The following is a 72,089-nucleotide window of genomic DNA, read 5'->3' as shown; positions in this document are numbered from 1 at the left end:
GGAATCAATGACAAAACACTGAGATAAAGCCTCCAAAATCGCATCTCACGGCCGGGAGGGGGGCCCGGAGGAGCCGACCCCAGGACGGTGAAGGGTGTTTTCTCTGTCACACGCCTTAATTGGTTTATGTGTGATTTACCGCAGTGGATATTTATTGTGTTCCCAGCCGCAATATAATTCTCTACATAAGCAAAAGGAAAGTGTGTTATGGCACATGAAACTGCTCTGCTGTACAGGAGTGATGTAGCAGGATGTAATAAAACCAGGGAGTACAAGTCAGAGTTCACGCAGGATATGCACTGCCAGGCCGGCTACTGTTGTGACAGTGTGCTTGAGGATGGTTGGCTGTGTGAGTGGGGAGGATGGACCAGCATGCAGACGACGTGGTTTTACAGAATAAAGAAAGTGGAGACAGGGGAAACAAAAGCTATTTCTTTAGGTTTATCACTTAAGGTCCTCTGCAGATAATTAGTGGGGAAAAAAACCTTCACAGTACACAAAACACTGGCCCTCCTCCATCTTCCTTAAGAGGGAAAAACAAACCAGTTTGCTGTCATCCAAAACCTTTTATACCCAATCACCTGCTATCTGTGGCCAATCAGGGAGGGTCTCTGAATTAGTGCTGCTGTGACCCAGGTGCCTTCAATCGTCCCTCATTTGGGGCTAAATGGCTGTGCTTTGAGAAAAACATTAATAAAATTAACCCTGTCAAGAGGCACGATCAAAACATACATATTGTCGTGAGGTTGATGAACAAGCAAACATTCCCTTCTTTGGAAGTGACGAACACGACAGCAAGAAAAAAACACACACAAAGGCATTTTAAAGGGGAAGTGAACTGCTTTACTCTGAAAGGGTCGGAGCAAAAAGTCACAAACACAAGCTCATGTGGATCACAGCTCATGCTGATCAGATGAGCGCCTTCCTCTAATCATACATAGCAACACTGACTCAAGGAAATTACACACTGTGAGTGGACAACGTAGGCTCATGACACAGTGCGAAGCGTTCATCATCCACCACACAAAGACTTGTTCTGCTTTTGTTCCCAGTGAGGAGAGTCAACATGAAACTGAAGGAGTAGAGAAAAAACATTCCCATGCTGAATTGTACATAAAGGTCAGAAGATGTTGTTTGGCACATGCAGGAGAACCTTTAAAGGGCTCATGAGCAACGCAACAACTGCAGGCAGGGGTCCCAAAGACGGGAGTTTCGCTAACTAAAATGTTAATGAAACTGAGGGAAAAAAAACTAATCCTGAGAAGGTGAATAAAAACTTGAAGCTGCAAAATCAACAAATAAAAAGTCTCTCACTCAGCTGCCACAGGTCGTCCAATCAGAGACCAGTGGCTGCCATTTTAACCTTTTTCAGCTGCAAGTCATCTGAACCTACCATCTGCTCAGGTGAGCACAGGGGGAGCTAAAAGTATGTATAATTCGTATTATTATTGATTCATTTTAGCTAAGAGTACACACAAGGGTTTTAAAATAATCCATACACGTGTGGTCAAGACCTCAATGATACACAACTGAATGAGCAGATCACCTGCATGTTCCACAAAAATGGATGCAAGTGTGACTTTTTTAAAAGGATATAAGCCTGTCATTGTAGGATATTTAAGCGCTGACACATCCGTGGTCTTTCGACAGATACCGCCCCTCCCCATTCATTCATAATGTATTTCCAACTTTTCTCAGTCCAGCTTCGAACCTGAGCGGTCTCATTAAACAGAGTAAATGGCAGCATGTCTGTGGACACGTTTGGCCTTTAAGTCCTGATTGAACAAACAATGCAGGCAGCAGGATGGAAGCCTTGACTTGACTGCTGCTGTGCTAATGCATGTTCACCTGTTTCAAGGTGCAGGTTTTATCATCTGTTTAAGTGAAGTATCTCACGTAACACAACCGACCTCCAGTGTCACTCCTGTTTCATCTGAACTCCTGTGTTTGTTTGAAACTGAAACAAAGGTATCCTCTAATTACGTGCGCCAATAATAATACAGGCTTCCCACGACAAACAGTTTGAGTTGTACAATCTGGCACAACATGCATTACAGAGCTATCCTGCACTGTTTGAGTTATTCATGGTGACCTTTGAAAAGAGCACGCCGCCTCAACAAAATACTCATGGAAAACATTTGGGGAAAGAACAAGAAACCTTCCATAATGGCCGGTTGTGACATGAGGTGACATTAATTTTGTCCTTTAAATGGGTCAAAAACCAACTTTAGGTCTTAGATCAACAAACTATGCAGATAAAATACCTGTGAAGCATCCAGGTGTATAATTTCATCTGTCCTTGTTCTGTCAGTGGTCCCAGCTGAGGGTGCCACTGGTCAGCTTGTCCTGTCCTAATTACTCTGCTAGCAGGGAGGAGCACAGGTCCAGATGCACTGGGACTCTCCAAGTGCTGCAGAAAAGGTCCCAGGCCGCAAACCACACACAAACACCAACAAAAACGCACTATACACACACACACAAACACCCAACAAAGACGCACTATACACACACACAGACACACACACACAAACACCCAGCAACCTGCGCAGAGGTGTGGACTCATCCAAGTACACATAAACAGACAAGTGAATTTGTATGTGCACAAATATGTATCTGCCCATGCACACACACACACACACACACACACACACACACACACAGGTTCACATAGGCAGCACGGCCCATATGTAGTGGGACTGTGTATCCTTCCAGGTCATTAGCCCCTGACTGTCAGGGCGAGCTGAGGAGGCGGAGGTGACATGTCGTCTCCAGCTCTGCCAGATGTGCTGCTGACAAAGCAGACAGACAGAAACACTTTCCGAACCCAAAGTTTGTGCTGAGGGCATGTCAGGCGCTGTAGGAATTCATCTCTTTCTTTGAGGTGTATTTAGACAAAGAGGCTCTGAGGGGGTTAACGCTTCATGAAAGGCTGTCAGGAAAAGTATTTCTGGCAAATATGAAGATGAGAGCTGAGTTAATGGGTACAAAAAACATTCTTTTCACTCTTTCTGTCTGCAGAAAAGCATTTGTCACGTTAACATTAAATGTATTGCAGCTCATTGATGCACTAAACTGATTCATCGAGTTTAGCTCATTTAGATCTGTGCCAGTGTAGTTCCTGCCTGTCTCCATTTCTCTCTCGGTGTTAATTTCGCTCTGAAAGCACAGAAGTCAACACTGTCTCAGTGTTTATGTACGTTTACACCCTTCCAAGCTTTTGATAGTTTTCAACAGCTGAACCTCAGAGCCATTTCAGTTCCACAAGAGGACAAACAACACTCCAATTCACACTTGTCATCTCCAAACAATTGCTACTGAAAAACACTGTGAAGGAAAATCAACACCTACAATTTAACACTGGATAATTTGTGGTGCTGTGTGGATGTGGCCACATATTGAAAATCAGTCATGATGCTAAATTGTGACTGCAAGGAATCTAGTAAGTCATTTACACACTTTCCAGTGTTTATTTCCTCCATACATAAACAAATGTGCTGCTACTGGCTAAGTCTCTTTGGCCAAGTTAAGGCAGAATGAAACAAAATTAAGTATTTCAAAGCAACATAATGCAGAAAATTGTATTTTTTGCAATTTGGCACTCCTGCAGTTTCTTATATGGACAGCTGTGCACACGCATTTGTTATGATAACAAATTTATGAAAAACTACTGAGTTGAAAATGAGCTAACGCAGCCAAGTGCAACAACACATAGCAAACCAGCTAATGTTACTTACTGGTTCAACACCAAGAAGGTCAGCTCAGCAGCAGCAGTTAGCAGGTACCTTAGCAGCAAGTAAAGCTATCAGTCCATCAGGAAGCTCCATGAACACCATAAAGCACTGCACACTTCTTGCAGGAAATTGTACCCACTCACCCAAGTTACATAGTGCAAGAACAAGTGTTCAAGGTGCAAAGTGGGAATGAAAGAGGCACCATTCTCTAGAGTAAAACTGTTAGGATCTGCTAACCTGTCTGCTCCTGCTGTCCTCTGTTTCCCTTTTCCCCTAGTGTTTTGTGTCTGTCTGTCTGTTCCCCTGTCTGTCTCAGCTGGGTGTTTCCCCACACCCAGCTGGCTCCACCTCTCCAGCAGTGCACCATGTCCAGCCTTTGCTCAGCCTCAGCCTTCCACTTCTTATGAGTGCGCTTTTTGTTGTTTTCTTTATTAATAAACTTGTTTCCTTTTTTACTCTTGTCTCTGGTCTGTACATTGAGTCCAACTACTCCCAATTTAAGGCCCAGCCTAACAAAAATAGTTACACAATGTTGCTTTAACATCAGGTCTTACTTTAAACAAACAGTAGCAGTTTGGGTGCTTTGAGATGATTTGGTTTGCCATGTGCATGCAGCACGCTTACTGCAGGTTTACACACCACTGTGTAAAATTTCCAAGTCAGAGCCGAATGCTTTCCACTGAGGTAACATTACCGGACTGATTAAGTGACGTGTGTAACAGGAAACAAAAGGTGCAACACTCTCAAAGCCAAAAATCAAAATGTGGTGTTTCAGGTTTTGATCTTATTCATATTTTCATGACAGTGTATGAAAACACTCACTCCATCGATCAATTATATTTGGATCCAAAGATTTTGAAAGCCTGCCCACTTGATTATTATTTAACACATTTGAAATGAGACAACAAGTCCAAATGTGAGATGTGAGACACCTGTTACAGTATGAATTCTTAGATGTCTTTATTTTTAACATTATCTATTCAGAAAGTTCAGCCTTCGGTACATTCCACCATGTGTATTGATTACATCCGTCTCTAATGTCCTGTGACAAGTATCTGGGTAGTTTCTGCTCTCACAGCTGAAAGACGAGGACTTCTTTCTCAAGTACTGAGCAGAACTGGAAATCCTCTGCTTTCTGGCACCAGGCCTGGTGGATGAGTCTCAACAGCTCGAGCTTTTTCTTCGCGTTTGCAGTAGGTGACAGACACATTTTGTTATTAACAAATTTACAGTAAAGTTACTCAAACCTGCAACATTTTGGATGCCAAATCAATGCTGCAGCACATTCAGAGCGAGACAGAAGTATGTGCCCGAAAAGTTGGCATGCTCCTGGTGCAGGACAGTGGAGGAAATGAGAGGAGGCTGCACTGGGAAAACAGAGCTACTGGTGGAGGAAATTTGGCAAAGTTGCACTCTGGGCTTCATGCTGCTGCCTCTGCTCTGGAGTTAAAGTTGGCTGGTGTGAGAGGAAGGACAGCCAAATCCCCTAACCCAGAACAAATATGTCCAGCTAACTGCGCTACACTGCAAAAAGTGTCAATGTCAAGCTCTAATTTTAACTTGAATTCTGGCTGATAGCTGAAGGAGATGCTAAGATTTGACTTTATGAATGGAAAACTTTAAGAAGTGCCTCACAGCACTGAAGTGGGTGCAGTGCAGACATTTTAAAACATTAGAAATTATTTGTTTATTATTAAAAGTATCCAAAAATATTTCTCAACTGATGACGTTATAAAGATTAGATGTGTGTTTTAAGATGAAGGTCAAACTAAACAGATGGAACCACTGACTTAAGAGAAGAAGCTGCTTTCAAGTCATCTGATCATCTCCAACCTTTGCAGCGTGTTTAGTTCTGCTGTTATTTAAGGACAATGTGATTTCACCTCTTCGGGGGAGTTTCAAATCACTCCTGTGTGTCATGCATTTTTATATATATTCCCTGTTTGAAGTGAACAGATGGGACAAATGATTGGCAGAGAAGATTTATGGATTGCCTCTAACTTTTGTGACACCTTTAGTTTGACACCATTTGAGCTTCGTCAGTACCTGTTGAGGGGAGGCAACACATTTACCATTTCCTATGTGATAAATGTATTTAAGCTGAACACACGTGGTTACTTGACTCGTTCTATCCCTAATCGCACTTCTCTTTAGCAAAGTTGTACTCATGATTTCACCACACTTCTTGGAGAAAATCAACAGGTTTGCAATTAGCTACAGTTGACAAAGATCAGAAGAAATACACTTTGTAATTTTAGATCAGTTTTCACAGTCATTGTCAAGTTTTCTTCTTGGCTGTGAACTGTGCCAACTGTGAAACATAATCATAGGCGTGCTGATGTTTCCTCAATCTCGAGGCCACAATTAGACAATTCCTGAAAAAGACATAATGACAGAAGCATGAGATCGAGAGTGTCAGGGAGCAACACCTTCGAAATTTGGGGTGTGACACGCCCTGCAGGCGAAAACTGAAACCACACACAAACACACGAGACATAAAGACAACAGGCTGTTTTCACAGCAGTCACAGACGCACAAAAACTCTCTGCAGAGACCCGCCGAAGAAGCCGAGCGGCAGACATGCACGTGCACACACAGACGCACAGAGAAACACAGAGAGACGCTGGCTTTATCCCCAACTACGCCTCCCCAGCCTCACACACACCTGTGCAGTTGTACACAAACCAGTGAGGTGTGCGTCTTTCTCCCTGGTGTTCGTCAGGTCTAATTAAAGAGCGAGCAGCTCACCAGAGGGGTTGACGGCACAAAAGGGTGTTTAATTAATATTCCAAAGAAGCTACACGCCGTGGCAGTGTTATGGGACGGACAGGTGGCTGGAGAACCAGGAGAGGGGAGGAGATTGGTTGCTCTGAGGACATTTACCAAACGGAGGGAAGACGGGACTATTTGTGCTGCATTTCATGCAAAGGACAGAAGTTACAAAAGCATCATGTTTACCTCCAAACTTCATGCATTCTAGAAACAAGGCAGCCATGCTAACGGCTCTGTATGTAGTCATTGGATTCATTGTTAATACAGAAATATCGATTAGCTGAGCTTTATGATGTAATAATGAGCAGTATTGTGCTAACACTTGGCATCAGATACAACTCAAGAGACCTCAAGAAGCCTTATTGATGGTGGTCATTTCAAGCTTCGCTGAACGCAGTAGAAGCAGTAAAACTACAAGAGAGGAAAGTGGAGAATGGGATGCAAGGAGAGACCAAAGGGAGCGACGAAGGGAAAGGAAAAAGGACGCAGAGAGAAATGAAATGAGAAACAAGGAGGGAAAAAGAGAAGGGATGAAGCAAAAAGGAAAAGGAGAAAAAGCGTGTAAAATCACTCATGACCAGCAGTGCAGCAGAGGAAACTGTGTGCTGTGGCAAATGAATTGTTCTGCAGGAAGCATTTTCATCTGTGTGCACACACAGCACAAAGCTACTGGAGGGGAGCTGGAGCCGCTCGGTGTGTTTCTGTGTGTGTGTGTGTGTGTGTGTGTGTGCTGTGGTTGCATATAGCTTGGGATGACCTAACATTTTACAGCCACCAACCCTCCTAATGACCAACTACAACACAATAGTCATTTATGCATTGTCTCCAAAGCAGCAGCATGAGCAGAAGTTATCCTCCCTGAATGCTTACTTTGTGATTTCAACACAAAAATGCCAACAAGAATCTCACATCTCAAGATTTTATGTAGTGCATTATACAGTGTCTGCCATATACACTGCCAGCGCACATTATGGAAGGCAGCAATTACGTTTCCCTCTAAACATAATTGGCATAACAAATTAGTCGCGTCTAACCCCCATTTCTATGAGACAGCGTTGGTTATTTTCTATATAAACTCCCCCACCATTAGCGCCGAGGTCGGAGGATCCACCACCGCCGAGCACAACTGTTGTCTTTGCAGCACTGAGGGCAATTAATGCTCTGGAAAAGCTGCATTTTTGGCCTTGCTAGCAGCATGGCTCCAGGGATGGAAATATCAGTCAGTTAGTTGGTCCACCACTTTGGTCCAGACTGACATATCTCATATATATCTCATATGGATTGCCATGAAAATTTCGACAGACATTCATCTCCCCCAGAGGATAAACCCTGCTGACTTTAATGACCCCCTGACTTCTCCTCTACTGCCATCATGAGGTTGATCCTTGTGGCTTAACGTGAAAATTTCTATAGTTTAATGACATTCCCATAAGCCCCAGCTGTACATTTTTTTGTAGTGCAATTAGCAGTTGGCACCAGCATGTCAGCACCACCTTTGTGAGCATGTTAGCATTTAGCTCAGAGCCACTGTGCGGCCTCAGAGAGCCGCTAACGTGGCTGCAGACTCATACCCTTGTTTTCACACTCTGTCCTCTACTTCGCTCATCCTGGCAGCTTCAGCTCGACTTCCTCTCTTGTCAGGTGATCGCATGTTTTCTCTTGTGGTCTTGTAGTTGTTGCAGCTGATGAAGCGAGACTCGCAGCTGAGATAAAAGGCCTCCACAAGCCACATTCTTGGCTTCGTGCTGGTGAGACTAACTTCCTCTAGTGAAAAATAAAGTCATGTAAAGAATCAGAGTCAGCTTTATTGGCCAAGCATGTGTACACATATGAGGAGTCTGACTTTCTTTTTCACTGCTCACGATGTATTTAGACAAGCATTACAGCTAAGAACAATGACAACAAAGCTGAACACATAAAAAATAAAGGACAGGACTAGGATTTAAATTAAAAAGTTATATAGATACTGTGTGTATATACAAGTCAAGTGTTCTGTATGTTATAAACAAAGCAACTAGTGCAAAGAAATAAATGTGGATTGGAGGATTATGTACAGTGCATATACACATGTTTATATACAGTATATACAGCGAGCAGGGTTGATGTCGTCAGATGATGATATGTGAATGTTAAAAACGGTTTACTTTAAACTGTAAAAACAGAGTCTGTAGTGGAAGTAAGTGAATGTTTTGCTCCTACTGACAGTACGAGTGATTTAACTGTTCATCAGAGCGATGGCCTGCGGGAAGAAGCGGTTCTTGCGCAGGGCAGTTAACTGACTTTTTCAGAAATAATCTTAGATTACCATAGTTAGGCCTGATGGGAACGTACAAACAGAGGCAGACACAAAAGTGTTTCACGCTGCAGTCTGTTCTTCCTGCTTAGCCTTGTCTCCGCCCGCCCTCAGGCCTCTGACTCTGATCACTCCTGAATGCAGCGCTGATGATTACATGCTCGATCCATTTCGATTTTCTGAGTTTGTGCCTTTTCTCTCTGTCTCGCCAGATAAAATGTAAATGGGTGCAGATACAGTTGTGTATAGCTCAAAAAATGTGGTTTTAAGCTTTCCCCCTGCAGTTATAGAGGAAAAAAATAACGCTGTACTCTCTTCCAGGCCGACGCTGTATTCGGTGAACATTTGTTGTTTTTCCGGAGGGAGAGCTTTTACAAAAGAATTTTATTCTTGGTAAGTGGTGCAAATAAATGCTCATAATGCCTATATTCTACATACAATACTGATGCTACACACACTGCACACACTCACATGGACTGTGCGCTACACATACACACAAATGCTTCAAAGTTTCTCTTGCAACTATCTTGCACACGCACGCACACACACACACACACACACACACACACACACACACACGCACACACACACACACACACACACACACACACACACACACACACACACACACACACTTTGCAGTTCTGCCAGGAGGCTTCGAGTCGCTCCATCCTCCTGTATAGCTTTATTTGTTTTGTCATGAAAGCAAATTTTTGAAAACTGACACTTGCCGTAACGAGCATCTGTTTTCGCCATCTGTGGGCTATGCAAATTACGCCAATGAATATTCAGACAGGACTCATTTTTAGAGGCACAAGTCCTCAGGCTTGCTTACAGTTGGTGGAGAGAATCATGTGGACCAGCGAGACGGGGAAAAAAAAGGAAGTAAATCTTGGTACCCCTGCACCCCACCTCCCCTTCCTTTCTCTTTCGGTTTAAACGGGCATATGTTAAATGAAAGCTCTGCTAATTTGGAACAATTTATGAGTTAACAGACGTGTGGGCTTTATTCTTCCACTCTTGGGGACATCTGATATACCTGTCCTGTGTTCAGATGACTGTTTTCCCGTTTCCTCCCGGCGTGGTCTGCCGCTCCTCTTCTTCTCCCCATCATTTCCCGTCTATCTCTTCACTCTCTGACTGTCTGCCATTTGTCTTGTCTTTTCCTCCTTCCTTAACTCTCCACCTTCGTTTTACCTCCTGTCTGTGTTTTCTCTTTTCCCTCTGCTCTCTTTTTGTTAATCAATGCTTTGTTCCTGCTGTTTTTATCACCTCTCATTCCTTCTCTCCCTTTCTCTTCCTCTCACCCTCCCACTTCATTTCCATTTTTCCACCTCTCCTCCTCTCTTCACTTTCTCCCTACAGTGAGGGCATTCAATGAATAATTCAGAAGCGTTGCAGGATGATAATGGGAAATTAGAGGTGAGACTGTTCGTCGCTTGTGTGTGTGTGTGTGTGTGTGTGTGTGTGTGTGTGTGTAAGATTAGTTGATTCATTCCAGCCAGGAGGCGACTGTAAGCGGCTCTTTATCCATATAAATTATGTCAATAAAGTGACACTTCTGTTTAAAGTTGCAAAGTGAGGACGGGTGACAGGCGATTTAGTCATCTCAGGAAGATGGAGTAATGATTACCGCTCGGTTGTTATGTCAACATTTTCGCCGGCTGCCATTAGGGCCATCAGTCAAAGCTGGTTTCTGGGAAGTTCAGCTAAAAAAAAAAAAAAAAAAAAGAGAGAAAAAGGCTTTGCTGTCCTCTGGTGTCAGTGGAGAGGCCACCCTGAAGGGAAACTTCAGCTCGCTTCGTGCTTTGGAGTTCGGACATTTTACTCAGTGTGTATATCATAATGTTCATAACGTCACACTGTTCTTCCATAATAAAGTCGCCATTTTTCCAAAAAGATGCTTAAATGATCAGAATATTTGTTGATTGGTCAAACTTTTCATAAGTGCACTTATTACTATTGAAAGTATTTGTGATTTAATGTGTGTAAAAGTTCACTGACGTACAGTTTATAATACACTTACAATAAAATACACTTTTTATAAGTACTTTGAAATACCAACAGAATCAAAAGGAGAAAGAATCAACAATAGAAGGCTGTGTACATTATATACAGTGAGTATGACAAATAAACATTGTCACATATACAGTGTCCTTGGGTTATTGCACTGTAAGAAATATATATAAAAGCACAAAAAAATAAGAGTACTTGCAATGACTGCTCTATAATTGAATTATAGTACTAAAGTACTTCACTGAGAATCAGAAACTGAAAGTTAAGAAAGCGGGAGTTTCCATTTTGATCTCGCTTCAATCTCTCGCTTCAACTTAGAAATTCTTAAAATGTAAATTTTCCCTCCGTGTCAATAAAACCACTTTTGCAGATAAGAAGTGTTTTTCAGCGGTTACAGCACCCTTGCCAGTGTGGCAAATTCAGAGGCTTCTTCTCTTGTTTACCCTGCAGAATTTCATCTTTTAGAAAAATCGATAGCGCTGAGGATTCACGGTGAAACTCGACATCTTCTAAGTCTCTGCAGCTTTACAAACATGTGAGTTCAGCACCCAGAGGTACCCCCAGCTCGACGAAACAGCTGCTGGTCAGGAAGCTAAATCCAGCCAGCACTTTCTGGTGGTCCAGTACATCCTCGCTCTGAAAGTTTTCTGCTGCAGGAGGACAGGCAGCAACACAAAACGCAATTCATGTAACTGAAAACATGAAGACAAAGATGAGGAGAAAGCGTGGATAAGCTGCCGATCACGTGCCTCAAAGGTATCAAACCTCTCTAAAGTTTCCAATTTACAATCTGATTTTTAAAGTGATATTAGTATTATTGATTTTTTTAAATCAAATTTCACACCCTTATTTTAAATATGGGCCTCAGTTTATCGGACTTACTGTATGTACATCTTCCCGTCTCTGTGCTTGTCTCTCAGCACCTGAATCTGAGTGGTGCAGTGAATTCAAGCAGTGAGTGTGCGACATTTTAATTGCACAAGTCCAATCACCCTGTCCCAAACCTGACGAGAGTAATCTATTTCTGTTGGATTCTCAATTGAAGATAAGTCTCTTTTTAATGGCTGCTCTGAGGTGCCGTTGAAATGTTTTGTTTGATTGTGCACACAGGTCCCGTCCCTGCACCAGTATCACCCCAGTTCCCAGAGGTGACAGCAGAAAGTATCTCTATCTGTTTTAACTCTCTGAATGGGAGATAAGTTTCCTCTGTTGGCTGTCTTTGAGTGCTGCTGCTGCTGCTGCTGCTGCCGGCGAGCTCATTCACGCTCCTTCAGGGCTTCATTTAACTAACTAACAGTCTAAGCCGTGCAAATCCATCCAGCTGGAGGTGAACGGCAGAGAAAGCAGCTGTCAGCTGAGAACTGGCCTCCATCCTGCTGAATCTCTGGGCGGCAGCAGCAGCAGCGCTGACAGTGAGGGACTGTCACAGAGAGACTGACCAGGGGGGCACTGTGACACTGAGGAGAGGAAGGGGTGAAAAGTGAGGAGAGGAAGAGGAGATTAGTATTCTTGCGCGAAGGAAATGAGAAATGTTCTCAATCAAAATACCCAAAGCCTGCCATCTGTTTGATTTTTTAATCTATTTTCTTGATTCTCACATGACTGACATTAACATCTAATGATTTCATGGCTGCAAAAACCATCAGTGATCGTAATCTTTGGAATTAAATTCTCACCAGAAATGTAAAATCCCACATTGCTGTATCAGAAAGCAGTTACGCTGCAGAACAGCTTCAGATCCACATCACGGATCTGTGATGTCCTTGGCCTTGGACACTTGTTGCTCTCTCACACATTCGACAGCAGGAATTAAACAGGTTACAAACACAGACACAGACACAGGCACAGCATCAACTGAGCGTATCCTAGCCTTCCTATCAGCATCATGTCGAGGTTGGTAGAATGCAACAGGAGCAGAGCTACAAGAAATCCTCTGCAGCGCACTCATCAGTATACACTGCCATGTATATGTGTTTTCCACTGTATGCTCAAATATAAAGAAACCTGAATTGAGGCAAACAACAACAGCACAGCTCCAACAACAGACTGGCATTTCCTTTTGTCCTTGGAGAACACCCGGCAGTATGTAGATTTCTCTAAGTCAATACACCAGACGCGTTACCAGAGGTTCCACTGATATTACTGCAGGCAAGTCATTGACATTTAGACCCTGGTAACTTTACATGTTTGGATGCTTTAATCAGATGCAACAAGCCGACAGTGAAGAAGCAGTTTGTGATTTACAATAGCTGTGAATTCAGAGGTGTTATATACTCCTCAGCCGAAATATCTCCGCTCCGCAGTGCAAAGTGAGCCTTCTCTGGAAATGGACCTCTTCTGCATACTCGACATCGCGCCAGCAAATGGACGTCTGCACCTGCACATGAAAGATGCACGCACGCTGTCATCACATGAGACGATGATTTCTGACAAGCTGCTCACATCTATCATGTATCGCTTCCCCGTTCGGCTTCTTAATACACTTTCGGTTTGCTTCCATGCTGATGCCTCTGCTAAGCCCAGAGAGGTCCGACAAAGAGTTTCCAGCTGTCTCAGGATGACGACATCAGACTGAAGCAGGAGAGACAGAGACATCTGTCAGGATGCGAGGCTTTGGCTTCGGGGTTGGAACACTCACACACACACACACACACACACACACACACACACACCTGTCTTCAGAGGTTCAGCCCTCAGGTGATGGAAAGAGAGCATTACTTCCTACTCCACCGTCTCCGAGCTGGAGCCTCATCCATTGTAGCATAAAGACATGTACATGCATGCATTTTCTCCCTTTCGGTTTCACCTTCTCTCACTTTGTGTCCTCAGGGGGACGGAGTTCCCATACGCGACCTACAGCAACCCCTGGATGAGCCTCACAGGCCTCCATATCTGCTCTGTCCCATAAAGCTGTGGACAGCACTGACAGGCTGGGAGTCACCGCAGGCCTGCTGGCTGCGCTCGTAAAGAAACCTGCCGGCGCCGCCTCATCGCCACCAGAGTCGGAGCTGCAGGTGCAGCCATCGTTTGAAGTCGCTCCTTTTATAACTGCAGTGCTGCAGCACAGTTGCCTGCACTGCTGTCAGAAACTCATTTATCATGAGAGGAGATGCCAAGATGAACGTCAGAAGAAGAGAAGAAGAGGTAAGAAACCAAATGTAAGATTATGGATTTAACTGTATGGAGAAAACCAATATAACAATATAGGCAATCACTTCATATTTGTTGAATTATAGTTTTTCAAATATGTTTAATGCTTTTTAAATATTCCTCGCTTTTTTTGCCATAGTGACCCAGTTTATCCACAAGAATCAGAAAAACTTAATCTTATTTTATCAATTATCAATGAAAAAGATGACGAGAAGGCTCCCACGATGTGGCCGTTTTTCATGCTTTTAGTCAGCTGGGAAAGACAGCTGGCTGCGTGGGTCCCATCCCTTATTAAATATCCTACTGAACTACACGGGAAGACAAACGATATGAAACGATGAGCTCTCGTAGTGTCACTCAGGCTGGCTGCATACATTAAAACCTGACTTCTGTGAGAGAGGAGAACAGAGCTGAGGGGGGAAAAATGAACACACGCCAAGATAACATTCATTCTCTGGTACTACCATCATTACAATTCAGATTTACAGCGATCCTCCTCTGTGCCGACCACCCTTCAGCGTTCATCCACCGCTGCTCTCAAAGTGCATCAACGCTGACCTCTGAACTCACCACGGGGATGGGCGACAGAGACCACCGGAAAGCACAACCACACGTGTTACCCTCTCTTTCACAGTCATGATTTAAACATAAAACCACCACAAGAGGATATTTCTGCACCAGCAAAGAGATGAATATTCATGCATCCTTGATCTCTCTGTCAGAACAGAGCTCATCAGAATGTGTCAGTAATTAATCCAATAAGCTAAAACATGATTTTACCGGACAGTACATTAAGTCTTTCCTTGTCTTTTTTTTTTTTTTAATACTGAATGAAGCAGCGGCAAGGGACCTAGTTATTATTATTCAGAGGGATATTATTCATCATTTTAAATCTTTAAAGCTTTTAGATGAATATAGATGAGGAGACCCCTGTGAAAATGCAGTCAAATGCTGCCAGTCCAAAAAATAAATAAATAAAAAATCTCCATCTTGACAACTAATTTACTGCTGCTTACTGCACTTTAAAGCAATTTAAAACTCACTGACCTGTTCTGTTCCCAAAGAAACCTGACTTTGCAAAGTTAAAAGTCCACTTGGTCAATAATTTTTGACTTATTTTAAGATTTTTTTTTTGAAAACTTTAACACTGTTTTCTTCGATACTGTATTGCGTATTAAAAGGGGCATTTTTGCAGTGCAGTGTTCATCTCCCTGGTAGCTGGAACAGGGGTAGGCTGCCGGTGTCATAGGTCCCTCTTCATATTCTTCATGATGCAAACATCATTAGCACTTAGAGGTGTTTAAATAAAACGCTTTGCCCCGAGCGTCCAATGAAATTAGACAAATATCCGCAGTCAGCACCTGAAGGCATTCCTTCTCTTGCACTTTATTAATTCTGTTTTTTCCCTTTTTTTTCCTCCTTTTACCTTCTGCTTCCCTCCCACAGTTTCACTGTAAAAGATTAGAAATCAAACACAAAAGAAAAAACAACTCAAAGGACAAGGTTGGTAATATTTGACATTTAGTAACTGTCCCTTGAAAAGCCCGAAATTAGCAATGAATTGATCCTCGTTGTCTTACTACAGCAGGTGGCAGGTTGCTTCATCATGATGATCTGAGTCACTCTCATGTACACTTCCTCTGCTGAATATAGTCCCCAACAAATACACTGTTCGCTCCTCTCTGCATGATACTTGCAAAACACTACTTTAGTCATTTTAAAGCAATTTCCTAAAACAACGCTAAATATCTGTGAACCGTTTTTAAAGTTTTATGTCTTTATTAGAAACCAATGTTCAAAACAGAGCTGGATGGTAGCAAAGTGCTGAGAGATGGATGATTGATGGTTTAGTTCTTTTTTGGCTGATGAACAAAAACCCTGGCATTTTAGGATTTCCAAACATCATATTCTGTTTCATTTCAGGACAAAGAAATTCAAAAATAGAAAGTTATTCTGACTTGATGTCTGAGTGTTCATAAAAGACCCACCAGGGCAGCGCTGTGTTAGCATCAGACTCCTCAGAAATCCTGTTTTCTTCTCATTTGAAGGGTTAAGGGGGGCGTCATTCCTTTCATTCAATCCTAAGCTGTCACTGTCAGTCACTGTTATTTTCTCAGATAATGAGGAAAACAATCTAAAGCACGATGAAGGTTAATATCCACTTCACCTCCTACCTGCATACGTTGAATTCAACTGGGAGCAGCCTGGAGTGTATCGGCCTTGTCTGTGTATTTGCTCTGAAATGAAAGTGGCTTCTAAACTTTGCAGTAAAAGCTGTGAAGACTACGTGGCGAATGAAGAACTGACCCTGAAACTCCTTTCAAGCTGAGATAACGTGGCTGGACAGCAAATCTGACAATAACACCTGTCAATGTCACTAAATGATCGCTGGAAAAGCAGCTAAAGAGCAACTTTTGATCAGATTATTCTGTGCAGCTTCCATTAATTCACAGCTTATAATGTTTTACAGTGTTGTGTTTCTCCCGTCTCCCGCTCTCACCCTCCGCTCTGCTCCCCCCACCCTAATATTTCCATTTACCGTGGGACTCCCGCAGCTCCATTACGACAGGTCAAGGCACTGTGCAGGGAAAGAGAGATTAACTCTCTGCAATTAGAGAAGTGAAATTCCCCGGCAATGTTTATTATCCTGCCGTCAGTCTTGTTCTGGGGCCCAGCTAGTGAAATATGGATGCACATTTAATATTTAACATGGGGACATCAAAGTGGGCCATAGCCTTAGAGCCAGGAAAAAGGAAGAAAATGAGGCAACTTTATACAGTAGTATGAGTAGGAATTACTCATGGGTGTGCCAGACATCTGCAATTTCCTCAACGTTTGCTGTCAGTGTCTCAGTTTTTCTCAGGGCGTCAGTGCAAAAACTCAAAATCTGGGATTCACAAATTTTTCCATGGACATTTTTCCTGAAGGGACATCTTGAAGCAGCAGCTGAGTGTGAGCCTCCGCAACCCAGTTTCACATCAAAATGTACGATAGCTACGCCGGTCCACAGCGCAGGGTGTGTTAATTTCACAATAATGGCTCTGAAATTGTGAGATACATTTTCTTCCAGCTGCATCCACATTATGTGACTTTATGTCGTTTACGTTTCTTTATGTATTGTATAATGTATATACTGTAGATAGCATATGGCAAGAGTGGATTTTGTGGGAAAAATTTTGTGACTTGGAGATATGGTTGAACTGGTAAAGCAGCATAAAGCAGAACAACTGTCTAACAGCTTGATAAAGTTTGTGCAGTGATCTGTAAGAGCTGAAAACTTAACTACAAGCCCTAAACTGCACCTCTCATTCAGACACCACTGTTATGATGCATCGTAGGATTATTTCAGTTCCCCATATACAGTATAATAATTTGGACAGCTCCACAAAATTAGTTGGTTAAACTCACCTCATTTGCATTTCACCTTCTGAGATGACAATAACTGTTACTTCTTAGTGGAAAAACATTCTTTACACCACCGTCAAGACAAACAGAATAAGTTAATAAACCTTGGAGAGCCAATATACATACGTAGAAAAACAACATCTGGAGCCACCATCTAGTGGTCGTTACAGGTACTGCATTTTAATTCTCTCCCACTTGAAGCTGCAATGATTGCAACATCCTGAGAGGAACGATGTACTGTACCATGATTACTGTTTGTTACTTGTGACATGTTTAATGTTGTCTTCTTTATTTGTGTATCGCTCATAATTACACTGCAGGTGTTGATGAGTACATTTATTTATACAGCGTTTCTCTGTCACTCTTTCTCTTTCATGTCTCTCTCTCTCTCACACACACTCAGTATTTCTCTTTCTCTTGTCCTCAGCAATTATTTTGACTCCTTTGAAAGTGTTATGATGAAACAGTTCTTCAGCTTGTTGGAGGAGTGACGACTTGACAGGGAATGCTTAAAGGCACACAATACTCTCCAATGTATAAAGGCCTATTTTTACTCTGCTGTGAGTGTGTGTGCGTACATTTGTGGTGATCTTGAAATTATTATTTTTTCTGTTCATGTATAGTTTTAAGCTTACATTTCTTTACATTTCTCCAAGGAATTATTTTCAACCCTGAATGTGAAATGAATCACCTGCAGCAGTTGTAATACTTTGACATGTCATAGCAGGAGAAACACAGGTGTTAATAACATTAATTCATAAGCATGCAGGTGTGTCAGTCATGTCAGTGAACCAGGAGGCCGTTACTAACATTATTAGCAGCACTTGTGTGCGTCGAGCCATTTCCTCTGTGGGAAATGAAGCAAATGTACATGTTTTCACTTTGATCTGCATTTGTATGAAAAGGCGCTATAAATAAACGTAAACTTTATTCAGAATCTTTGTAACATAGCTGCTCTTGCGCTCTATGTATCTCTGCTTCAGCCCTGCAAACTATTGGCTAGATGACGCACTGAGCTGACCACAAGCAGGCAGTAAAAACCCCAACTGAGACACATCTTCTGAAAGTGTCTCCAAAGAACGCTCCCACAACCTGAATAACATCTGCGTGTCCCATTTTCCAATTGGAAAATGATCCATTAAGGACAAATTGGGAAAATCCAAACAGAATATATTGTCATACTCGGCATAATAGTGGAATGTTACTGTGGCACTTGAGAAAACTGCTTTCCACCACAGAAATGTTTGAACTTTGTGCAGTGAAGTTCTGAGAAAGTCGGTCTGATGCATGTCTATCAAACCTGATTCAATGCTTCCTACCTGTTACTGTGTTTCCCGAGGCCCAAACTGTCATTATTTGGCGTATGTGTCGGTGACGTGAGGTTGCAGATCCAGCCCCTGCCCCTACCCCCAGCAAGCACAACCTCCAACCAATTGTCTTGATTACTTCTGTGCTCTTGCAGCTCTTCTGCCTCGTCTTACTCTGGCCGTACCGCGAGAGGCTTTTCGAGTCCGTGAGTCCAAACAACCTGCAGTCAGCTGCAACAATCAGAAGCAATGTCACGCTAGTGTCAAGTCTCCGGTAATGCCACCATGTATCGCTTAATTTTTCAAGAGTGGCAACACATAAAAATAGCTACTTACACTTGAACAGCGTGCAGAAATGGCAGCAGCTCTGATGACAGTTCAAAACAAAACAGAAACGAATCAATCCTCGGGAGTTTTGACATCTATACGCACACGCCCTGTTATTTCCTTGTAAAAACATCATTCTCTATTGTATCGACTGCTAAATTTGTGACGAGCGTGTTGTTTACCAATGCCACAGTGTATACTAAAACAAAGCAACATGCACTAATCTTCTCGTCTAGTCTTCCCTATGTAATCTGCTGTTTTAGCAGCCACTGATTATACAATAATTCTATGTATTTCCCTTTTGTAGTGACAGGAAGTGATGCAGTGTTTGCCAACAAATGTCTGCAACTTAATTTATTTTTTTTTTGACAACTTGAGGAGAGACAAACTTCCCAATAAGCTGACAGATACACAAGTTGACATGAGGTTGTTACAGCTAACATGTTAGCAAACAGTTGGCTATTTACACACCCAGCAGACATGGAGCTAAGAGTCATGTCTCTGGTTATCTGCTATTCAGTCTCTTTTCAGCTCTGGTTTGGTCTCCACCAACTGTTTAGAACAATTTTCGTTGCTAGCTGTGTCTACTGTTTGGTGCAGAGCAGGTAGAGCACAGTGAGTTTGTCAGAGTTTGCTGAAAAATGGCTGCCTGCTGCTGCTGCGAATGCTGTGTTAGTAAAGTGTTAAAGATTAACTTTTCAGTACATGTGCTATAAAACCAAAACTGTGCTCTAAAAGAGGCAAAATCTGTATAGAGCTGCACACAGTTTGTGACATAATTCTCTTCAGGTTTGTTACTGAAGCTCATTTGTGTCATTGTTTTCATTTTATTTCTTTAACCTGAGTCTCATCATTTTGCTAATTTGTTATGTATTAATTGTCTTATTGTGTTTTACATTTGCATTGTGCCTTTTGTAAAAGGCTTTGTGTGTGTTTTCTGGGTGACTACAGCTGATGTGTTCTTACATTGTTCAGATGATAAATCAGAACCACCCACAGACACCTTACGCAAAAGAACCTAAACTATTTAAGATACATATACATTATAAAACTGATCCTGCAGCTCTGTAATGACATTATTCACAGTCACGTGCTTCACTCTGATCCTCCTGTGTATAATGTATAATAATATGTTCCTTCCTTCCTTCCTTCCTCGCCAGTCTCACTTCTGTGAACTTCTTACCCAAGGAAACAGATAATTTCTTGGCCCCAACATGCAGGCAACATGCAGCGGCGCACTATCTGCCCACAGCCGTGTAAGCTCACATAGTCGTCCATGGCAGGTACTACACGCTGTGTGCCCCCAGAAGATGGAATTACCCAGGAAGCCATGGAGCGCTCCAAATGGGGGAAGAGGTGAATCGTAATGCTGTTTACATCAACGCCACGCTGCCGCTGCCTCACCACGCCACAGATTAACTTAATCTCATGTCACAACTGCAGTGGAAACGTCGCTTCCAGAAAGCTTATTCCGACAGAGGATTTTTCAAAAAGAAGGGCAAAGCGTATGGGACTTTTTTTTTTTTAAAGTAGGCTGTATCCAAGCGTAGAGTGAATTTCCTCCCAAAATAAAAAGCATGTAGATAGGGCTGCTCGGACGGGGGGCATGCTGGGTAAATGCATGGTGAGTCTTTGTGCACCTGTCTCTGTCTCTCTCTCTCTCTGCGTTTCTTTTGTTCAGTGAAGATATAAGAATCCTGTTTCTTGAATTTGCATTTATATTCCTACATCCCAGAAGTCCAAATCTGAGTCACTGGCTGTTGCCTTCTTGAGGGCACTGTGCTTCTGGACAGTGAATAATCTAATCACTGCTGGGTCACGATACAGCATTTGTTCACTGTTCCATCTTCTTTGCTTGTCCACCATAGTGCTCTTGCCCAAAGTCTTCCTCTTCGTTTCCTCCATGTTTTTCTTTCATGTTGAGTTCCCCTCAGCTCCAAAACTCCTTTTCCCTCCATTCTCTCCTGACTTTGCCTGCATTTCTGCTTCAATATCTCATCCTTTCATGTCAACCACTTCATATATTCCTCCTTTTCTGCTTCCTTCCTGTCTGTCATTTCTCTCTTTTCCAAACTATCATCTCCTTTTTCTCTTTACTCTCATCCACTTACCATTCTGCATTCACCTTCTATCCTACAGCAGGTTCTCTGCCTTCTCCATCATCACTGATTTCACCTCCTTCACCACTTCCTCTCCCTCTTCGCCCTCACCTTGCTGTGCGGGTCTCCCACAGAAACAGATGAAAACACTACTCCCAAGTGTCCTTTCCCACCCATGATTTCTGCTTGCCTTTTACCGAACTCCAGGACATTGTGAGGCAGCCATTTATCACGGCTGCAGAGCTAAACCACGTGGCCCAAAAGTATTGAGGCGGTCATAAATCTGAAACGCGTGGGGGGCATGTTTCAGTCTGTGCAGGAAAGGGTCAGGAACCATTCAGCACCATGTTCATCGTGACAGGACTGCAGATGGCAAACAGAGTTTGGCTAAAATCCAGAGCTAATTAGTGGGATGTGATTTTTACCAAAGTATAAGCAGGAACCTGGACTTCATCTGCTGCTCAGGTAAACAGAAACAATGTGCAGTAAAGCTTACCATATGATGGCATAAACAGGATGTATTGTTTCAGTGGTGTTAACTATTAACACTATGACGCTAGTTTAATTAGTGGATCCCATACTGTTTTATATGCTTGAATGCAATGCAATACACAGGTCTGCTGCCAGATTAATGCATTCGTCCGCAAAGACAGTGAAGAAGAGTGTGAGCATGGATGTATACATTAAAAAATATTCTGCAAACATAACTTGTTTGCATACAACAAACATCAAGGTGCCTTCAAACCCCTTCATCTATCACTTTCTGCTATTTTTTTTTTGCATGCTTTGCCTTGCATGTCTCAACCAAAACACGCAACTACTGGAGCATGTTTTGCTCTGAAGTCGTTTGCATAGTGCCTGCAGGCTGCATCTCCTCAGTAACACGAAATCATTGCTAAACAGGAATGTAATTCCTGAATCACCTGCTGTGTCAGAGGTCATATTTACAATTAGCTGTTTCATAACTGGAATGTCTTGGTTGTGGGTGCAAGGATAGGCGCACACACGCTGTGGTCAAATGTGTATTATAAAGACTACTTTGAGCATCAGAGTGGCGTAGAGGTCATCATTCATCATGTGACCCGGTGCAGCAGACATCCATTTTCCGACGTGTCCTTGAGAGTAAATTCTGAGTCCTCGCTAGCTGCTGCACTTTCGCTGACTGTGACCTTTGGCCTCTGCTGAAGGAGTGGATCAGAGGGGTGAAGCACTGAGCAGAGTGAGTACTCAACTTGAGAAGACAGAAAAAGAGTCCAGGATGGCTTTAATTCTTACATGCAAATGACACCAGGGGTGGAAAAAATTTGGCGATTCCTGTGTAGTGATTCCAGAGGCTTGCCACAGGGCAGGGACCACAGGAGAATCTCTCCTAGCATAAGCAGACGAAAGCCTACAAGTTAGATCAGACAGAGAACTCGAGTTGCATTCATGGTTTTGCTCTTCTACGCTGCTGCTGCGCTTCTCATTTGCAAAATCTGCCACGAGAGCTGCTTTGAATGTGACTACAGCCTGGTGGATGCTTGCAGCAAGTAAAGAGGTTAGAACCCAAATGCCAAATGTAAGTACTGTCCACATCCTATAGTTTTTTTGTTTTTACATAAAGTAACTGAAAAGCTGCTGGTATACTGGGGATATAATATTCCTAAAATTGAAAATGCAACCAGCTGTTTTTATATCTTAAACTGTTAGTAAGGTTTCTAATATTTTTGAGGGTGATGTTTTTTGGATTTTTATAATATGTGCTTACCTTTTAGTCTATCTCTTTTACCACTGGAACACAATGTAAATGGCATGACAGTATTTAACACTGATGTCAGTCCTGCGGTTGCACATTTTCTCCCTACATTAGCTCTCTGTCTGCTGTGTGTCCTCTTCATTACGTGACTCAGTTAACTACTCCATCCTGAGTACTTAGGCAGAAGTGAGGGCTCTCACATTACATGGAGAGAAGAGAAATGAGAGTCAGCAGCTGAATGCCAACCGCTGGATTAAACATGATAATCATATTAGAGCTGGGACCAGCATCTGAAGCGAATGCTGATTATCATGAAGCAGTGGGGGGAGTGAGGATACCGGTACCTCCCTCTGAGTCTTCACGCACTTAAGTAAAACAGTGCAGTATGTCCTCGTTCACCAAAAACGGGTCCTCATCAATTCACAGAGTGGTACGAATTTCCTTTACTCTGATTAGTGTGACAGTGTTTTTTGAGTGCTTTTTGTATTACTGCTTCCTAATATTGTTTGTTGCACCAGCCTTGGTGTAGCTCTGATCACGTATGGTTGGTGATTTTCGCGTAACTGTCTGAGTTCTGTCCTCTTTTCTGATTAATTCTAATGTGTCTACACTGAGGAGGGCAGTTGTCTATAATTGATCCATTGTTGTATGCGCAGGCTGTAATTGTCCGTCTATAGAAAAGGGACGTTTTATTGGTTTGGACGTGAGGGCTTGCTGGTGCAGGATGGGACTCCACTTGTGTACACACAGACATGTTAATGCACTTTATTCCGTGGCCTAAGGCGTTCTTTAATTTAATCGTTCTATCACAGAACATTATCATCATCAAACCCCTGATCCCTGTTTTAAAAATGAAACACATTAACATTTACTCAGTGACTGACCTACTTTTTAACTTTTATCTGAGTACATTTTTAGAGAAGTACTTTTATTTGAGTACAATATCCTAACACTCCATCCCTGCTACACCTTACATTTCTGTGCTTTTATTGTATTTACGCATTTCCTCTTTGACTGCACCTGCACACACTGTTCATAATCATATCTGAATGACTGCGTGTGTTTGTGCGGATCTGCCATTCTCACTAAGCTGCCTCGCGATTAACAATTGGCTTTCTCAGCAAGGCTACACCTGCCAGCCATTGTTGTACTTGCTAGCCTTGGCTGTGCACACAGTTTAGCAGTGAGGGGCCTTCAGATGATGGGTTTGCAGAGGAAACAAGCCAATCAGCTGCCAGATACAGCTCAGTGTCACTCATTATTGGCAGCTGGAGGTATGAAAGAGGCAAAGCTTTCCTGATTGTTTGCGCTCGCTGGGATTGTAGAGTGAGTGAGTGTGACTGGAATCAACAACAAAGGCTTTCCTGGAGGGAAGACTTCTCTGCACTGAAAGCACCTGTTGGTAAACATACATGATATGCATATAAAATTCCTTCTGTTCACATCAGTGTTTCATGCTTTATTAAAACAAAAAAGCCACCGAAACTGCTGATATTTGTAGTGTTTGTAAAGATGAGAAATCAAAATGTATCTGACACCGGTGTGTTTGTGACTGCGTGGGGTGTTTGTAGGCTGCAGCTGCTGTCGCATTTCTATCATCTCTCAGGTTTTTTATTTAATATTGCTTGTTGCACCAGCCTCAGTGTGGCTTTTTGTTTAATTCTCTGAGTTTTGTCCCGTTTTTTCTTTTCTTTTCTTTTCTTTTTTTTTTTTTGTTATTCTCATAAGGAGGCACTGAGGAAGGTTATATATTTACAACTGATATTTTTAAAGTTTTTAATAGTTATATGTTTAGGGACTCATAGCACTTGGTGAAGGTTAGGAAAAGATTGTGGTTTTGGTTTAATGCACAAAGAGTACACAGTGACTTAACGCGCAGGTCTCCAGTATTACGTCTTGATTCCACCGGGGGCGACTGCGCCTCGTTCCCATCTGTGACGCAGATTTGTTCTGGCTTCATACCCACCGAGAGTCTTTCAGAAATGGAGCGTTTCGCCTGCCTGGTTTTGATGACTTGCTCAGACTTTGTTGATTTGGTCATTTTCCCTTGATTTTTCTACTTGTGTTATGAGTAAGTAGGCTTTGTTTTACAGAAATTCAATTAAGATGTATTTTTCCTGCAACAAGAATCTGTTTTCATCCAAAACATGAAAAAGACACATAAGGCCACTCTTGAGATTTGCTTGATTGCAGATTGTATTTCATAAGCAACCGGTCACCAAATGGGTACATGGGATTGAAATCATCACATTTATAATCTAGTCCTTTCAGGCAATGATTGCCAACCTGCGGGTCAAGACCCCATTAGAGGTCACAACGTAATTCTGAGGGGTCCAAAATGGTCAACATGATGGGAAAGCAGAAAAGCAGATCTTTGCGCCACAATTTCTAATTTCAGTTAACTCCTTCTTGTAAATTTCTGGATTATTTTTCCCCTCCAGGCTTTTAGAAACTACTCATAGAAGAAACAATCAATCTTTGTTTGAGCCACTCACGTGTCACTGGCATCCACAACCTGTGCTCTTAAGTAGATATTGCTTTGTTTTACTGGGTCACAGGCCAAAAAGGTTATGAACCACTGCTGGTTTTTTTCACTCTCTGTTAGCTGTTTTCGGTCTCCACCAACTCCTGAGGGAAATATCTGGTTCTTTCGCTGCTAAATGCTCCACACCAGCTGGTCACTAACTCTGTCTGCTGATTGGTGCAGGCCAGGTACAGTGGGATTTTAAGATTTTTGTGTGAACAGCTGCCTGCAGGAAATCAAGCCCTGAAAGTGAACCAAAACAGTGAAGTTGGGCTGAAATATGTTAAAAAGTTCAGTAGAACGGCAGAGTTAGGGGATCATTCGTGTTCATATGCTGTATGACATTTATTACAACCACTTTATGTTCAGGAAATTTAAAAAAAGATGAGGAAAACTGTTGGTTTACATAAAAAAGGTGAATGTCACTAAGGCGATACAGAGGGTCATGCATTAATGGAAGGGTTGAAGGCTGCTCCTCATGTCCACATGTTGAAGTGTCCTTGAGCAGGACACTAAGTTGCCCCTGATGGGCAGGCCAGCAATTCAATGCATAATACAGTGCAAAACTGCAATCAGCTTTGAAGCAGAGGGAGTGAAAACACAAGCCGACCCAGCATTGGTTTCAAAGAGCTGACACTCAATTTGACCAGAGTGTATTTCTTAATTTCTTTTGCGTTTCTTTTTTTCTTTGTTTGGTTCATCTCAGCCAAATTCAAGAAGAAATACTCAGCGTACGCACACACACACACACACACACACACAAAACACACATGCAGACTTATAATAAGCATCAGGCTGCTGTCATAACAGCAGTCAAGAGCTGAATAATGGATGGGAACAAATAGAGACAATTACTTAACAGCTTGTCAATTCAATTAGCCCACAGTTTTAATGACTTAATCACAGTCATCCCACTCTCTCTCTCTCTCTCTCTCTCTCTCTCTCTCTCTCTCTCTCTCTCTCTCTCTCCTTCCTCCGTCTCATTTTCCCCTCCCCTGCCTCTACTCCCCTTTCTTCTATTTGCAGGAGATGACAGGAGCGAGGAGGAAAAAACTTGAGCGGTGTCCCGGAGAAGCTGTAAATGAAAGAGGAGGAAGGAGATGGAAAGGAATAGGGCTGAGCAGAGAGGAGATGAGGGATTCATAGGAAACAGTGGAGGGACAGAAGAGACAAATAAACACAGAAAAGGTGGAGGAGAGTAGAAAGACAGTTAGCAAGAGGGAGAATAAGGAAAGCAGATGAGGGTAAGCGAAAGGGATTGGAGGACGGAAGGTAAGTGGGAATGAAAGGGAGAGAAGAAGAGAGCGAGGAGGGCATCGGTTATATCAGAATGAACGGATGTAGAAAGGTAGAAAAGAGACAAGCAGCTGTTCAAGAGCAGTCAGGAAGCAGACAGACAGGATGAAAAGGCAGAGAGGACTGTCAACACTCGGCTAGTCAGCTCTGCCTGGATGAGCCACTAAAGGAACAAAACTCCCTCCACTCTCACTCCGTCTATCCCAAACACACACAGGAATACACACCGCGGGATTCTGAAACACCGAGAGACACTCAGATGTGTCATGAGCACATGTATGCCCAGGCATAATCTAACAACTTTCCTCTACAGGAAAAATGTCCCAGATGCATGTTGGTACTTTACAGTTGTAGCTTTTGTTGAACTATGCATCTGTCTCCTGGTTGGCAATTAACCACGCAAAATATTCACCTTACCTGCTCGGGCTGAGGCGACAAGCTTAAACAATCAGCTTTAAACTATTCTCATTTTCAAATAAAGCTGATACGTTTTTCTCAATCATGACATTGTACATGAGGGCAATGAAGTCGATGGATGGGTTAGGGTTAGGAAGAAGAAAATACTGAAGCAGAAAACAGCCCGACACAAAAGCTCTGACACAAGCATGCTTAATGTCGCACTTGATGATATTAGACAATAAAGTCTAAAAATGAAGAAACAAATGAATAGTGGCATCTGTGGTCTTCTACGCAGTGGTCTGCTGGGGCTGTGGGAGGTCGGAGAGGGGCAGGAAAAGACTGAACAAACTGGTCAGGAGTGCTGGCTCTGTCCTGGACTGCCTTTGGACACCATCAAGGAGGTGGGTGAGGCGAGGACGTTAGCCAAGCTGACATCGTGGATAACGCCTCTCACCCCCTGCATGAGACGGTGGGGACCTTAAGCAGCTCCTTTAGCAACAGACGTCATTATGAAATGAAATATACTATGAAAATATTGTCAGAAATACAAAGAAATACTTAAATGGTGAATGATTTACAGATATGTTCTGAATGAACTTGGTAAACAGACTGCATTTATATGTGATTTTAATATCGCATCTTCATCCAAAAAAGCTACCATGCAAGACGCTGGCCAGACTCCGGACACTGAACCACCAAGCCAGCAACTGGGACAACCCACTCTACCTGCTGAGCCACAGTCACCTGGCAGGCATGGCACATTATGCTCTCTCTGTCTTCGCCCACTGTCTCCATAATGTCCACTACCTAACAAATCTGTCTATAAACCTCCATCTAATCTTTGAGAAGCAAAGTGTATTCGATGTGTAAAATTAGCCGCGTATGAATGTAATTTATAACAGACAGTGTTACGGAGACACACACACACACATATATAGCTAAAAACAAGAATGCATTGACACACATACACACACAAACACACACAGAGCATATAGTCACAGCCACAGCTGCTATCCCATGCTTCTCTCACCCAGCAGCCCCAGCAGGGTTTGATGACAGCAGAGTGGAACACAGAAACATGCGGTTGCCTGTTGTTTCAAATACCGCAGAGGGCTCTCACACACTCGTACACACTTCATCTTCAGCACATACCGTCTTTGCTCCTAGTTTTTCTCTCTCTCTCTCCAGCTTCCTTCCAGCCGTTTCTCTCCCTCATTTTTCTCCAGAGTTACATCTTTATACCAGCTTGACAGTCAGTTCCCACCTCTCCTGCCTCCTTTTCAGCTCTCGTTCTGTTCCTCTCTGTCTAATTTCATCCCTGTTGTTTTTGGCTGAACTACCTCGTCTACACAATACAATTCCCTCTGTTTAACGCCACATCTGTGTTGGGATGTTAGTGGTGGCTTAAAAGACAGCAAGTCACACCAAATGAACTCATATTCCCAGGTCGTCGAATACCAACAACGATTTATCACGTCTCTCTGCGTCTCATACAACACAAGGTATCCGTTAGCATCTGTATGCTAATGAGTATGCTCTCTAACACATAGTCGGGTACGCCGAGGCACCAAAAGCACTTGGTCTGATTCAGACCAAAAATAAATGCACTTACATACATCATACGCAGGGCTGCAGCTGATCATTATTTCCATTGTCACTGAGTTGTTTGGTCTATAAAATGTCAGAAAATGGAGAAAAATGTCAACACAAATGTCACAAACAAAAGATATCAGAGATTAGTGGACTATCAAAATAGTTAGTGATTAATTTAACAGTTGAAAACTGATCAATTAATCAGCTCTAGATGTTGTAGCTTTTTGTAAGTATGCAGTGTAAGTTAAATTATGTATGTAAGTCCATGTTGTGTGTTGTGTTTTACTCATCCATCCACCCCTATCTCCATAGACATTTTCACTCTACACTAAATCACCGTGATGTGAGCTTCTAATATGGCCATGAATGAGTTCATATTGAAGTTAACTGAAAGTCTGGTGCCGAGGGGGGACACAACGTTTCATTTGACAACCTGAGACAGCGAATGGTGTGCAATAACTAAAGGTTGCCAGTAGCGGTGGGCAATAAAACTAATAATTTTCTTTTTGCTTAAATCCCATAGACTTCCATCTTATATGATTATTATATGACATTTAACATTTTTCACTAGCTGCTAAAGGGATAACATTTGCATTACTCGTCAAAATACTTGGTATTTATATTTCTTCATGAGGGATACTCTAGATAAATATCAGCACCTCTGCATTCATACGTCTATCTCGGGTTGTCATGAAGCCTGATCAGAAAACTGCGGTTTGAAAATTGCAGCGCTTGTCCTTAATGTCCCTGTAGGTCAATTTACTTCACAACCACCAACAAGATGCAATAGAGCTGACTAATGTCCTGCCATAATGACTGTTAAATATAGCCAGTTATCTTAATGAGGTCATTAATTAAGCTAAATAATGCTTTAAATGGCAAATATTCTACGGCAGTGTGTGTGTGTGTCTTCACATCGCACAGGTCCTGTTAATGTGATCCCCACATAATAAAGCATTATGCTAGTTTGAAGACATAGTTTTTCTCATTTATTGGGCAAATTTGTATAACAAGATGTTCAAACGCTGTATGTGTTAGCATGTGCTGCTATTTTGTTAATGGCTTGTTTACAGAGTGGCATCACATGAAGGAAGATGGTATGATGATGCAGTGTCTTGCATATAATCTACTATTGCAATGGGGTTTGAAATCACAGTACATAAATAAATGCAGCAACACTAACTCAGGACAATAAGAAATGTGGACCTGCAGCCAGCCGGTGGGAGCTGGGACTCCCTATTAAACGGTTGAAGGAAATGCTATAAGTTGAGTGAACACAGCCGTCTCTGAGGTGCCCTTTAGAAAGGCACTCGAAAGGCTCGCCTCTGCACCAGTCAGGTGGTGGATCCTTTGGGCAGCTCCCCAGTGTGACTCTGCACCATTGAGACAGTTGTTTCAGGTGTGGTGGTCACCCTGATGTGGCCTTTCACTGTGGGATTTTCCCTTTTCTCAGCATAAGCTGCAACTTCAGTTCACAAGGTTTTAAAATGCTCCCTGAATGCAATATAGCATAAGAAAGTTAACAGGTTTAATAAAGCTACAGGAAGCTAATTGTAGAGCTCACACTGTTTTGGTGTCTGGACGTCTGCGGGGAAAGTCCGAGTAAACTGTAATTTCAATGCTTTATGTAGTAGATTACATGCATTTTTACACACATATATACTGAACATACCATAAGTACAAACACATCCATACTAGTTATTTCATACTTTTATACTCTTGTGTAAATGCTTGTGTACGTTGCTCAGCAAGCTCACTACCAAACACAATATCTGTATTTTATAACACCATGAAATTTGAACGTGATGTTAAACGAATGGAGTATATCTTATGTCTTTAACTAGGCAGTAGACAATTAGTCTCAGGTGGAGTTGACCTGCATCATTCATTAATAAGTCTGTCAATGCAGCATCAAACACATGACCATGTCTTTTCTGAGTTCGGTGAGCTCAGATAAATCCCACCACTGAACTACTCCCGCTGAGGTCACCTTCACATGGAAAATGCACCTGGAGGGTAGTGTACCTTTATAGATCAGGCTCTAATTATATGCACAATTGTACGAGTAAATAAAATGAAATCCGTAAATGCCCTGTGCTTTTATCTGGCCCTTGCTGCTTCACACACACACACACGCACACACACACACACGCACACACACACACAAACTACAACTTAGACTCCGGCGATAAAGTTGCTCCTTGTGAGGTTGTTTTAAAGTTTTCTTCAGTTAATTGGCTTGTATAATGGTCTCTCATTAGCTGTCTTAGTCATTCAGGTCTCCGGCTTGTTCCTATTAACCAACAACTTTGGATTTAGCTTTAAACATTGTTTCTCTGCGGGCTGCTTTGATCAGCACAAAGTTCACAAAGTGTAAACAAAGCCACCTGAGTCCTTCGCTGCATCTCCCACTCCAAGCACCAGATCAAAACAGCCTGATCGGAGAGACAATTACTTACCACGCACACACCCACGGATGCTGTTTTTCACTGACGCTGTTATTGAAGAACTAACCTATAACTCTCTGAGCACATTAAATCCCACACGATCGGCCCCAGTCTGTTAATTAAATTTCAAGAATTTGAAACTTGCCCAAAAAGGCTCATTTCAAATGCTATTTTTTTTTCTTTCTTTCCCACTGAGTTTGTGAGGATGTGTTAAAGTCTAAAGATTAAAATACATGAATCAAGAACTTTTTTTTTAGGTCAAGACTGAACTTTCACGCTCAAATCTAAAAAAATAGCATTAAGATGCTGTAAATGTGAGTGTTATATATTTGGTTTAATTAGATCTTAATATGTTTGTTTCGGTGACGAGGGTTTAAAAATAGAAGAATAATGAATTTTGCTTTTTCAGATGCATGGTGTAATATTTTTATTTGACCTCCAGCATCAGGTTTCAGCCACTGAAGGGGGGCACAATTTGTCTTCGCCCCCGGCTTTGAAATTGTCCTCGCATTAGAAATTAGCTGACAGTGTAAACAGAATCACACGGTGCACGGACGCCCCAGTCCCCGAGGCTGGAACACATGGCGCCTCTAATAAGCAATAACACATTAATGCCTCGATTTTCAGCCACTGTCTGAACGCATTTACAGGCTGCCATTTAGTTGGCTTCCTCTAATATACCTGTCCTTATGAAGCTAATGCCTGGCTCCATTCCTGCCTCTGACCTGCCTCAGGTGACTGCCTTCACACAGCTCTGAAACTGTCCACCCCTCCCTCCCACTGTTTATTTTTCTTATTAGCATCTGTTGGTCGCCAGTCGGCGATGCTGGGGCTGCACATGATGCCACCACAACAGCTGCCGTGTTAAAGTGTAAACCTGGGGTAGTCAAACTCTCAGGGGGGTTGGCGTGCCCTCTATCTGACACCAGCTTCTCTGGAGTGGCTCTTCACAGGTCCCCCTGCCACCACAGCTGGCATCGTCATGGAGGTCATCTGGAGAACTGGAGTTCACTAATGGTTAAATACATGGAGAATCTCAAACACACATCATGGCGGGAGGATAGAGAGTGGATTCAATTCAATTTTAAGCACTAAACCGTCAGCTAGGTCAAAAAAGGCCTTGACAAAAACAACATAGCCCCTGTTTTTGTTTTTCGTCACGTCAATAAGATACAGATTTATAAAGGTTTAATCCCTTTAATGCGAATTGTCTAATATGGATGTAGTTTCTGGGAATACTGGGCTGGTTTTTATTCATCACTTCTTGACGCCACCACTGAAATCTAACTTGATGTAACCTAACTTGATGATGTGTGTATTAGGAGCTATTATCTGGAGCTAGTCTCACTGCGGGGTAATTTAAAAAAATAAATCTCGTCTGATGGAGCTTTAAATGTAGTTTATTTCTTAATTTTGTTACTCTGGTTTGATAAGTGCTGCACAAAAGCTTTTACTCTTTTTAATGAAATCATCAAGCTTATATACAGCTTCATAACATATTCATTGTGTCCAGAATTGTGAATACTATCAGCTACTATCAAGCAACATGAAAATAGTTTCCTTTTTTTTAGTTTGTTTTCTTTCTATAAATGAATGATTTGTGCTGTCCTACCTTATCCAATGCTGTCCTGCATCATTCTGCAGCAACCCCACCTCCAACACCTCCACCCCGTCTTCCTCTCTGTAGCTTTCTCTCTTCATCTTATCTCATGATCACTCACTTCACATATTATAGCCTTTATAGGCCACGCTAGCAGGATAAAAGGCAAGAGAAGAGCTTCATATGCAGCTGGCACAAAAGTTGCTTCTTAACAGGGCCGCAAAGCCAGTTGGAGGTCAGCTGCACTCAGTGAAACAGAGGTGCAGCAAAGCCTTCAGCGTCTGTTCTTAGAGTGTTATCAGATGTTCATCATGATATCATATTTTAGATTTACTTAGCTCGTACGTGTGATCATAGGGGATTGTCTGTCATGCATTTTGGTTTTGCATTTGCTTCAGCTGGTTGCTTGTAATATAAGCAGCCATGCAAACATGGTCTCTTGTGCTAATTGTTATAATGGACTGGGTCCTCAACGGACAAGGACGATATTGTTTGCTGAAACAGTTTAAAACAACCTGCGCTTGTGTTCCTGGCTTAAGAGGGTCGATGCAGAACAGATGGGTGTAGATAGATAAGGACTGATAGCCACAGTGGCGTTTGGATGTAAAGTATCAGTGAGGAATTTGTCTTGTTCAGCCTGGATTCATAAGATTGGTTCTGGATTGCTGCATTTTATGCTGTAAGGTGGTGCAACCAGCAAATTTGTCACTGGTTGGAGTGCGGCACTGTTATGCAGATTGGACTAAATTCCAGGTACCAGCAGGTATTAGTTAAACTGACTTTAAACTCTCTGCACTCCCACACAGGTGTCTTCACTTACTCTGCCTGATTGGATCTCTCTGCTCAGCTTGAGTGGAGTCGCAGTTTATACGGTGTCACCATATCTTTGTACTAATAAGAATGGTTGCACCACCCTAAAGGCCTGGTGGCATGGTAAAATTAATCCGAGTGTGTTCATGAAATAATTGTTTTTAACTTGGTGAGATCTAGGAAAATTTAATATAGCAAGCCAGGACATGCAAGCACCAGTCAGTCACATGAGCTCCCAGCTTGTTTTCTCTGTACTGTAACATTTAATCCTCTGTGGCATTTTTCTCTCAGGATTGTACATAATTTAATTATATTAAGAGTCTCAGTACTACCATGAGAGTGAATTCAAAAAATCGACTCCTGCAAGACACTCCTCTGAAAAGGAGGCGGAATAAAAGCTGATGGGGCAACACAGCTAATAAGCCAAGATAGCTTCATCCATTTTACCAGTGATGAACAGGTCTTACAGGAGAACGAGGAGGATGTCATTTGAGAGCTCTTTGCACATGCCCATGCAGCCCTGAGAAAATAATGAGGCAAAATCATTAGAAACACCTGCGTGCTTTTACAGTTCTTCAGTGACAAATAACCATCAAAAAACAAACTACTGCACAAGCAGATGAGCTGCTGGGATTCAGTTTAGTGAAGAAATGCACTAGAACCGCGAGGTAAATGCTGATCAAGTGTTATTTGATGATGATCGTGACTGATTCAGTGGGGATATATCAGATTTCTTTTCCACATGTGGTTGATTAAAATCCTTTTCTGTAGAGCTCCAGTAATGTTTGTCTCAAATGCTCATTTTGTGTTAACAAGACCGCCGGCTCGATTCGGCTGTGACGCCGCTGAAATTTAAACTGCACTTCTGCTGGCAAGTGAGTTAATTTGTTCACTATAAAGTATCATTAAAATGATGATTTGCCACGACTAAGATGTGAACTGATGACGGGTAAGGGAATATTGCGAGGAGGCTCTTCCTCTACGGGCTGTGGATGAAATGAGGAAGCTGGACAGAATAATAATAGTGATGTTAGAGCTGTGCTGCATTCAGGGTCAGGGAGTAAGTAATTACATGGAGAGGGAATAATCTCATTATTAAAAAAAAATCATAGTCATTGCAAAACCTCAGTCAGCTCCTTTTAAAAAAATAGATAATTACAAGTACTGCAAAAGGTTATGAGGGAAAAAAAGATCAGAAAGTGAGATTAGTGACTGATATAATGACAATAGTAATTCAAAATTACAGTCTACTTAATGCCTGGAACGGCTGCTTGAGACTGGGAGCAGATTACGGAAACGTTCACTTTCCAGAGGCAATTCATCTTACAGCACAAGCTAACAACACGTTGTGATTAAGTCTGCAGTCACACATACGATCAGTGCAATCGGCGACAGTGCAGAAGTGAATTGCCTCGACTCAGTTCTGATATAGGATTCTGATACGTGCTAATTAAGCACACAAAGATAGATGGGATGTTTAGAGCCAGACTGAACGTGCACAGCAATGGTGCCGGAGAAGAGAGAAGATTGCGTGCTATTTTTGTGCAACATCCCATCGTGCTCCTGCGGGTTGGTGGTTGAGTCTTTTATCAGTCGCAGCAGGTCAGACAGTGACTCCTCAGGTTTGATTCGCCGTGACCCCGAGTGTCCAGGTTTCCCTCAGAGAGATGCTGAATCCCCGCAGCACTGCCAGACCTCAGGGATGCTGTTCTGCAGTCGACATACCGCGCTGACCTCTCCGAACTTGGTCACCCCGTGTGATCCACAGAGAATCAGAAATATGAAGAAGAAACTACGGAGTGTGGCGGAGGTTTACTGCAGTTTCCATCAGTCAGTTTATTCACAAAGGCCTTAATCAGATTTACAAGGCCAAAGGATCACAGAATTGACTGCTTTGTCATGCAAAGTAGTGATAGATCAACATATTGCAACCTTGTCTCCTATACAGTACCTGGCATGAAGGTGAGTCCACCAGATTAATTCCTCATGGGCAAACAGTAAGCAAGGGAAGTGAGTCAAGAACTAATATACATATGCAGGCTGTTCCAATTGTTAGCATTAGCAGGAATTCATCTACGCCAGCAAGTCATCTACGCCTTGCAAATGAGTGCAGGAAAAGATGAAAAAGGAACTCCAGCTGTGTCATCAGTGCTCATTTGTTTGAAACTTGATGCCACCTAAATTACATCATTTTTGATCAACGTAATTAGGAAACAGCAATGAACGCATCTGTCAGATCCCACACTAAAATGAATAGACATGCCATCTTTATGCAATTAACATTTAACCAAAATCACAGTCTCTCCCAAACCTAAACCAGAATGATTTATTGCCTAAACTGAACCACACATGGGATGCATAACCCAGTATCTAGTGTCAAAGTGCAGAGCTGCCACCATCTAGCACTCAGTTCAGTGGAAAAAACACTGATGCTGCGCATAATCCAGACAGCAAACAAATATACCAGACAAAATAACTTAATAATTAGAGCACAAACTGAAGATGGCAGGGCTGCATACTGAAGGAACTGTTGGGGTAACTGTGCAGTGTAAAGGGTCATACTGTGATATCTCAGTGATCCAGTTGGGAAACAGCCTACGCTACCATCATAATTCCAAAGTTTCATCAACAGGTTGCCACATTTGTTCCTCCCAACTCATCTTGCAGATAAAAGCCATTAAAGACCTATTTACACCTTTAAAACCTGATAAATGAAACCTACTTTTACGGGCACTGCACTTTTTATACGGCAGATAAAACAAAAACAGACCAAACAGTTCAGTGTTTGGTTTTCTTTTCCCAACCTTAAATACATACTCAACAACTGAGATTGCTCCACTCTCACTGAAGGCAGCCATTAGTGTGATTAGTTACACCTGTGTTTGACAAGTCCAAAATGCCCACTGCAGACAGGGACTACTCAAAGAGCCTGGTCAGGCTGATTAAACCTCTGCTCAGGCTGAAGCTGGTGACAATCCATGCTGGGAATTACATGAGGACAATCAACAACATTATGTTTCACAGCACAAAGGAAACACTGCGATATTTGTCTTTTAACATAGTGTCTTACTTACTGTTGTGACATCTGCTGATTGTGCCCACCTTCGCTTTTTAGCAAATACTTTTACTACATAACATGTAGCATGAGGCGTAACAGAAGATGTCTGAGTGGGAATTTAAAACCTGTCCTTCATCCAAGAGAGTGCACGGTGGAGACTGGTTTGGTTTTCAGCCACATTAGAAGTGTGGCTCGGGGGAAGGCAGCGTTGGTCAGTCAATCCAACAATTGGCTACAGATTATCTCAACAATTACTGGATAGATTATCATCAGTCCACAGAACAGGAATCCTCATGACTTCAAGTCAATTCAGCTTTAAAATTTGTCAAATACTTTTGGTTTATGACCAAACCGTGTGTGGTCGTGGGTGTGGTCGTGGGTGTGCATATGTACATATGGAGGGTTGGAGGGATGGCCTGTGTATGTCCCAAGGGTAACGTAAATGGTAAATAAAATTATACATTTAGGAGTAAAGGCAAAAAAAATCTAGTAAAAATAATGCTGATATTTGTAATGCAAGATATGAGTTCCACTTCAGCAGAAAGGTCGATGTAGTGTTGTGCTTATTAGTATGTTAGCATGCTAAACTAAAATGGTTGACGTGGCCATGTTGAGAGAATAAAGCCGAAACTAAAAAAGGCAAACACGCCTCATAAGAACGACGCAACAAAAGTAAGAGGACAGAGAGGGAGATGCCAATGAGTCACAGTCCGTGCGAGCCCACACAGATGTGAGGGGAGATCTAATCAGCCACACTGATTGAAAACATCTGTGTGGGTGTTTGGTCCACAGGGGCTTTAAATATCACACAAACCAAGAAGTGTGAGTACAGGATGTGAACGTGAAGCTCACTTCATCAGCCCTCGCCGCATGAGCCGAGCTGTAGACCTGAGAGTTGGACTCGACTTGAGACTTGAAAGCAAACACTTAGTGGCAAAATCCAACAAATAACGTCTGATAGCACTGACTTGACTGGACTTGTCTCAAATGATTGGAGACTTAACTTGTTCAGAAGAAAACGGCTCCGGACAGCAGAGAAACTGGACGCTCCGCTGGACGAATAAAGGTTGAAAACACCGAGTCGGGGTCATCTGGGGGAGCTTGTCTTTCAGCTGTGTTTCTTACCTCGGTGAAGCAAAGGCCAGAAATAAAAACAAAGCAGGAGACAGAGGTTCATTACGGCAAAGAGAACCAATTGGCCACACTATCGTTTTTCCGATAGAGTTGGCTAACCACTGCTTTGGGTGATTATAGATTTATCTATCTCCGTTTCCTCTTCACCTCTTCACACATCACAGACTCTTGCTAAATGTTTCCCTTTGGGGATGAATCAAGGGAGCCTGATAAATTGTGCCTATGTACGGGAGGCTTTTAACTGGTCTCTGCAAACATCAGGTCACTGAGAGTCACCAGAGCATTTCCAATGGCTTTCCCCCATTATGGTTATGTCAATATTGTTGTTTATTATCTTTAGATTTTTTTTTTATCTAACATCTTCTAAATGAGGTGGTTCAGTGGAGATTAAGTGACTCGTTTTCAACTGAGACGTGGCTACGAAAAGCAGGGCACTTAAAAATCATCTGCTGGGATAAAATTCACAATATGAGAGTTTGAATCTGCTCTAATCGACACTTTAATACGAACAAATCACAGTGAGTTCACTCAGTACCGCAGGATTATAGCTTCTTTTGCTCATTTTGAATTTCTGGTCCACAAACTTTCATCATCATCCTCTTTTCCAGATGCATTAGACAGATGTTTTCATGTTGATGCTTTGATATACTGACTGTACTCCACCCGCCCAGCAACAAGTGACACAAAAAATTAGCAACTAGCTCAACATTGTAGCTGAAGAGCCAAATATTCACTCTCAAGAGTTTGTAGAGACCAAAACAGAGCCGAAAGGAGAGTGAATGTGGGCTTACATTTGGCGTGAAATACCACTCCATAAGAATCCTCCATGTCTGCTGGTTGTAGAAATAGGTAATTATTTGCTAACATGTTCACCACAACTGCTTTCTTTCTAAGGTGAAAAGCTAATTGCTCTGCCCCAAGGACCCAAAATAATCAATTCATGCAGTTTTAAGGAGCAGGATCATTGAATTTTCAGGCATGTTCAAATTCCGAAATCAGGCTTCAAATAATTGTACTGAGGTCTTGTTTTGTTATCTGTTAAAATTACGCTTTTAAGAATAGTCTTTCTTATGGTTTAATACCAGCAGGGTCTGCTGAAGTGAAGTCAGATGGAGTCATGGTTCTAACAGTTTTGAAAAGAAAAGAGAGAAGAAAGAGCTTTGGTCCCTTAAAACTAGTAACAAATGACTGTTTAATATTTTAGAAGCACAATCATCTCTTATGTTACTATTTTGAAACTAAAGATAATTAAGCGTAATAACTTTCACTTTAGCTCCAAAACCCTAATTTAGCGAAGGCGGCTATTGCGTCTGTGAAATAATGAAAAGCTCGTTTTAGAATTCAAACTCTTCATTTTCTCTCTTACTGCAGCAGAGAGACTCGACCCTCTTTGTGCTCCTGCACTGCCGTCGCCTCCATTATGAAAATTACACCACCTCCTCCGCCCCTACTTATCCCTGCCTCCCCTACTTTTCTCCCCCGCTACTGGCAGCCACAACGCCTCTCTCATAATTCCTCCTGCTATATGGCTGCCGTCAGGTGATGAAATGGTTTCCTTGACCAGAGCGGGGCCTGGCAGTTGTTTTAGTGTTTGGGTTTTAGCAGAGCGATAAAGCATCGCTGGCTAACCCCAGCTGACAGAGAGCTATATCTAATAGGCCTGTCGCTCTCTTGCCAAATCGCTTGCTGCATTTCAATTGAGGGCTCTTCAGGAGTGAAAAAGGCAAATTCGAACAGGAGTGTGTGCAAGTTGGTATGAACGCATGCATGCACACAGCACTGACATTCAGGTAATTCCTTGTAGAAGAGAGACGATGATGAAACAGACAGAGTTTTTAACTCCCCCTAGAGTTTCCAAGTGGTATCACTGTTAGCGCAGCTGTCAGCAGTTGACACTGGAAAGCTGTTTTCACCTTCGCCGTGCTCACCTTAAAGCTCAGTTCAACACCGGAACATGCGAGCAGGATTTTGTGACATCGCAGCTAGTGTGGGAGCCAATCACAGAGCAGTATGCAGCTTAGACAAGTGCGACGTGGAATCTTAAAACCTCCAGTGCAAATGACACTGAGAAGGACTTTCAGTGAAGTGAAGACATCGTGTCCAGGAGTTAAACTTTTGAAATAAACTATGTTTGCATATTCGTAGTTTCTGGACTTTTCCAATGGAGTACAAATAGTTGGACTTTAACAAGGTAATTGAACTTTTTCACTTATGCCAGACTTGTTCGGTAACAACAAGATTTAAAGTAACTTAAACAGTATTTTATTTTAAGCGTAAATCAAGTTGTTTGAATGTATGTGTGGTTTTGTGGAGGCTGTTGGAGACCTTCGTTCTGAAACCACCCTCAGTTTTTATGCTTATTTTACCGCCGCTGGATCAAAAGAAAACTATGGAGCTCGGACATAATCCATCATACAATTTTGGGTTTCTACAAACGGCCTAGCAGCGGCTATCGAGCGCTGAGTTTTGTTTCCAATTTTAAAGGTGAAAAATTAATTACTTCAAGTTTTCACAGTGAATATCAATAGCTCTCTCTTTTCCTTCTCTCGGCCTCACTTCACTTTCGTTCTCTCTCTTTTCCTGCCGCAGAAAAGCTTCATCCTCCGTGCCGTCTGTTCCATTGTGCAGCGACGGTGCCCTCATCAAAGTGAAGCAAAAGGGCGAGGAGAGGGTTCAGCATGCAGTACAAAGAACAGACACTGCAGCAGTGTGTGTGTGTGTGTGTGTGTGTGTGTGTGTGTGTGTGTGTGTGTGTGTGTGTGTGTGCGTGTGTGTGTGCGCACACTTCAGTCTGACACCCACCAGAACGGCTGATTGGGACTCCCTTTGTTTTTCTCCATGCCTCAACCTCATTTATTATCATAATAAGCTTTACATATACAGAACTGTTCTCAGCAAATGTACAAAGTGCCTCACGTGTAAGACAAACATGCAATGAAATCAATAAAAACCTCAAGAAAAACAAGAATACCAGCAGCAAAAACTGAAACATCAAAGCATGTGACAGTAGGAAAAGAACAGAAATGATGTGAGGTAGCTGATCATTACACTTAATATTAATGTGGCAATGATTTATAGATATTAAGATACTTCACGGCACTGAATAACCGAAGACATCGATTGGATGGCAGGATTTTGTGCAGCGTGTCACTGTGAGCAATAACTTTCTTGATTTCTGGAAGTTATTTGTTAGCTTGGTGTAGCTTCAGGTGTAACATGAGTTTTCTCTGTTTCAGAAGGCTGTCACTTCTGATGACTGTCTCCTTCACTAATTAATTCCCTCAAACCTGCCCTCCCTTTCACATCAGGTGGAAGGTGTGAATATACATTAAGAGCAGGGTGAATATTTCATCGCCAAAATTTCACACCTGAGTGACAAGGTGATCTTACCTCTCAAAAGTAATGAACTCTCTTCAAGACCTGCGGTGAGTTACAAAACACGCACACATTCAATCCAACATGAGACCACCGACTCGCTCCACCGTCAGGAAAGGTTTGCAGGGGCGGAAAAGGAGTCTGCTGTGTGTGTGTGTGTGTGTGTGTGTGTGTGTGTGTGTGTGTGTGTGTGTGTGTGTGTGTGTTCAAGCCTTTGAGGTCTTTGTGTGTTTATTTAATTACCCAGAACCACAGAGTGCGGAGGGCTAAAGGAATATAGCCCTCACTATCATTTTAGTTTTGATTTAATTCTTCCACCGCAGGTCTGTCACAGCCTGTTTACTGAGGTCTTATCTGGGCTACAGGTCAGATATCAGTCTAATTTGGATTAATGCACCGTGTGTTTGTGAAAAGCTGTCAAAGGAAATATTTAAAAAGGAAGATTTAAAGTCTAAAGTCACTCCAGTGACTGCTGCACCGTGAAGTTTCTGCTGCTGTCCTAACAAACATCTTAAATGCATTTCCTTCCTCACAGAACATGAGCAAAGCTGATTTTAATATTTTGGAACCTGCATTGTTTACATCCATGTTTGCAAGCGAACACTCTGCTTCCTCTTTTGCCTGCGCTGGCACGTTGATTTGTTTCCCAGTAAAGTTTCCCCGCGTACACATGGGCATATGTGAGTGTGCAAAAGATGCAAACAAAATTGCAGAGTATGGAGACAGACCTCTGTAAATGCACCATCTGTTAGTGTGGATTCAGAACAAGCCCAATCCAGGCAGTCCACTTGGAATAACTGATTAATGGCTTATCAGACCCCAAAACACTTCACAGTGGTTTGTAAAACCTTAGTTGTCCACTACACACCACCACACAGACTGCTGTAAGAAGATCCCCAAAAAGCTGGGACGCTGTGCAAAACAGAAATTAAACAGAATGTGATAACTTGCTAATCCTTTTTGATACATACATGCCACTGAAAACAGCACAAAGACAATGTATTCAGTGTTTTACCTCAGCAGCTTCACTGATTGAACACTCCACAGGTTAATTGGTAACAGGTGATAGTGTCATGATTGAGTATGAAAGGCTCGGCTGTTCACGAGCGAGGCTGGAGCGAGGCTCACCTCTTTGTGATCATATGATTGTATAAAGGATGTTACTGCACGGGCTCAGGAACACTTCATAAAAGCGCCTGTAAACACAGTTTGTTTGCAAATGCTTTCATTCTGTCTTTATGTTTTACACAGCGTCCCAACTTTGTTGGAGTCAGAGCAGTAAAAGTAAATTAACATTTTCCTTATTTCACCGTTAAATAACGCTGTCAACAACCTAACAGTCAACCAAAACGTTGCTGCACTACTTGCAAACAACAAGGCTGGATGATTATTCAAAACCAAAAAGCTTTTTGTCACCGTATGTTTACATCCTTGAAACTTCACTCCGCTGATTCAATAGTTTTCAACTTCACCACCAAATCATTTACCATTTTGAAGGCTTTCGTATAACTGTCTCCGTATAAGTGGCTTTGTAAAGACGCTAGCTTGGATGTTGGCAGTAAATCAGGACTGCGTGTACTTCTGTGTCTGTTTGTACAACAGTTGACATTGACCAGATGGCAAATTAAAGTTAATGCGTACCTGTGAAGTCAAGCAGCTTTCTCTTATCATTTTAACACTTTTCAGTGTTGTTTTGCTTTATTTTTTTCATTCCAGAACAATAATAACACAAATAAACGAGTCAAGAAGTGACAACTAACCAGGTTCTTTACAAAATCTATGCTAATTAAGACTGAGCTGGAGAGAGACATTGGTGTAAGTAAATGACATAGAAGTATTGGTGTTAATTATCTACGAACAGCATGTCAAATCTCCAACAGAACAATCTCAAAAATGTGTTCATCGTCCTCAGCAAAGACTCAGCTTCCGACTTCTCTTCCTGTCAGAAAAGTCCATGTTTGAAAGGCCCCAGGCAGGAATCTCTTATAGCCAGAGGATAACAGGATGAGGACGTTTCCTCCAAAGCCTGCGAGAAATACTGTGCAAGCAAAACCAAATACAGGAGGGCCAATTAATGCAAAGGAGACATACCTAAAAATACACACACACATACACTTAGACCCGCCAAACAGGCTGCTTATCAGAGGCTGGGAGAGGAAGATCAAAGTGGCAACAGCAAAGCGGTGAGAGGGATATGAGATTGAGACACGGCTGAGAAGTGTGACGCATGAGTGAAGGAGAGAGAGAGAGAACGGAGGATAAAGACTCGCAGAGAGGCAGGAGGCAGACTGATCGAGAAACGGGAGGAGGAGAGAGAGACAGAGAGGCAAAATAAGACAGAAATGAAATGCTCAGATCCAAGCCCGTCTGAGAGGAAGGCTGACACAGTCGAACATTTAAAAGTCAAGAGTTTTTGGATCCTGGTTTGATGGATGGAATAACTCCCTCGAGTGGAGAAAAGATCCAGATGAAAAAGACAAATGACAAGGACTGATAACATGTTCAGCGTGCAGGAGGAGGAAGAGGAAGGGGAAAAAAAAAAAAAACAGCGTGAGGTAGACTGTGACAAGAACTTTGAAGAGGACTTTAAACAGCCGACAGAATGAAGCATCTAATAAGGAGAAAAAATTAAAACATCAACGCTTTACGCTGCAGGTTTCAGTCTTCTGCCTGAGGGGACAGGTGCACTTCAAACGTCTGTTTTGCAGATAGAGATGTTTAAAATGACTGTTCATTGTGTTGGCTTACCCAGCACACGCCTGCCTTTTTTCAGCCGCTAGCTTGTTAGCAATCGAGGAGCCTGGTGTGTGAAAATCAAGGCCAAAGTCCACCACAAGGGGGCAAAATGAACTGACCTCACCCAGCATGTGCATTATGTATCCTGACACCTTGGAGAACCCACTAACAGCAGACTACACTTGTTTTTTCTGTGTATCAGTTAATTTGTCATAATACTTATTCCACAGGTAAACAGGTTCACAAGCGAGGATGGAGCGAGGTGCACCACTTTGAGAACACATGATCGTATAAAGGATGTTACTGCGTGGGCTCAGAAACACTTTGTAAAACCGTCTGTAAACAATATTTGTTTGAAAATGCTTTTACAGCTTTTTTTTTAAATCAGGACTGTAAAAGTCTTTATTCAACTGTTAAATAATGCTGTCAACAACTTAACAGTCAACCAAAATGTTGCTGCACTACGTGCAAACAACAAGGCTCCAAAAAATGATTATTCAAATCCAAAAAGCTTTTTGTCAGCCTGTGTTTACATCCTTGAAACTTCACTTCAAAAGTTTTCAACTTGCAAATCATTTCCCATTTTCGAACTCGCGCAGCCTGAAAATGTTGAAAATGTTGATGTTGTATAGTCACTAATAGGAGCTCATATTGATCAGTTTCACCCATTAAGAAAAACATGTCTGGATCCCAGGAGCTCTCAGTTTCTAAGACCTTCAAACTTTACCAAAAAAAATGCAACAGTTTTGTTCAGTTGCCACTTGGGGCCGCCAAAGTGCATCGTTTCCCCGTGCTGCATTAGCGGACCTGAGAAGGACAGAGGCATGAAGAGAGAGGGTGACGAAGGACGCACTCACAAGTATCACACACACCATACGCATATTTTCAAGTTTCTTTCCTTTTCTTTCCTCTCATAATACTGTCCTGTATGTGCTGCACAATCCATTTTTCCAATTGGATACCTGTGCTTGCTCTTTTCTATCTTTCTGCGAGGCCCCGGTCATTTCTCCAGCATGTCGCTGAGCTTCTCCCCTCTCCAACCATAAAGACGATGGCCCCTGTACTTTCTTTCTGCAGACAGAAAAGCAAGAGGCTCCTCTCTTAATGCCAGCCGAGCAGAAGATAAAGAACAAGGGTGGTTAAGCTTTGTCAACACGGAGGAAAAAAACTCTGAGAGATAAAACCAAATGGAGAAAACATAAAGGCTGGACTGTGGATATATTATGTGCAGCTCCTGGGAGACCCTGGGCTATGAAACACTCAGATAGGAATTAAATATAAAGGAAGCTGCCAAAGAAACCCAGACACTCCACAAGTTCACAAAGGTAAGGAAGAAAGCAGCTGCCACTTTTTCTGCTCGCATTTTCCCTTCCCTTGCTTGAAATGCAATCAAACGTGTGAAAGCTTGAATGAATCCCAGTCCATCCAGGAAAACAGAGACTCCAAGAGCTTCCATTGTTTTGTCCAATTTGTGGCATCCCAAAGAGGAAGGTGCAGCGGAAAGCCTCCCAACACCTTGTTCCTACAGTTCATCTGTGGTTATTTTCATGATTAGCAGCAAATGTGCTTCGACCATGAGTGTTGACGTGTGTCACACCTTCAGATGTGAGTGCACATCTTCTGATCCTCCTGTTGACCTGGAAGCTCTTCTCAACAAAGCCAACTCACCCCATCGTCACTCCAACAGTCACCTGACTATTACTCAGGTAACACTTGGCACTGGGTGCTATAACACAGGATATTGCACAACTCCAGCAACACTTAGAAATGTCATCATGAGACACGTTAACAACATGTCAGTCTTTCGTGACTACAGGTGTTGTTGGTGTTTTGATCCTTCATGATTGCTTCATGAACCTCATAACACCATGCACTGCACAGAATATTGCACTCAGTATTTTAAATATATATAAAGTATATGTGACACAATGTTGATGCCGAAACTGCTTTAAATTGTTTAATGAGAAAGATATTTTATTACTGCACAGAAAAAAATAGTCTTTTTGGCTATTCACGATATGACGTCAGATTTTTATCCTGTTTTTATTCGCATCTTCTTGTTTAATTAGAAGCTTTTGCCTCAATCAGTCCAGGGTTGAGAAGATTGTGAGGATTTTTTTTACAACCTCTTGACACACGTTCACACCTGGTAGCTGCAGGCTGAACCGCGGTGTATTACTGGTGGCTGCTGACTGGCTAAATGGGATCATGTGGGGGTCAAGGGCATCTTGATGTGATTTGATGAGCGAAGACAGACACTCATTTACTTTCCCTCCTGAAAAATAATAATCCCACAGTCCCTATAAATGACATCATTATATTTCTTCCTGTTGTACCTTCAAAGTTCCTTCAATCAACACCAGGTGTTGCAGTGAGAGCACAATATCATGCGCTAGACCAGATACAATAAACTTTTTTATGGATGTCCAGTTGCTGAATTGACTTAATTGTGCTGCCTCCTACTACTGATTTTTCCATCCCTGAGCATAAAACACACCAGACGCTTATTGTACAAACAGTATCCGGTGGGCAGAGGGTTGGCGATGCAGTCCAGTGCTGCAGAAACACACCACAGCGCGAGTCTTCCCACTGACCTCTCGCTGTGAGGAGGCAGCTAATAGGCCAGATCACATGATCTGATCACTACAGCATGTGCTTTGATAAGCTCTGGCCTTAACCCAACTGTTTTATCTGCTCTACCTCCAGGTCTCCTGACGCTCAATATATTGGCGTCTCTGTGAAAGCCGGATGCCTGATGGAATGAGGTTATAAAAAGGCGGACCGTCCTAATCCATCAGATGCTGAAAATACAGAAATTATTACAGAGAAGCCAGATCAGTCGATATTGGTCAGAATTGTCCTTGATGGATAGTTTCACACAAGCAACCCGATTGGTCGAAGATGTTTTCCAGCTGTGTGAATAATTCCCATAAAGCCAAGTGCTTTAGGTTGCTGTTATTGCTTTGCCAGTTGTTTCCTGGTTACCATGGGAAGAAGTGAGTGATCTGTCTCAGAGCAGGAAGGAAGAACTTTCAGACAGTAAAGCTGCAGCTGTTTAAGCCATGGCACTCGGATTTGTTTGGAGTACTTGAACGCATCTTGTAGCTACCTGCATTCCTGTCACAATATATTACTTCCACTCAGGGAGCAAGTTCATACATGAAGACCATCAAAGAATATTAATTTACGATTCCGACTGTGCATAAAAATATTGCTATTTTATAAGCGAAGGTCATAAAAAATCAGCCTGATCGGGCTCTAAAATGAGTTTCACCCTTCAGATTTTTTTAGGAACCTCAACTGAAGCATGTTTGTCTCATGAGAAATTTCTTATGAATGTCAGAAAACCCTTTTCAAAAGCTACTGGATAACCACTGTCACGATCTTCACCCTTCAGCGATCAAAAGTAGCTGTGAGTTTTTCCGGCTGGTAGATTTCATTTGCTGCTGTCTCTCAGATAGATTCGCCTGGCATAACTTTGTACAAATATCCACAAAGCCTGGTTATCTTATCTGCTGATGACACGCACCCAGCAGCCATCACTCCCTGCTTTTTTTCATCCGCGGGTTTTACATTTTAAGGGAGCTGGCAGATGCTTTTACGCAGCGCCGCTTGTGATGAATGAGCAGGTAAGAGCAGCTGGAAAACAGATGTTTTGACACAAAGGGGTCAAACCTGTGACCTTTCACACACCTTTCCATACAGACACAGAGGAGCCATTTTAAACAGGTTAATACATACTAACTGTATGCTTAAAACCAATCCAGCCTCAGTTTAAATCATCATACCATGTTAACACCAGCAGAGGGATTCCACCCTAAAACTATATTTCTAACAAAATCATGCTCAGTCGAATATCTTTGCTCACGTAATCAAGATCACCTCCTTTGAGTGTGATCTTGAATATGAAATAGTTAATGCTTTTAAAGTGAGTAACTTATCCAACATACTGTAGCTTGGATTAAGAGCTTTTCTGTCGTGTGAATGATTTAAGAGGGATTTGTTGGTTTCTGATCAGGTGATATGTTTCACTGTAGGTCCGTAGTGCATCAGGACTAATTCTGCTGCAGGGACAGACTGCGGCAGCCATTAATCAAACAAGATGTTGGAAGATACGCATGTCCAACTTCTCTCTGCTTCCTTCCGTCCTGTCACTCTGTGCTGTTTAACAGCTTTAAAACACAGACATGCCGCGATAAACTTCTCAGACTTCGTGCTGTCCTGAAAATCCATCTCAGCGTTGTTGTGTGACATTAAAGATTCTGAGTACGAGAGGCTCAGTTTTCCTCCCTTTGGTGTTTCTGAGAGATTCTCGGTAATCCTGGCACATATGGTTCCCACCGCGCATCATTAGAAAAAGTATAGAAGCGTTGGAAGTTTTTCAGCTCGGATTCCCTTTTATTATGCTGATACGTTATTTGTGTCATGCTGAGAGGAAAAGCCGTGGAAAAACAGTTTCAAAATTACATTTTTATTTGCTCAGGCAGCATTTTGATGTGGAGTCAGTTACACTCGTACATGCTTGCTGCCTTGTATCTTACGCTGTATGTGGTAACAGTCCACCATCATTCAATTTGTTAAAGTCCACAGTAGAAAATGTGACAACTCAAAGGCCTGGGTTTATCTGATCACTTATTTGTGTGGACATACTGCCTCCTTGTGGTGAAGTTACTTATTTTAAGTTTTGGCTGTGGTGACATTGGAGTCTGCCTTTGTGTGTCAGTTCATCTCAGACAGCGTTCAGCAGTCCCTCATTTTAATCAGTTAGTTAAGTTTAAAAAGTGCATCTAATGTAGAAAATATGGTATTTTGCAGAGAACGTAGACTTCAGCTTTTGCTAAATGGAGAAACTCTAAATGCCCTTTCAACTTCTAGCCTTGCAAATATATCACCAATTCAAACCACAAATTTTCAGCTCAGCATGCGGTCGTCGCAACGAAAAGATACAACCTCTGAGCCTATTACAATCCAAGGAGATCAAAGTGAGTGAAGGCATGCTGGACGTCCAGTGCAAAAAGAGCTGGACAACACAAGACTCTGTGATGTAAATACTTTCTTAATCCGACAGAATAAGAGCATCATCACAAAAAAAGACACAGGAGGGACTCTGTACACAATTTGTGCTTTATTGACAAAAAAAAAGATTGTACATTTTCTACAGTTGATTGCAAGAGCAGTGTTGCTTCATCATCTTAACGCGGGACACCTCCCCTCATATTCTAGTAGGACTGATCAGCACAGTGCAAATCGCATTATCTATCTACCCGCTGTGTATCTTGCATACAGACATGACAGCTGAAAACTGGCTGAAGGCGACAAGAGATAACAAATACGTTGATTCATGTGGCAGTTATGGCATTTCAGTCGAAGGCAAAACACATGTGGCTGTGATGAAGGGTGGAGACAAAAACTACGCGGTCTGCTCTCGTTTTGTTTTTTCTTTTTCTTTTTGGTGTTCATGTGAACATCGGGCCACACCGACCGTGCAAAACCTCTGATGAACAAAGATACTAGTCCACCAAACTGTACTCTCACGGGAAGTAACTAAAACTGAAAAGCTCTGTGTGAGCATGAGGGAACACAGCCATTACAATGAAGACTAGAGATGACTGACAGAGACTTCACCGAAGTCATAAAGCAAAGAGGGCCAGCCCCAGGATTTCTGCATAGCAAAATCTGGGCAGTCGAAGAGGTATCATATTAGACAAATATAAACTGATGAACAAGAAAAAGGTCTGGCAATAAAAGCTTCTTCCATACATTATATTAGTACATTCTAACCTGATCAATATACAGTATCTGTCTTCATTTAAATGGCTTGAGCACATGAACAGACTCGTCAGCTGAAGGGTCGTCACCCTCTCTGACGCGGTGCTTAATGTGCAGCTGGGTTTCCCAGCCTGTGAAGGGAATCTTACATCCCTCACATAATGTCAAATGAAAAGGCTTTTATGCAATTTCTGCAGGTGCCACAGGAAACACAGGTGAAGGTGAAAGAGCTGAAAACTACATTTTCAAATTTCTGTGAAATGTGATATCTTCCATCGATTAAAAAAAATGGTCTGATTAACTTCACATTGCACACTGGGGAATATTGCAGCTTTATATACTGAAATCAATTTTCCCAGTGTTTCACTGTATACTGTACAGTAGGGGGTGCCGTATGATAGTGCTCACAATATTTTCATATCGTGATAATGGAAATGTTCTGACTTTTTGACATAGTGACATCATACCGTTACACCACAAGTATGGCTTAAAGTGAAAGTAACATCGCTACCGGCTCCGCGGTGGAGGAGTTAGTTCCAAAAAGGGGCGCGACTTCAGTATTGTGGAAGTGGTTTTGTTACAAAAGATCCGATGTACAACAAACCATGGTAATATACAGGAAGTGCAAGAAGACTGCAACAACAAATTGGGGCAATAAAACAAACTTATTTCCACCACCTCGAGCAGAGGCCGACGGTTGAGAGTCCAAAGTCCTGCGAGGAGAGCTCAACAGCTAGTGTGAGTTCAACCAAGCAGACAAACTACGCCGGCTCAGCGTAGCATCACCGAACCGTTGGTAAGCTCTCCCCTAGTGTACAGTACTTTACTTAGAGTCAGGTGCATGACAGACAGACCATTTCAACATGAGCGGTGGACCATTTCTGGTATGACGGCATATTTACATATGTATCAGCTTCTGCTAGATTGCTGTTTTTTTGTTTTGTTTTTTTGCATACTCACACCTTTACAATACAAAAGTACGCATGACACAACAAGTGCTTTGAAAAGCAAATGCCTTCTGTGCCAATTCATATCTTGGCTAACTGCTGAGAGAAAAATCTATTATTGATCTTGGGGTATATAATCGACTGCCATAATGAAGTATTATATTATGACCTAAGTTACATTAACATGTAATTCTTCCTATTCTTAAAGCAAGTATTAAACATATTAAGACCGTAAAAAGACTGTAAGGCTGAAACACTCCAAAAAAAAGACAGATATTAGACCCCTAAACAAACCAATATATTAAATCCCAAGAAGTTAATTTAGAAAAAAAATGACGAGTAACATCCAAATTATATAACAAATACGATAAACAGTAAAAATCTCTCTGTGCAGACAACAAAAAAATGTCCTGACCAAACATATTTCTACCTCAAACACATCACAGCCCCTGCTCTCCACTTGGCCTGTAAAGCAAGAGAAAGCATCAATCAAGCTCCATGACAAAGCACAGCATGTCAACAACGCCACTGGCCAGGCAGGAAGGCCAACTGGTTCTGCGCAGGTCTGGACTTAATGTTCTTCAAAACGCCGATCAAAAGATGTAGTCTCGGGTCATCTTGAGGGACGGCATGGCCTCGTTGACGTTTTGGTCCAGGCGGTGATACTCCACGGTGTTGCGGGAACATAGGCCGTCTTTCCAGCGTCGGCTCTGAGCCAGGAGGAAGATCTGAAAAGAAGGGCAAAGAAGAAGCGAAATGCAGATGGAAATCAAATTAATCTCATAGATGTAAAAGTGCTGATCAAGTAAAATTACTTCTTGGTTGACAGGCTAGCAGAAAAGATGAAAGACTCCATAATTGGACTCCTTACTTCAGCTGTAAAACCCAAATTTACATGTGGCCAGCATAATATATAATATAAAACCTTCCTCTACAGATTCAACAGAGAAAGATCTTGTGCCTCTAGAAAGAAAGAAACAAAGAAAAAAGAATCTGTATGCTGTCTTCCCCATGTGATCATATAATCATATATTCAGCAGCACTCATGCTGAATACAACGAACCACCAAGCATTTTGTTCAAAGTCTGTGAAGTACTTCTTTTATTTGTCGTGCTGCAGAGAAAAACGCTCATTGTTACACTCCTACATCTAGTTTTTTCTACTTTTAGAAAGATGAATGCAGCAATTCCAGTGCAAGGTCTCCAAGTCCAGGGTGAACTCTCAGGCTCTGTACTAAAAACTGTTGGTGATTAATTTTCTTTTTATGAATTCGTTCATGAGTACAGGAATGTTACCTTTGCGCTTAACAGAAATAAGACGGCATCTCCACAACTATCACAAATTACTGCTGACATAATATCAGCCCTGTGCAAACAACACTGCATCATCACCTCTGGCTTGTACATCCAGAGCGGTCACCTAGCTGCCGTCATAACAACACTCACCTTCCTCTTGTTGTGATAGGTGATGTAAACGATTGCCACCAGGAAAGCCAGGATGACCAGATGAAAGAAGAAGTGAGAGTCCTCGTCCTCTGTGCTGTAACTGTCTGGGGCCTTTAAATTTGTCAGCTCCATCCCATCTGCCTGCTGCAGCCTGTTCACAGCCTGGTCTTTGCCGTCGTCATTGCTTTCATATGCGTTGTCGATGCTCTCACCATCATCACTCTCCCCGTAGGTACCGTCTTCGTCGTCATCCTCGTCGTCATCACCCTCATCTGTGTAGTTTTCGAGATCACTGTGAAGGGCTGGTACTTTGTCAGTGGTGGGCAGCAGCTCTGGGTCAGTGTCCTGCACTGTAGTTGGGTTCAGTGCATTGGAGGGTTTGGAGTCGGAGTTGGATTTGGAGTCGGAGTCGGAGTTGGTTGCTTCTGGCTCTTGCGTTACGGATTTGGCTGGTTCAGGGGCTTTGGCAGAGGTGGAGGGAGCTACTGTAGTAGAGGGTGAAATGGTTTCAGAAGCAGCAGGTCCATCTGTTGCTTCCACTGTGGCTGGATTGCCATTTGCCACAGCTGGGTCTGCGGGCCCATTGTTGACAGATACTTGCAGCAGATCAGAGGTATCAATGATGGTGACTGGATATGTTCCCCCTTTAGATGCTTTTGGATGAATGACTGCTGTGGGGTTTTCTTTATGATCCTTTGTGTCTGTTGCTGTGGAGGCATTGCCAGCAGGTGCTGCAGAGTTCTTGGGATCTGGTAAAGCTGGACTTTGTACAGGTGAAGAAGGCTCTGTGTGACCTGCATCCTCGCTCACAGCGGCCACAGTAGAATTTTGAGATGCATTTCCCCCCTGATTGTCGACTGGCAAGGTCAAGTAAAAGGGAATAACAATGTAAGACATTATATATTAGGTGACAAAAAGGTTGAATAAATACTCCTTAAACAACTACATATGTCAACTTGAGATGTTTGAATAATGAAGACAATATATATTTTCAATCAAGGAGGGGTATTCTACTGACCACTCTCTGAGTCAAGCTGCTAAACATACAATGAGTCCAAATTCAGTCTGATTTCTCAATTTCAAATTATTTTGAGAGCTACACTTTCATTCAAAGGGACACACTGATAACTCCAGCACACTGAGTCAATTTAGGAAATAACACAAAATGCATGTTCTGTCAGTTCTGAATGGAATGTGTTCTCTTGCTACAGACATCCATAATGTCATACAACCACCCTTAAGGATGGGAATTGATGACTGGAACCATTGAGAATCATTTCCACATTGTCCGGTTCGTCAGAGTCATATGCCTCTGAGCATTCCTCTTACAAATACTGGCATGTTTTTCTGACTGCAGAGTGGATATTTGTATTTAACAGCAGCTTCTTTTTGTGACTGTGTGAAAACATGCATTCTCTTACAGCTTGCTCTAATCCCCTGATCACTGCTGACAATGAGATATTGTGTTTTGAGACAACAATTACACAGTTGTCAGCCCACTATATAATTTGTTGTAATTCACTGCACTGGACACATTTCATTACTCTCAATTACACTGACGGATCTTCTGACTGACAGATGTGAATATACGCCCATGTTAGCCATGTTTTCCAATGTTTTGAGCCTGTTTAGAAAGGTTGCCACGTAACACATAATAATTCAGTTTCACACTAAAAAATGAAGTAATTTCATTCTCAAGAATCTCTACAGCTATTCCTGACTCTGTCTTTAAATGAAAGCTGAACCCAGTTTCCTGTATCCTGCCAGCCTTCCGGAATCAATGACACTATTTAACCAACAAGTGTCAACATTATTTCATCCTGTGGGAGTAGGAGGCGTTGCTTAGGAAGGGACGGGAGGAGAACACTGGAGACTTGAAGCACAGAGTAAGACATCCCAGAGAGAACAAACGGGCTATTCATACACATGGCCATGGCCAGCATAAATAATCACTAAACAGGAGATCCTTGTGGCAGCAACAGCTATAGGCTATGCTGCACAAAACAGCATGTAGAATATTCAAGCTTAAGACTTAAGCAGCTGGGTCACACTTGACAAATGTCTTTATATTTAAGTATGTTTATGATGCTGCCTTAAATCACATATCTCATTAAAAAGCAATGGACATGCCTCCATTCTTGCTAGATGGTCACTCTTTTGGCTCTTAAACTCGTACAATATTTGTATGATCCAAAAAAACTAATTCAAACACTAGACTAATGCTGGTAAACTCTGGCTAAGGCTGGCCTCACAGTCTGCCAAACAAATGGACAACTACACAGCTGTCATTTTGCTGTTTGCATTTCAAAATAAGTAAATATTTTGCAAGTTACTTGCTGATCAAGTTATGGTCATCCTCCCTCTGCATAGACTTTTTTTTTGACTGCCTCCCAAGATTTTCTGTGACACACAAGGATTAATACAAAAGGTTTATATATAGTAGTAGTATAAGGACAGCACATAAATGATATGTCAAGACAGAATTCCATGAATCAATACCAAAAATGAGAGTTTGAGTAACTTAAAAATGTGTATTATTATTATTATTATTATTATGTCAGTACATGTTGTAGTAGATTGTGATCTTCTTGTAGGCTACAAAGGTATTTTGTAGAGAAAAGCTCTACGACTAATAGATCACAAGACTTGCGTGACAAATCTTGATAGGCATGGCCTCCCCATCACATACACAGGACGAATGCATTTGATCTTTCTGCATACATGTTTCCTGGAAATACTTTCTAGAGAAAATAGCCCACTCATTAACATTCTTGTTCCAACTAACAGTCTGTGTCTGTATATAGTTTTAGCACAATGATGCATGTACAGATAAGCTGCCTGAGTGAAAATGGTGATGATGATGATGGCGTGTCGCTGTTATATCATGAAGACAAAATAGGCCAGACACTTGAGTTTTCCCAGCAAACACAATGGTACAACCTGACAGCTGCCCAACCACCCAGTAGCATGAAATCAACACCACTGACCTGACCTTCTCTAAACAGTTTGCAGTCAAAGTCCATTTATGCATAACAGACCCTGCCATTGAGAGCAATTTTACAGCCTTTGCTGTGTTCCCTGTTCCTTGATGGGAAACTTCAAAAGGTTTGTCTTTAATGAGCTGTGGGGCTACTGGACTGACAGGGGGTAAATTAACAGCTCAAATATATGACATGGACATCTGGACCGAGTCACTTTATCTGACCACCATAAATCATCGCTGCTCAGGAGTCCCCGCGGGGCATCACACAGAGGGCCACTTAACTACAATGCCAGTTTAACTGGGGTTATCATATAACACACATTTAAGTTAACTGGTCGAACTAAACGTTATATCCACTATAAGCTTACGATGGTTGAAAGGTTGACGTTGGATTAGAAACATGCGACTTCCTGTTTCCTTATTTTGAGACGCTTGTTATGAACCTTGTGTCTATAAACTGCAGGGACTTACACCACTGTTGAGAACAAAACAAGGGAACTTTGTACAATTTTAGCATTGAAATAAATGTCCAAAAATAACGTTTAAACGGGTTGACGTTAACGTTGAAACGTTTCAACTTTGTTTCAACTTACAGCCTCGCGACGGATAACGTTCCGTTTCAAAACAGGACGTCCGCATTCAAAGCCTCACATAACTCCTTATACTTGGTAAATCACTTTGTTGAAGTGTACTGTAATACTTTAACACGACTCGAGTTATAGAAAGACTGCTTTATGACTTTCTCGGCATATAAAGGCAGCCTTTCATCGTCCCTCTCACCTGACACCGAGGTTGCTAACATGACGTACTAGCCAGTTTGCGGTAGTAACGTTAGCTACCGGACGCTAGCTAGCTAACTAGCGGTCCGGTTGAATGGTTAAAAAACAGCCATAGTCTTAGATACTTCTCAGAAATATGACATACCTTGCGTAGCGATGTTTGCCGGAGCTGACAGGCAGCCGCTGGCTAACAGCTGGAGGAAAATAACCAGAGAAAGAGCACAAATGTTTCTCCTGCTTCGCCCCATCTTCCAGCACGTCGCCATGTTGATGCGTGAGTAACTGAAGAGGAGTGGTTTAGCATTAGCAACACGCAGCGTCTGAGTGGGTGTGTGAGAGTGACTGAATGTGTGTGTGAGTGAGTCACATTTAGGAAAAACGGACGCATGTGGTCTGAGTCTGAGATGCTCCTAGTTCTGTGTCACCTGATATACTTGTTTATCAAATGCTGTAAACGCGCTAAAAAAATTAAGTGGAACTGAATTTTCCATTAGTAGTAATAACACTGGCTGTACTTATTGTTTATGGTCCACAAACTCCACTGCTACACGTAATAATATATAATGATGATAACAAATTCATTTTCCTCTTGTTTGCCAAAAACTCACTCCCTGACAGAGTAAACCCACTTTAGTCGGGGTCAATTAGACCTCAATGAAACTCTGAAACTTAAGTTAGACTAATTTATTATGGATTTGGGAGAGGTGATGCTTCATGAAATATATACATATTGGCAACAACAATCGCAGCTACGGAGTGAATGAAAATCTACTAAATGTTCAAAAGCTTGGGTCTCGAGACACCCCAAGTCCAAATTTTCATGCCTCTGAAACACGCCATCAGTTGAGCAACACAACATCAGCTGTGCTTATGATCATAAAATTAGGATAGGTCATGAAATATTAAGATGATAAAACAATACAAGGTACGTTTTAAAGAGATCTGCAGGAGTTCAACCAGAACATGGTTGAGGACTATCCATACAAGAGTTGACCTTCTGTATATATTCAGGGTTCTTGACAAGGTATTGTTTTAATCGCCAAGTACAGCCTCAGTTTTCATTCCTGACATAGTCAAAAATATATAATTAAATATTCATTCCAGCCAATAAACACTTAACTCATTGTCAGCTGTCTTAAATGAACATTTATTCAAGTGTTTTCAAGGAACTTAAATGAACGTGGGTTTAAGTTACCATTATGGATACAGGTCACTGTGTGTCAAAAAAAAGAAACAAATACAATCACAAACTGGTTCATGATGTTCTTTATTTAATTCAGGGAATAACAATACTGTCAAGTACACTAAGCATGATTCCCATAACCAGTTGTGGAAGACTACCATTTCCTGTCCACTGTATTTATTCTTTTCATCCTCCTTCAGAGAAGTACTGTAACTGTTATCCAGAGAAGTTCATCTGTGCGCATCATAGGTTTTCCTTTCATTTGCTCCACCAGAAAGAATCGACGTCATTGCCTTCGTAAGACTTCACAGGTGGATTTAACTATGCAAGACTGTCAATCAATAAAATAAGATTCTTTTTGCTATATGTAACAAAAGACATGTTTCACACCAAATGCACAGACACAATAAACATGTGAGACGAAAACACAGAATGTACACATCGGGGTGTAGTGTCTCTTAGAGCTACTGACAGCTGCTTACATCAGGGACAACTAACCCTTCCCATTGTATAATATATCAAGACAGACACTGGAGCTCTCCGGTGCAGAAGTGTGAAAATAAAACTATTGTATTTCGTAACTTCACCACTACAACTTTTGAGCAAGGAGTGCTTGATGGCGCTATGCAACAGCACCATCTGGTGGTGGAACCGGTAAACTGTGCGCTGACTGTGTCGAGCCCTTAATTCATTTTGGGCTGATCTAGTTTTGATTTTCCCTTTTATCTGCATTGGAAAGCAGAGAGAGACACACAAATTAAAGCATTGTGAATGAATGTAGTGAAATGACAAAGAGTGAGGCCAACCTGAATGTACTCAAGGCTACCTTTTCCCTTGCAAGCTACACAATTCAAGATAAAACTTTCCGTTGAATGGTTGTAGTTTTGTTCTGAACTTAGCTCATTGTTGTCAAAATATGTGTTCCCTTAAAGTGGTCCTTTAAAAGTGGTAGATCGTCACGAGGACGATTTGACCTTGATGCTGCCTTGATTCCAGCTGTAGCACGTCTAAGGGAAACGGGTTTTGTGAGGGGCTAGCTAATCAATAAAGGATTTGGATTTTTTTTTCCTTTTCTTTTTCTTTTTTTTTTTTTTTGGTCGGGAATGTGTGTGTGCTGGGAGATGCCTCATCATCCTACGCCTGGAACTCGAGGCCCAGACCAAGCTTGTGGCCACCAGCGTTGATGTTCTTGCCGTCGAGGAGAGCAGAGAGCGTCAGCTTGATGCCTGCAGAAACAGACGCCTCACGATGAGCCATGCATAGTATAAAAACGTGTATATACATTTTTTACTACTTAATCCACCAAACAGTCTGAAACAGTATTTCATCTACACATGTTGCTTATTATACGACTGTATTCTTTGTTTACTGAAGATCCCACCTCTAACACTCAACATCAGTTTTCCCCAGCCTTCAACTTCAAACCCCCATCTTTCTGTAATGTTGCTATTGTTGTTTACCCTTGAGAAATTGAAGTTGTTAGTTATAAATGACCCTTCGCAGCTCTTCTAATAACTGTTCTAATTTCAGCTGGGCATCAGCATAGAATAATATGAGTTTAAGCCTTAATGCCCTGACTTAATTCTAATAGGTTGGTGTTTTGGCCCATTTAAGCACTGGACACTTATATACACAGACTGCACTCACCTGGCTTCAGTGTCTGAGTGTAGCCCAGGCCCACAAGGCTGGAGTTGTTCACCTTGGCCTGCATGGGAACCACAGATGAAAATCATACAGAGAATAACACATATTAGCAACAGGTTCAATTTTTCATGCTGATGCTGGGTAATTTATGGCCTGTTCCAAGCAAAATGTTAACAAAATCTAAACTGTGATTCATACTGAATTCTGAAACTGATACTGTGATTCAAAAGCGTCACCACTGAAACATTTTCATTTCAGAATGACATGTTGGCTGCTTTACTAACATGTTACTAAGAGTTGTATAAAATACATATGATTGCACTAACAAACAAACATTCACACTAATTGGCTCTGCTCCACGTGGGATTTAAGGACTAATGTGATAGACAGGACCAAATTAGCCTGGGCCCTTCTGTAGCAAACAGACTCCTCCTATTGGCCACTTTGGCTGGGATGAGGCTTCTCTCATGCCCAACTGAACGTAATGTATTCACATGGACTTGCAACCATTCTTTCAAGCTGGTCAGTCTGGCAGGACACGCAGCAAAGACTGTGACCTAGATCTGAATGGAGCGACATCATGACGAGTCACAGTGCATCTTGGTTCCCATTACAGACACCAACAATGTCTCCTCAGTTCGAAAACAAAAAACAAAAAGGAAATATGCTTTCTGCCTGGGTTCAAGCAGCTGCTTTCACTGGCCTCTGGGCCTCTGCACTGCAAGACTCTAACTGTCGGTTTTAGAGGCAAGTTTTGGAACCTCACCCTGAACCATGAATTCCTTGTGAAGGGGGGACAGGTTGACACAGTCCCAATAGGAACCAATAAAGTAACACTGTAATTATGTAAAAAAATGTTACTACACACTACAACAACAACAACAACTACTACTACTGCTGCTACTACTACTACGAATACTACGACTACTACTACAGGTTACACACTACTCACAGAGAAGGATGCATCAGGATCAATCTGATACTTGGCAGCGATGCCAAAGCGGGTGTTGCTGTTTCCGGCAGTCCAGGCCAGGTTGACGGCTGTCTCCAGCTGGTCATTCACCTTCTGGTAGATGGAACCACCAAACTCAGTGCCATCGTTCCTGAGGGTTAAGAGCACATTGGTATATATGTACTGTAACTGTGACTGACTGTGACTGTAACTTCATGTTGCACCCTAAAGGTGATATTTTCCCCCTCAAATGGATAAATTAAGGTTTTGTGTTTTGTAAACAAAGGATAGCTTATTTGCTATTTTGCGTGCCTGTTAAAGAGCTCCTCAGATGGATGCACTGTCGCTGATGTAAAGCTTAAATTACACTTTGTCTGACCTCACATAAGCACTTCAGCTGTAGACTGAAACAGACAGGCTTGGCCAGGGGCACAGTGGGAAACAAGACTCACACTGTGGCCTGTCCCTCCCTCTGTCTCACTCTCTCACACTGCCTTTTCACTGAGGCCCGTTCTGCCTGCCAACCATTCACTACACCTCACTTGTAATATAGTAAATCCCATCACCTGGCTGTAAAAATAACTGCCAGGCAGCTGGGTGCCCGGCAGGTAGCCAAATGGGCGACGAGTTAGTCAGCCAGACAGGGACAAGAAAACAGTTTGAGGACTTCTGTCTGGTCAAGGTCAGTCATCTGGACTCAGAACTTTTAGCCTGGGACTTCTGTTTAATTTAATGCATGCAAGACAGACTGAGGCTGTGTCTGAGTGCTTATTCAGAAACACTTCAGTGCAGCTTTTACTACAACTTTTTCTCTCACCAGCTCAGCTTTAGATTCAAGCATAAAGGTAGCATCAGTATCATGAAGGTATATATATTTACTCTCCTTGCCACCTTAAATTTAAATGAGTTGGAGAAGCCACGCTGGTTACATTAGAAATGTGTCGTGTATGGTACAATGGAAGAATGCACACTAGTCATGACAAATTGCTGCTTCATGTAGTCTTACACATTTGTATGGAGCTGGAACTCATCAGTCTTGAACCCAACCGCAAAGTTGCTCTGGGTGATCCTGTTCCTGCCAGCCTCGAAAGTCATCTGGTAGCCGGCCAGCCAGCCTTCGTAGCCCACCACTGCTGCACCGTGGATGGCTGTGCCATTGATGTCGTAGTTGACGTCACAGCCAAGGTTGATGTGGTCGCACTTGTAGCCCGTCTTGATCTTGCCGCTCTTCTTGCTGGCAAGATATTGAGGAGAGAGAAGAGGCTGTTATTGTCAGAAGTCCACTTTTCCCAGAACAAGAAACATCACACAGCTGAGGCAGCGAAATTAAAAAAGAAGTGTAGTTTATCAATTAAACAGTGCAACTATTTAGTCACACTGACTTAAAGCCATTTTTAGATACAGTGTGACAAAAATGTCTTTTACCAGTGTTCCTTGCAATGTGCCCTTTATTTATTTACCCACATTTAAGAGCTAGCCAGCTAACGTTAGCTAGTTGGCAGTTGTGCAAGGTTCACTGATGCACTGATTTAAACAGACCATGCAACCTTATCGTATGTTAGCTAACAATGTTTTTTTTTTTATTGGCCAAGTAGCTTACAAGCTACTTTCTTTCTTTCTTTCTTTCTTTCTTCCTACATCAGGCTCTGCTGTCTTTCCCTCATGTGCAACCAGCAGACATCAAGGAGTACACATCAAAAACTGACCCAGGAAATGTAAATTACCATTGGCCAATTACCAACAGAAAGATTTCAGACAAACTGCTGACTCAACCTGCTGTAAGGTCATTTTATTAACCTTTAAAAAACATATTCAGCTGTTCCTACCCAGTGTTCGGCGAGAAGGAGGAATCGAATGTCAGCTTCAGCCCCTTGGCCAACTGTGGAAAAGGTAAAGATTTAGCACACAAAAATGAAGGTTCAGTTTAAACTGATTAACTTTAGCATTACTCGCTCATCAGATGAAACTACAGTCCAATTCACAACAAGGCAAACGGCACCCACCCACACCCACAGGCATCAGTGAATACAGAGATACGGCTGCATGTTACCACACCTAGCAACTGAAATCACCACACCCCATCACCAACCTGGTCTTCAAGGGTGATCTCGGTCCCCAGGGTGTTGTCGGTGTTCCACTTCTCTGTGAAGGTCAGTCCATGCTCTGACCATTTGTACTTGGTCTCCAGGGACCCTGCGACCTTGCTGGTCTCGGTGTTGGCAGAGCCTGTGCTGGTGAACTCCTGCAGAAGACAGTATTTGACTTAAGGCTGATATAAACTAAGATATACAACATATGTGACTGTTTTGATACAGCATCTTCTCAAACTCCATTCAAAAAAAAAGTTAGCAGTCAGGTTGCAGAGGCCAAGGTGTCCTGGCAGCGTTCAGGCGATCAGATAACCAGGCACCTAATTATCAGCCCGGAGCCTCTTCAGCTATGATCGGACAGCTGCAGTCTGGCATGGCAGCTCAGATAAACTGATAATGACTGGCAACGACTTACCAGTCCATTCTCAGACTTTGTTTTCAAGTCCAGCTTGATGAGCCCAAAGCCTGAAACAGACAACATTTAATAAGAGATCAAAAGGATGTCCAGATGACAATACAGATCTACCGTCTAATAATAACAACCACATTTCATTATGAAGTGACCCAGGCTTCTTAATACCTAGATGGCCCTCAAAACAAGTACTACTTTGGTGCCAATACTATTAAACCTAACGGTGCAAAATTCTGTTCTATTGTAATTGTATTAATACACTCTTAAAGTAACCCTTTAGATACTTTAAAAGACATCAAATCAAGTTATTGATTGGTGTCTGTGAAACAGCCATCTATCAGCCTCCAGAGTATGTTTAAAGTCATTCATATGACACTGACTGAATGTGTGTATTGATTCGATGTAGACTGTGAGAACATTAGTGCTGTCAGTTATGAATAATAGCTACAAGGTTGGTTAAACAGATCCTGGCTCGAGCCTGAAGGCCCAGTCCTGACCATGCCCAGCATTATCACATCCATCAATCGATTTCACCCAACCACACCTCACATGACCCAGAGATCTCCAGGCTCATGTTTATGTGCAGTGAAACCCACAGTGATTCATCCTCCAAGTTCATGGTAAATATGAGTCAATCAGGAACTCCCTTGGTACCGAGCGGACATCATTCAGTAACCCTTGGAGAACAGCTGTGTGTACACACAAAACACACCCTAAGGACATCCACTTTAAGTGCAGGCTCTGAACTACTCCTCGACATGTGTTCAGCTAATAGAAAGCTATAAAACAGGGCTGCCCGCAGTGGGTCCCGCAGTCCAAAGTTGGCCCTATATAAGGTTCAGTGTGGAGCAGATGGATAATATAAATCAACGTTTGTGCTGTTTTATTTTTTGTGAGGGAAAAATACTCTTTAAATATGTATTATCCCTAAGTATTTATTATTTAGGAAGTCAGTCAATTAAGGGAGCCTGGGATCCTCGTACCATTTTGCATCCCAACAATACAATGCAAAGGCGCTTGCTTCTGTTTCAGTTTTGGCCCTCAAAGGGAAAATGTTTCGTCAACTCTTTAATCATGTCTTATGATTAAATAAAAACATGTGTGTTCATACTGCATGCTTCTGCAGTTTCTGTGTTATAAAGTGGCTTAGACTCCATTCACTTTATTACATGGATTCATTTCTATTATTTAATACATAGTACAGAGACTGATTTCTGCTCTCTGACAATATATTAAGTACCATCGAGTACCATCCATTCTCATTCTCATGAGCTGTACATCATGGTAGTATTTTATTGCTTTCCACAACATTTTCTTCTATATCATACTAGTGTAAATGTTGATTAAATAAGTGAGTATGGTAGCTTGATTGGTGCTTACCGTATCCCTTGGTAAAAACATCTTTGGCAGACTTTCCAAGGTCAACGTAGGTGGGAGGTACAGCCATTGTCTGCAAAGAGAAAGAGGATGACAAAGGCTGTGACTACAAACAAGGCAGAAAAGAAAAAAATACAACAGCCTGTGTGAAAAATAACATCCCTGCTGCTGACAGACGGAGCCCCCAGTAACAGCAGAGGGAAAGACACAGTAACCACGCTGTAGCAGAGGAGCAGACTGACTGATCAGATGTGATTTACTGCTGAGAGCAGTGCTGCTGAAAGAGGAAGGCGAGAGCCACTGGAGGTCACTGATGGATGGGCAAGGGACAGATCTGATGAAGCTATTGGCTTACATGACCTACACACAGGAACACAGTGATTCTCACAACTGTATACACACACACACACACACAGACACACACACACACACACACACACACAAAAATACATTCAAATCACATGCTTTGTGAACAAACCGTCGATGCACTCACTTTCTGTTTCAAACTACTTCAGGTTTTCGGAAAGGTAACGGTCATTTCCGACACTACAGCAACTTTACTAAATCAAATTCTACGTTTCAAAAGTGGAAGACGGAGAGTTTCGAAAGAACAGCGAGGGCCACAGACTGAGGGACAATGCAGACTCTTTGCTAACTCGCTGGACTGGCTGCTCTCATGTACAGTATGTGTGCACCTCTTTGTCCTTCGCTTTCCAGAACAGCCAGTTGTGCAAGACATGTCATCATTTGAATAAATGAAGGCTCCACTTTTCAATAGCACAAGTGTTATCAAGGTTCAGTTGTTGCCCAGACCTATTCATAACAGACATGTGCATATTGACAGAAGATAGAACAGGAATTTGAAGTTTACCACTGAAAACTGAATACTATAGCAACCTTAAGGTTCACAATTCCTCAATTTACATTTCTATTCCACAGTATCGTGATATCTATTTCTGTGCACAAAAAAAAAGAACAATGAAGTCTGAAAGCAACACATGGAGATTCTGTCAAAATGAGTCACTCCGCCAAGTGCCAAAAGAACCACAGAAAATCTTTACTCCAGTGCCTTCAATATTCCTGTCCAATTCTTCCCCTCAAACCTGTGCATTCAAGTGTGTGGGGAGCCCAACCTTTATATCAACAACTCCACCCTTTTGCTCCACTTATAATATGACTAATACATTCTCTGCATTGCACGCGGGGTGGGAACTGAACTTTGTAAAATCTGAACAACTACCAGCCGCTGACAGATCAACTCAAATTGCTTCAATTTCACCAGATACTCAATACTAAATCATTATGTTGTGTCCTTCGTGTTTTACCATCAGCCTAACTGCATCTCTAGCACATGTGGGCCCCAGATGTTTCTCTACATCCACCATGTCCTACGGCCCATGTCCATCTCTGGCCCCCCTGCAGACAGCCCTCTGAACCCAGTCATCATGGGAGTACTGTGGTCATAAAGAAGCACTTGGACAGGCAATGGACTAATGTCCACTAAGCCCTCCACCCTGTGCTAACACACATGCACAGTCTGCCAACACACCCCACTGCGCCCGAGTAGTGTTGTGGCTTTCACGCATGGCCACAGGCACAAATGTCACAGGCTGTACGTTAGAGGACGTAGGACAACCTTGTGTTTATACTAGCTTGCAAAGTCTTGTCACTAAGATGTCCTGGGGTAAACTTGCAATGACTTTAGATTGAAGAGGAGTACATCTTTACACAGCAATTACACCGAACAACTTAGACAAGAGGGCATCAATCGCACAGCACGATGGGGACCATTCATGAAACGTTAGCTAGGACGCAAAGTCACATCTAAGTTTGGAAGCTATCACTGTCCTTCAGCACCACCTTAGTTGTAGTCAAATTCAGGGAAAGTCAGTTGATAGACATACAACTGACATGTAACGCGTCGCCTCCCTTTAGAGTGAATACAGTAAGGGCGATCTGAGTCAGACAAAGCGGTTTATGAAGGCAATGAAGTGCGGTGAGGATCTCCCTGCCCTCGCCTGCTAATAGATTAGCATGAGCTAGCTATCAAGGCGGACAGCGGGAAAGTGTCTCTTGTGAGTAACGTTATGGCATGTTGGCAGGCAGGGAACCGGTAAAGTAGTCACGAAGATAAAAACCTTACGATAGCTGCGATTCTTTATTCTTTGCTACCTGAATAACTACAGGGCACCGGCCCCTGCACTGTCAAATGACCGCACCGCAAGACAGTTAGCCACCATGCTAACCTAGCCAGCAGATGGCTTGTAAAAGCATCAGGCCTAGCATCTCTGCTGCAGGTCGAGCTGCATCTGACTCCGGTTAAAAATCAACGGAGGAGACGGACAGCTCCGGGATCCGGAGGTCAGAGTCCGTCGGCGGACAGCAGTGACAGAGCTGCGCAATGAAAAAAACGTCAGCTGGGTTACATTTCTGTAATTGATTCATAACGTACCTCTGTGTGTTCCAGTCCTGACCGAGAAGGGGCTTGTCAACTGCACAAAGGGAGGAGAAAGGAGGGAGGTGGTGCGGCGTCACGTACGTTACAAGTCACGTAAGCAGCAGCAGCCGCCTGTCATCGTCAAAGATACAACATTCAGTCAAACAGCAAGATGGTTCAAACCCGCAGCCAGACTGAGCGGGAAAGCGTCCGCTGCTCCCACATACGCCGAGTGAAGCTTTCCTCTCTTTACTTACTTTGCCCGAGTATTTACATTTTATCCGAATTTATACTTTATTTTATTTCACATGGAAAACTCTGCATTTGAAAGCTGTACTTACTAGTTACTTTGCAGAATACCATTTATCATGCAAAACAAATTATCAGTTTATAAACTGTAATTCATTGTTATGAATCTAGGTACATAGGTAAAATCACCATTAATTACAAATCACATCACATCACGTTAATTGCTTTTTTGTTTATATGCTGATGCTTCTTTACTTTTACTGAAGTAAAATCTTGTTTACACGGTGTATTTTAGATGACAACTTACTCCGCTATTACAGTACCAACCTGATGAAGTGTTACTTCAGCCCAAAAGCAGCTTATTGTTACAAAAGGAGAGGAAAACAAAGCTCTTTTAAAGGAATAGGCAGGCAAAATTCATGTTGTATTAACAGAAGCGAAGCACACGAGTTAATACCCGAAACCGGAAATAGTAAAAAGTGAAACATGTCGTTTTTCCGCATTATCTCTGGTATCGGCTGTGCATTACCTTGACGCAGGCGCAGTTTACACCTGGCAGCACGCAACTCCTGCGGCACCGCTGAAAAAAATGCGGTTAATAGCTGACTGGAGATCAGCTTTCGGCACCTTCACCACAAGTCTCATCGCATCGTGCAGTTTACACAAACTGTCCCCGGACAGAGGAGAGATCTGAACAGCTGTAATGTTACATCACATCTGGAGATGAAATTGAGAGGATTACAGTGAAATGACAAACAATGACAAACAATCCAGTGGGATCTCTTAACTGATTATAGTGTTAAAAATAAATAAATAAATAAATAAATAAATAAATAAAAAATAGTACATTTACTCAAGTACATGAGTACAGTTTTGAGGTACACTGATTTTCTGCTACTTTTCACATTTCAGAGGCAAATGATGCAGCTACATTTTAGTCTGCTACACTTACTTGACACCTATAGTTACTGGTTATTTTCAGATTCACATTTTATGTAAAAAATAGGTGTTCCATTTATGAAATATGATGCTGCTGTTACATATTCAACAACCCAACAATATATAAAGTATACACAGTACATAAGTTAGCTAGTTAATAGTTTTATATTTTATACATATAAATATATTTTATATACACAAATCCTGAGATGATTACTCTGCTGCATAATGAGTATGTCCACTTCTGATACCTTAAGTACATTTTGTTGAATTTGTTTATAGTGCTTTTCTCTAATAAAGGTCTGAATTAGGTTTATGTGTCAAATATAATATTAATATTACAACTGAATTAACACCAAATAAATATGCCCCTTCACATAATTATGTGGACAGCTTTTGTTCACATTGTACAATAAATGTTTGTTTGTTTTTTTAACAATCTGACTTTAACACCTTTGTCACAAGGATGATTATTAACAGATTTTAACAAGTCTTTTAACAGTAATTTGTTAAAATAAATCTTTTAACAATGATTCGTTATCATGAGGTGAATTAAACCAGATCACAATATTTCTATGAGAATCAAATTCACGTTTCATTTCATTTTTTTAAGGATGTTATTTTAAATAACATTGGTCACATTTTCAGGCTCACATCATTAAACAAACATCAGATTTAAAAGGCAGGTCAGTCACAGTGTGGAAATATTCTGTTACAGGTCAAAATGCTGCACTGAATCTTTTCTTAAGAGAAAGGACAAAAGTATTGGCATTAAATTATTTAAAGTACCAAAATGTAAAATGACCCATTTCAGAATAATGTATATCATATTATTGGACTTTACATATTTTGTCTGCGGGGTAGCTTCTGAATTTCACATGGGAATAAATAAAATTTTATCTTAATCTACAATATTATGATTTATTTGTTCATTATATTTTGTATTATTAATCTGAAGTAACAACTTAAGTTGCCAAACAAACATAGTGGAGTAAAAAGCACGTTTCCCTCTGACATGTTAAGGAATAGAATTGTCAAGTAGCAGAAAATGGATTTAATGCAAGTACCTCAAATTATAGTACAGAGCAGTACTTGGGTAAATGTTTGTTACTTTCCACTGCTGGTCGTATACTCACATGTGTGGAGTGTGTGGAAAGCGAGCTTGTCTTGCCTCACTCTCCTGGTGGTGAATGCAAAGCTGGGCTATGAAATGTTTTGCAGTTTTGTTTAATTTTGTGTGCAGGATTTCGCAGAAAGGCAGCAGTGTGGTTGAGTTAAGGGAACGTTGCCAAAACCTGAAGGCACTTCCTTTGCAACAGCTGGCAGCAAAAAGCTGAGAATGAGGCACCTCCTGCTGTACCTCGTTCACCCCGAGATAATTTCATTTCTACTTTTTTTTTTTTTTTGCTTTGATGTACGCTCACCTCTGATATGATATTTCTCTTTTTGTGTGCCTACACACTCATAAGGACTGTACATGTCTATTTACCAGAATCAAAATGACGAAATTAACAAAAACTCAAACCAGTGACTAATAAAACTTCCCCCTCCTGATATAAGAGAGGTCATTGAACTCACGTGACATAAAAGCAAGTAAATGACTGATCAGGAAATTACAGCGAGGCACCAACCAAACACTTTATCTGTCTATCTGTCAACAGTTTGAGGGTAAAAACCTGTAGAAACAACCTTTCTACCTTCTAAACAGAGGAAACAAAACAGGATCCTGCAGCGACTAAGTTTCTGTTTCTGTCATAAAACTAAAAAAAAAAAATCACAAATCTGTCAGTGGCTGGGTTGAATATGAGAGGCTGTGATCCGTTGCAGCCAGTAGATGTCAGTGGTGGTAACAGTGTGAGAAACTCAGCACTGCCAGTAAGTTGAGTATTTCAGAGAAATGAACGCTCCGAGGCTTAGCAGCAGACTTCACCTCTGCCTGTTTTAAGAATCAAATTTTGATTCAAGACGTTATCCGCAGCGTAATTTATGCAGTGTTTCAGCAACATTTTGAATATAAATCTTCATTTTTTCATCAATTTGTGGGTTAGGATTAATTTATTTTGCAGCGGTTTAGAATATGCTAAAAATTCTGATCAAAACAGCATTTTTGCCTCTGTCATACGAAAAAAAATTCATCTCCAAAACACCAGATTTTCATGAGGAAAAACAGCCCAGTGTTCAGATTTTGTCATTTAATCCAGCAGCTGAATAAATGGTTTATTCAGCTTAAAAAAATAATAGAATCTGAACCCAATCAGCTCTCATTCAGTGTATCTGAAGGAGGCTTTCACTGGAAAGTGACAAAATATGTTGACCAGATTTTGAGCCATTGTTCTGACAAATTCAAGATTCACACAATATCCCTCATCATACTTGTCATCTTTAAGTAAAATGTAATGTCCTGTAATGTTTTAGTGTGTTGTGAGGTGTATTTCATTTGCTTGACTCGAGTGTTTCCAGTTTATGCAGCATAGGACTCAACTGCAAGCAGAATATTCAGCTGAAAAACATTTTGTCAGAGCCGCATTTGCTCGATTCTTTATGGGAAAGGATTAACATGCAAAACATTTAGTTTACAAGATTAACTTAGAGAGAAAAACGTCAAAGCCAAACATATTTTTTCACTTGCCAGGAGGACTTTATATTGAACATGTATTTTTTTTAAGTACATTGAATATTAAATGCGGATTAGTGTACCTCTCCTGTCACTAAACTATTGACTTAAGTGACTTTTACCTGTAACAAGCTGCAGCAGACAGACATATCTGCTGTTTAAAAGACTTAAAAACTTCAAGTGTTACTTTTTGGATCATTCTTCAAACAGTGCCGACTGGCTTTATTACAGATTTTTTTTCTTACAGGACTGCAGTTTTTGACACATGAAGCAACATCAATATAAAATGTTTTTCAGTGAATTTAGTGTTTTCAGCATGCTGAAGGCAGCTATGGTGGGAAAAACTGGTTAATAACATTAATTTTAGTCATAACAGCATGGCTTATAAATAAAAGGAGCTGCCTCATGACAGATGAGCAGATAGCTCATCCTTTACGCATTCTCCGACATCCACAGCTTGTTGCCATTAAACAAACACATTTAACTTATTTCCTGACGTGTATTTAAAAGTTTCCATCTCTGTTTTATGTCCTTGCATCACTGAATCTCAAGTAACATTTAATCAACAACTAGTAACATGTTTGTCGCCTGTCGGTCGCCTTCAGAGGCAGCCAAAATTCATTTCTAGATTATCCTCGAGTCATATCTGGATGCTCTGCTTTCATCCCCCAAGCTTCAAAGCCAGCGCTACGCTCACTTCAAACAGCCGTCACCGAGTGCCAATCAAATCCTGCTCCAGAAGACAACAAACACAACAGAAAATGTTAATCAACCCAGGCCAAGCAATACCAAAGTAAATAAAATAAATTGTAAACAGATGCCATAATTCACAACATATGGATAAATAAGGCAGTATGTCATCTTTATTTTTCCTTTTTTTTGAATTTCAGTGGTTCACACAGGGTCCAAACTCCTCCACCTCTCCCACTTCCCTCCATCCATCCATCCCAAACCCTCTCTTATGAGTCAGTGACTTCACTGCATGCTGCTGCTGCTTTTTCCAGCTCAAGAGTGGAAGTCCATAACCCAGCGTCTGCTTAATACAGGGAAATAAATCACTTCACTCATGTCCTTGTGCTCAAACAGTCTGAGACCAGTAACCTTTTTACCTTCATTTCTCTGGGATCAAATGCAACATTCGGCGCGCTTAAGAGGTTTTAGTAAAAGATTTAATAGTTCGAAGTTTCCACTCCCTCAAATTTGGAGGGATTTCTGCCATCAAACGGGACGGTGGAAGAGATGACAGGTCCAACTGGGAGCAGTCCAAAAGAATCAAAATGAAAACTACCGACGCATGGTTTTCATGTGAGGAACTGACGTCTTTCATAGTCAGACGAAAGAAATACTTGTGCAGGTCAGGACTCATAAAACATCACAACAAAATCTCCAACATCCTTCTGTGAGACCACTGATGAAAGACATGTCAGGACATAATTGCTCATCTTAAAAAGTTTAAATAAAATATAAACAATGGAATAAATTGGGAATAGCACATGCACATCCCTGAGCTGACTTCATAGTTTGCTTTTATTTATGAAATAAATGAGCCAGTCAGTTAACTGTAGCCGATAATAACGCGCCGATCGCTCTTCGCTCCGTTTAAATAACAAACCACAAGTTGTCCTGTGACAAGCCCGCTGACGTAACGTCTAGAAAAAGAAACAAAGTGAATGTGTTTCACTGAACAATAAAGATCTGTTGGCTGTCAGTTGTTCTTCCTCTTCACGTTTGTTGAGACTGGGATCAGTGAGGCATTGTTCTCCTGTGAAAAATCTCAAAGTGAATCAGAAGCAATATGAGTTTGTCTCATTCCTCCAAAAACTGTGAAGTTGTATAAAGTCGTAGGAGTCTATGGGAAAATCAGGTGGTTGCTCGGTTGCGGAAGTTCACTTCAAAGTGGAAAACGAGTTGGACACGAGCGGTTTGTCATCGTGGCTTTCACTTGACACGACACAAAAATAAAAATTTGTGCATTTGTTTGTGTTTTTTGTTTTGATGAGCGTCACTGTTTATAAGTGGTTGACGTGATAGGAAGAGGGAGAGATGCGTCCTTCCTGTCTGAACTTTGGTAAATAGACTGGAGGCATGAGAAAATGTCAAGACTCAGCTGTGGTCAGGGTGCTGCTGTGGAGCGGTGACTCATTCTCACTGTGATTGTGTGTTCATGTATGTTTGTGTGTGTGTGTGTGTGTGTGTGTGTGTGTGTGAGAGAGAGAGAGAGAGAGAGAGAGAGACATGTAGCGTCTGTGTGTGGCACGTACGTAGCAGATGCAGCGATCTTTATCTCTCATTCATGGCGTCCAAGGAAATGTAGCGTAAGCTGGTTAACAGTCACTTTCTCAGTATCTGCCTGGCAGAGATGTGCTGATAATCACTGCCATGTTCGCGCAGCCACCTGCCGCCTTGTTCTGTGGAAACTGAGGTGACGCTGCAGCATTGCCCAATAGTGCTCATGTTGCCCA

General features: G+C 41.9%; 2 protein-coding genes across 2 annotated transcripts; both read right to left on the bottom strand.

Moving 5' to 3' along the window:
- Nucleotides 1-48,917: 48,917 nt before the first annotated feature.
- On the bottom strand, nt 48,918-56,008 carry c15h5orf15 (chromosome 15 C5orf15 homolog). The gene is made up of 3 exons (XM_076750784.1): nt 55,876-56,008; nt 51,969-52,825; nt 48,918-51,251 (listed from the first exon to the last, which is right to left on the bottom strand). Exons 1-3 carry the CDS (start codon nt 55,994-55,996, stop codon nt 51,117-51,119), a joined length of 1,113 nt encoding a protein of 370 aa, XP_076606899.1. The 5' UTR covers nt 55,997-56,008; the 3' UTR covers nt 48,918-51,116.
- A 970-nt stretch (nt 56,009-56,978) lies between these two features.
- Nucleotides 56,979-65,937, bottom strand: vdac1 (voltage-dependent anion channel 1). The gene is made up of 9 exons (XM_076751133.1): nt 65,841-65,937; nt 63,392-63,461; nt 62,015-62,064; nt 61,599-61,751; nt 61,336-61,388; nt 60,516-60,743; nt 59,510-59,660; nt 58,561-58,618; nt 56,979-58,139 (listed from the first exon to the last, which is right to left on the bottom strand). Exons 2-9 carry the CDS (start codon nt 63,456-63,458, stop codon nt 58,048-58,050), a joined length of 852 nt encoding a protein of 283 aa, XP_076607248.1. The 5' UTR covers nt 63,459-63,461; nt 65,841-65,937; the 3' UTR covers nt 56,979-58,047.
- Nucleotides 65,938-72,089: the final 6,152 nt, after the last annotated feature.

Source organism: Chaetodon auriga, chromosome 15, assembly GCF_051107435.1.
Source record: "Chaetodon auriga isolate fChaAug3 chromosome 15, fChaAug3.hap1, whole genome shotgun sequence".
Classification (NCBI taxonomy): Eukaryota; Metazoa; Chordata; class Actinopteri; order Chaetodontiformes; family Chaetodontidae; genus Chaetodon; species Chaetodon auriga.
Note: the sequence above shows the minus strand (reverse complement) of the source record. Positions and strands in the feature narration are given on the sequence as shown.

Bases quoted from the DNA above. Each gene is read 5' to 3' on its own strand.
- c15h5orf15 (XM_076750784.1), bottom strand. From the start codon at position 55,996: ATGGCGACGTGCTGGAAGATGGGGCGAAGCAGGAGAAACATTTGTGCT. The intron at 52,826-55,875 runs GTATGTCATATT...TGACCTTGCCAG, and splicing joins GGCAAACATCGCTACGCAAG to TCGACAATCAGGGGGGAAAT. The intron at 51,252-51,968 runs GTGAGTGTTGTT...CCTTCTTTTCAG, and splicing joins CCTATCACAACAAGAGGAAG to ATCTTCCTCCTGGCTCAGAG.
- vdac1 (XM_076751133.1), bottom strand. From the start codon at position 63,458: ATGGCTGTACCTCCCACCTACGTTGACCTTGGAAAGTCTGCCAAAGAT. The intron at 61,389-61,598 runs GTTGGTGATGGG...CCTTTTCCACAG, and splicing joins AGATCACCCTTGAAGACCAG to TTGGCCAAGGGGCTGAAGCT. The intron at 60,744-61,335 runs GTAGGAACAGCT...ATATCTTGCCAG, and splicing joins TCCTTCTCGCCGAACACTGG to CAAGAAGAGCGGCAAGATCA.